General features: G+C 42.4%; 3 protein-coding genes across 6 annotated transcripts; all 3 read right to left on the bottom strand.

The window, feature by feature from the left end:
* Positions 1-273: 273 nt before the first annotated feature.
* Positions 274-10331, bottom strand: LOC112226377 (plexin domain-containing protein 2-like). Of its 2 annotated transcripts, XM_042308201.1 has the most exons (14): positions 10248-10331; positions 7458-7630; positions 5845-5988; positions 5552-5621; positions 5279-5401; positions 4841-4959; positions 4634-4733; positions 4433-4528; positions 3419-3500; positions 3195-3255; positions 2857-3097; positions 1850-1888; positions 1451-1614; positions 274-1175 (listed from the first exon to the last, which is right to left on the bottom strand). In XM_042308201.1, exons 3-14 carry the CDS (start codon positions 5983-5985, stop codon positions 945-947), a joined length of 1467 nt encoding a protein of 488 aa, XP_042164135.1. In that variant the 5' UTR covers positions 5986-5988; positions 7458-7630; positions 10248-10331; the 3' UTR covers positions 274-944. The 2 variants fall into 2 exon arrangements, with proteins under 2 accessions (XP_042164135.1, XP_042164133.1); XM_042308199.1 differs by lacking the exons at positions 7458-7630; positions 10248-10331 and adding an exon at positions 6159-6313.
* Positions 10332-28555: 18224 nt separating this feature from the next.
* LOC112227068 (actin-related protein 2/3 complex subunit 5) lies at positions 28556-31058 on the bottom strand. Its single transcript, XM_024391888.2, has 4 exons — positions 30794-31058; positions 30208-30280; positions 29891-30067; positions 28556-29671 (listed from the first exon to the last, which is right to left on the bottom strand). The coding sequence occupies exons 1-4, from the start codon at positions 30931-30933 to the stop codon at positions 29609-29611; spliced, it is 453 nt and encodes a 150-aa protein (XP_024247656.1). The 5' UTR covers positions 30934-31058; the 3' UTR covers positions 28556-29608.
* An 8965-nt stretch (positions 31059-40023) lies between these two features.
* LOC112227067 (cytosolic phospholipase A2) lies at positions 40024-67280 on the bottom strand. Of its 3 annotated transcripts, none has more exons than XM_024391887.1 (18): positions 67192-67280; positions 64547-64650; positions 64131-64215; positions 63807-63955; positions 63478-63591; positions 63274-63311; positions 62998-63142; positions 62601-62737; positions 62151-62376; positions 59973-60087; positions 57517-57654; positions 57047-57136; positions 54054-54119; positions 53650-53895; positions 53185-53369; positions 50577-50766; positions 42156-42313; positions 40024-41509 (listed from the first exon to the last, which is right to left on the bottom strand). In XM_024391887.1, exons 2-18 carry the CDS (start codon positions 64577-64579, stop codon positions 41369-41371), a joined length of 2256 nt encoding a protein of 751 aa, XP_024247655.1. In that variant the 5' UTR covers positions 64580-64650; positions 67192-67280; the 3' UTR covers positions 40024-41368. The 3 variants fall into 3 exon arrangements, with proteins under 3 accessions (XP_024247655.1, XP_042164100.1, XP_042164101.1); XM_042308166.1 differs by having other exon boundaries at positions 64547-64647; positions 67192-67261; XM_042308167.1 differs by lacking the exons at positions 64547-64650; positions 67192-67280 and having other exon boundaries at positions 63807-63960.
* Between the last annotated feature and the right edge of the window lie 4392 nt (positions 67281-71672).

Here is a 71672-nt window from a genome sequence, read left to right as displayed (position 1 = left end):
AGCAGATCAGCGCTGAAAAATATTTGATGTGAAATTATCTGATTTGATTGGTCAAAAGACCAATTAGTGGAAAATATCAGAATTGGGCTGACTCTAAACACAACCTTTATGTTCCAATGAGTGCTTCCAGGAGCATCTTCTAACATCCACTTGTTTCACCCAAACAGTGATCTTGCCTTTGTTTTCCATAGACATTCAACAGCATTCTACCTCCACCACCTGCACTTAGGCCTGCATTTAGTAAACACGACTAAATTACCTGAGAGGTATAGGTTAATTCATCTGTCCAGTTTAATGTATGTGTCCTGTCCTCTGCAATCACAGCATTCTCACACAAATCACAAATGTTTCAAATGTCATGAAAATGACAGCAGGTTAAGCATATTTACAGTAGAGAATCATCAGCACATTGTCCTGTAGCTGTCGTTGAGTCACTCTGAGTCGGCCTGAGATTCTCCTGAGGCACTGCCATTTCCATCTCCAGTCAGCTGTAGCAGTGCATTCCACCAGGAAAAACAAAACCTGGTCAACATGCTGATGACATTCTTAGCTTATATATTTCATTGTTTTTTAAAATCAGCTAGTTTTTCTTCCTCAGCAGCTCTGAACCTTGACATTTGTACGTGCTAAATAAAAGGCCATCTATTAGTTCAAGGAATTCCACTTCCACGGTAGAACTGAAGAAGGCCCAAAAGTGTTGGTTTAAACAACAAAATAAGCTTTTTTCCCCCTCAAACTTCCATTTGTCCTCTAAGTGTCTGAATATGGTCTCTTACAAATCCTGTCTGTTCCTTTATTCATGCACTTTAGTTAGAATGCAAGGTAGCGAAGTATACATTCTCCTTCCACAGTATAGAATACTAGTTCCTCCCCAAAGCCTCCTGAATGGTCAGGTCTGGTTAGTTTCGGCCAGGTCCGGTTCAGTCAGATCCAGTCAGGTCCGGTCAGCAATGGTCTGACAGGAACCGTTCTCTTTGGTTGGGGACGATGAAGCCATCCTTGCTGTCCATGAAGCTCTCCCTGCGGTCGTGGCCGGAGATGACGAAGGTGTGTATGGGGTCGATGACCACCAGATCGTCCTTCTCCAGCCCCGGATCCTCCACCTCGGCATACGCAGGGTTCCCTGAGCTGCGACAGAACCTCATCTTCATGGCTGGCCAGCGTGCGGGCCGCCTCTGTGGGAAGCACAGGCAGAAGAACTGAAAGGAGATTTGTGCTAAACAAAATGTATTAGAGGAGCTTCCCTAAAATGTGTAACTACTCCATATAGGCAAAACAATGTCTGACATTGTCTGATGAAGGTCTTCAATTACCTAAATGTCACAATGTGTTAAGCCTTAACAAAATACATTAAATTAGATGTACTCTCAGTGACTTCCCTGACCAAATCATGTAAATAAAGACATACAAATGTTTGTGAGTGCCAGCAGGGGGCAGTAGGCCTACTTACCTCTATGAAGAATAGGCTGGCGCTTGAGGTCGGGTGGTTGTACATGTACACCGTTGCTATGACGGCTGCTGCCATGGTGATCATGACCAGCGAGATGCCCACCAGGAGACCAGTCTGCAGGCGCACCTCTCTCTGCTCCTCCTCTGGCTCGTCCACCTCAGCAGCTGGAGGGGGACAAGTAACAAACGCTACCTAACGTTGTAGGAATCTTCACTGTTTGCTGGGCTGTCTTCCATATTCAAAATAATGGGTCAAAATAATATTTGTTTTAATAAAAATGCTTTAGGTGTGTTTTATGTAGCTTGCCAGTGTAATGAAACCAATATAATAGTCTCAAAAGTGTATTATGTATTATTCATGAGAATGTTGGAACCATGCAAGAGATTGGCAACCACTTACGCGATTCTTTTTCTGTGTGCAGGGAAAACTTAGTGTCATCTGAAAGAAAAAAATACATATGGATGAGTGAGGGCCAAATTAAATCAAAACTGGTCACCAGCTTTCTGAGGCAAGTCAGAGGCCTGTAGTTAATGTTTATCCCAGAGCCATATAGGCATGTACTGTGTGTGTTCATAAACAGTATACGATGAGAACATACCTTCCATCCTGCCCAGACTGACATAGACAGATACCTAGTGAGAGGCATCATTCAGCAGATAAGATCCACGTGTGCAGTATGGTGCCAGTGTGTAGTATTTGTCATTGCGTTGTATAAGCGGCTGCACAATTATCTGACAGCAGGCTGGGAAATAGCTGCAGACCGGACCCGCGTCATCTCTACGTCCCTGAGCAGCTAGAGCAAACACAAACCGCAGCCCAACTCCCATTCTCCATCCTTATACCTGAAGTGTGCATTTGTTCACTTCCAAGTGTGCACTTGTTCACTTCCCATCAAGGGTTTCAAAGCATTGGAGTGTGTAAGCAGGAATGAACTAGAATGTGTTTCCACTCTATTTCTTGCACCACTTCAGACTTTTAAAATATGAAGTCATTGTAAACCCACCAGGGCTTGGTAAATGTTGAGTCATTGTAAACCCACCAGGGCTTGGTAAATGTTAAGTCATTGTAAACCCACCAGGGCTTGGTAAATGTTAAGTCATTGTAAACCCACAAGGGCTTGGTAAATGTTAAGTCATTGTAAACCCACCAGGGCTTGGTAAATGTTAAGTCATTGTAAACCCACCAGGGCTTGGTAAATGTTAAGTCATTGTAAACCCACCAGGGCTTGGTAAATGTTAAGTCATTGTAAACCCACCAGGGCTTGGTAATGTTAAGTCATTGTAAACCCACCAGGGCTTGGTAAATGTTAAGTCATTGTAAACCCACCAGGGCACTCACTCATCCCATCACACCAAATGGTAATTGTGTTTTGATCAAAAAGGCCAGGTAGTGGTACTACTACTTACCCACCGTAGGAGCACTGGTGAAGGGGAGGGCAGTGGTGACAGTGGGGCTAGGTCTGGCTCTGGATGTAGTAGTGGCAGTGGTAGTGGTGGTAGAGGAGGTAGTTGTGGTGATGGAGGTGGTAGTCCGCTGTTGCACTGTTCTTGTCATGGCAACTGGAGTGGTTGTAGTGTGAGCGTTAGGCACATTGTAAGGTGTTGTGGTGTTGGTGTGAACCATCTGAACACAGCTCTGGTTTTTCCCCTGTGAAATCAAGACAACGTGAATTAGTTTCCAGTTTTGAATGAGTTTCCTTGAGGCAGAAGAAAACAAATGAAGTGAATAGTGAACTGTTCAATACCGCTTCAGGACAGCCCTTATCTACCCAGTCCTGACGATGCCGGTCGAAGCCACTGGAACACCTGTTATAAATAACAGAACAGAACAACCATTAGGACACAACATGGTGCTGATTTGGGAGAGATAGGTTGTTACATTTTTCTTTGAACTCTTGTCACAGCAAAATTCCACTGTATGCATTCTGTACCTACAAATGGCAATAACAAACTTGACCTGGACTTTTACCTGTGCAGTCTGCTGCACCAGCTGCAGTTGAAGCCGATCTCAGATGACATACAAGGCCCACAGCTGGAAAACTGAAGACAAGCTAAGAGAAAAAAAAGCGAGATCCTAGTACACCAAAGGTTGCTCTAGCCCAGCACAAATAATTACCATAGATATAACTGTAAAGAACCCTGTAGACTTAAGCCCCGTTTATGCCTAGTTCTAACATGTGTCCTTTGCCCTGATTGTGATTGTGCCAACATTTTTGGACTGGTGTAGACAGTTAAAAGACTGATTGTGATCAGATCTTCCTGAACACCTCCAAAGGTAGCCAGGGACCCACTGTATCTGGATATCTTACAAGTGTATTCGGATCTGGAGAGTGAAACCATTCAAATCATCAATATACAGTGGGGCAAAAAAGTATTTTGTCAGCCACCAATTGTGCAAGTTCTCCCACTTAAAAAGATGAGAGAGGCCTGTAATTTTCATCATAGGTACACTTCAACTATGACAGACAAAATGAGAAAAAAAATCCAGAAAATCACATTGTAGGATTTTTAATGAATTTATTTGCAAACTATGGTGGAAAATAAGTATTTGGTCACCTACAAACAAGCAAGATTTCTGGCTCTCACAGACCTGTAACTTCTTCTTTAAGAGGCTCCTCTGTCCTCCACTCGTTACCTGTATTAATGGCACCTGTTTGAAGAATTGGTGGCTGACTAAATACTTTGTTGCCCCACTGTATAAGGCCCTCTAAAACCATTGACGTGGCACAATTGACTTATGGCATCAATATACAGTATGTCTTAAAATAAATAAATATTATTTTGAAAGACTATCTGTCAAATGATTTACATACAGGGAGAGACCAGGAAAGCAGGTCAAAATGTGGACACAGTGGACAGATAAGTGACACATTTTAACACTATGTGTAGACGCACGTCTGAAAATGTGGGCACAATCAGAATGTGGACAAGATCAGGACACAGGACACGTTAGAACAAGGTATAAACAGGGTTATAAACTTACTGGGCAGAGGAAGCATCTCAACCGCTGTAGAGTTGGCGATCTTGGACTTGAGGATGTCCACTTTGTGGTACTCATAGATGGTCCTCCTGCGAACATCTGGCATAATGAGAAGGTGGTCAATGGTGGTCAGACTGCAGTCAGATCCAATCTTACTGGAGGACCAGGGATGCGGGGGGCACACAGAGACATTATGGTACTCACTGGGTATCTGCTCAATCTCATGAAGCACCACAAATGCGTCTGAGAGGCCCACTTTGACAGGATGGTTCACTGACCTGATCTCATTGATGTCAATGGGAACCTACACACAGGACAATGAGGTATACACATTCATTACAATTAAAGCTAAAGGCAAATAGCTCTACTTCTCTAGAATAAGTAATAGTTAGCGAGGAAGAGGAGCGTCACCTCTTTGTAGGCGAAGACGATGCGTCCGTCACTGTGCAGAGCGGTCTGGAAGGTAAATGGGCCTTGACTTACACTGTCCTGTAGGTGAACCTGATCCCACTGGACTACTAAGGCTGTACCTAAAGGACAGACAGAGAAACACACACAGGCTGGTTAGAACCACCAAGGCTGTACCTAAAGGACAGACATAGACACACACACACAGGCTGGTTAGAACCACCAAGGCTGTACCTAGAGGACAGACAGAGACACACACACAGGCTGGTTAGAACCACCAAGGCTGTGCTTGATACACAAAGACAGTAGCTATGTTAATTCACTGCACATGGATAAAGTTAGTTGCCCTTGAATTTTCTAGAAAACCTTTGATTGACTGAGCAGGGCTTAACATCTATCGAGACACAATTGCCTGTTTGGCTCTATGTCTATATGTCTTACCGTTGTCAAAGTAACTGATGGTCGAGTTTGTGGACATACTGAGGTCAAAGTTGGCCATCAGAGGGGCGATGTACTGAGTGGCCGTCAGCATCCTGTGGATGACATCGCCTGTGTAGATGAAACCTGATGGAGGGGGTGCGCGCGCGCACACACACACACACACACACACACACACACACACACCCCTCTTATTTCAGGAAGTGATGGTGGAGGTCCCTTATAATGGTGGTAGTTTCTCACATATTCATTCTCATTCATCAGAGTTTGACATACCACCAGTTGCCACTGTGATTTCTCTCAGTATGTGACCATAGAACGGGAAGTCAAAGGACAGATGAACACTCTGAAAGGAGAAATGAAAGGAGAAAAACCACAAAAACAAAGATGAGTTTCAGTGACAAGACAAGGTGCCACAAGGTATGAGTGATCTCCACTGATATTGTAGAAGTCATACAGGTAGCAGTCGGCTGCAGAGCTAGGCGCTGACTTGTCATGACAGTATCCACTAAACAGGAGCATGCCCTTATCCTTGATGGTTTGATATCCTCTGCCCTAAGGCTGCGTACCGCTGCTTGTCTGTGTGTGTTGGACAGCAGGCCGTGGATCTTCCCCTTCCCTGGGTCCAGCTGATCTATGTCCACCCACAGATATTTACCAGCAGTCTCTGTAGCCCCGTAGATCTTAGATGTGTAGTAGCTATGGTTCATGTCCTGGGATAAACAACATTCATGTTAGCATTCAGTGTTTCCTGGGATAAACAACATTCATGTTAGCATTCAGTGTTTCCTGGGATAAACAACATTCATGTTAGCATTCAGTGTTTCCTGGGATAAACAACATTCATGTTAGCATTCAGTGTTTCCTGGGATAATCAACATTCCTGTTAGCATTCAGTGTTTCCGGGGATAAACAATATTCATGTTAGAATTCAGTGTTTTCCAACCCTGTTGTAGCCCTTGACAAACACACCTCTTCAGCTCATTGAGGGCTTGATGATTAGTTAACAAGTTGAATCAGGTGTGCTTGTCCAGGGTTACAATAAACGTGTACTGTTGGGGGTACTGGAGGACCAAGGTTGGGACACACCGTGTTCGATGTTATACACTATAAGTCCTGAATATGTGCTGAACAATGAGAGATCATTTCAAGCTTGATTCTGACAGTGAGATGTAGAGTGCGTAGAGTTCTATATCATACCGATATGACAGAACATGAAACATTATTAAACATGACAGGGTCCTGACTTTTCCTAAACACAAGACCTGTCCAGGAAACACCCTGGGGTCTAATTAACTAGGGCTCAGACTTTATTACTGTCCTGGTCATGATGTCAGGAAACACCCTGGGGTCTAATTAACTAGGGCTCAGACTTTATTACTGTCCTGGTCATGATGTCAGGAAACACCCTGGGGTCTAATTAACTAGGGTCCTGACTTTTCCTAAACACAAGACCGGTCCAGGAAACACCCTGGGGTCCAATTAACTAGGGCTCAGACTTTATTACTGTCCTGGTCATGATGTCAGGAAACACCCTGGGGTCTAATTAACTAGGGCTCAGACTTTATTACTGTCCTGGTCATGATGTCAGGAAACACCCTGGGGTCTAATTAACTAGGGCTCAGACTTTATTACTGTCCTGGTCATGATGTCAGGAAACACCCTGGGGTCTAATTAACTAGGGCCCAGACTTTATTACTGTCCTGGTCATGATGTCAGGAAACACCCTGGGGTCTAATTAACTAGGGCTCAGACTTTATTACTGTCCTGGCCATGATGTCAGGAAACACCCTGGGGTCTAATTAACTAGGGCTCAGACTTTATTACTGTCCTGGTCATGATGTCAGGAAATACCCTGGGGTCTAATTAACTAGGGCTCAGACTTTATTACTGTCCTGGTCATGATGTCAGGAAACACCCTGGGGCCTAATTAACTAGGGCTCAGACTTTATTACTGTCCTGGTCATGATGTCAGGAAACACCCTGGGGTCTAATTAACTAGGGGTCAGACTTTATTACTGTCCTGGTCATGATGTCAGGAAATACCCTGGGGTCTAATTAACTAGGGCTCAGACTTTATTACTGTCCTGGTCATGATGTCAGGAAACACCCTGGGGTCTAATTAACTAGGGCCCAGACTTTATAACTGTCCTGGTCATGAAATTGTTGTTGTTGTTCCTACTTCAATCTGGGAGCTGTTGTCATGTCTCTCCTCAGTCAGTAGGTCATCCTGGTCCTTGTAGTGGCTGTGGAGGTCGTCACTGGCCCAGCTCGGGGCACCCGGCCTGGGGATGGCCAGCCACCTCCTCCACCTCTGGCTGGAGGATCCCTGGTCCTCAGACACACTCCCCAGACCTGGACCAAACAAAAACACATTCAGATACATGAGGTGTGCTTGATTTAGCCTAAATCAAATGTATTTATAAAGACCTTCTTACATCAGCTGATATCTCAAAGTGGTGTACAGAAACCCAGCCTAAAACCCCAAACAGCAAGCAATGCAGGTGTAGAAGCACGGTGGCTGGGAAAAACTCCCTAGAAATACCAGAAGAAACTTAGAGAGGAACCGGCTATGAGGGGTGGCCAGTCCTCTTCAGGCTGTGCTGGGTGGAGCTTATAACAGTACATGGCCAAGATGCTCAAATGTTCATAGATGACCAGCATGGTCAAATAATAATAATCACAGTGGTTGTCGATCGGTGCAACAGGTCAGCACCTCAGGAGTAAATGTCAGTTGGCTTTTCATAGCAGATCATTCAGAGAATCTCTACTGCTCCTGCTGTCTCTAGAGAGTTGAAAACAGCAGGTCTGGGACAGGCCTTCCATTGCCTAATACAATGGAACCAATGCAAACCACCCTGAATTCCGGTCAAGCGAAATCAAGCGTACACTTCAAATTATTTGACACACAATGTATTTGATCCAGATCTGACTCTCATCTAGAGAGGGCCAACCCCTGCACACCAGGATGGGAGACCCCTGAGGAGAGTAGAAGGGGCTCCCTGTGACATAGTGTGCTGGTTACCTTTCATCTCACCAGTGTTTGAAAAGGGCCCAGGAATCTCCCATGTGAGGTTGACAATGACTGAACGTCTTCAGTCCTTGGAACTAAACCCATCTTTATATACTAGCCTTCGTCTGCCTGCCTGTCAGTGTCAACATGTGACAGACACAAACAGCATACTAACCTCTCTTCCCTGGGAAAAACAAACATCCACCTTCCCTCAATCATCCTGCCAGGGACAGCAGTGCACCTAAACTCCCCCCTCTTTTCGCAGGAGAGAGTGAAAGGCTGCCGCACATTCTTCACACTGGCAGGCCCAACCCAGACGTTATGGGGCAGTTATGATGGAGGAAGACATGTTGTGAGTCTCATAGAGTATGTCACATAGTGTTCTACTAGCATCAGCAGACGTAGAAGTGTTATTGTGGTTGGGAGACATATAGAACACCTAAAAGAAACTGGTTTAATGAGCAATCTGCAGTTGTAAACAGTAAGAAAGCGGGCACCCCGCCACTGATTTGGTAAATAGCTTAGGGATGGGGCTGGATACATGTAGCATCTGTCAAATTCTAAGACAGAGCTACAGATGCAAGGACTGGCCATCCATTAGATCAAATTTACAGTTTTAAACTTGTTTTGAGGCTATACAGTGTTTGTTTACAATTACTTTGCTTACAAACACCAGAGTAAAACAAGCTCCTAGTTTGGGCTCTGATGGAGTGTGACAATTGAAGCTCATGAGGCATTTATAAATTATATTCTTCAAGAATCCATGTGTATACAAATGAATGTTGCAATTACTTATTGCCCCTTTAATGAGCCATGAACTGACACTACAAGCAGTAACAAACCTACATGCATGTCAGCAAAGTGACATTTATGTAGCAAGTCCACTTATCTTGTTAAGTTATCTTATCTCCTCTTATCTTAGTAAAGTCACTTGGGAAGTATTCTATTCTATGCCAGAGAACTGTGTCCACTCTCTAAGGATTCAGTATGGCAGTGATATAGCCTATCACAGCATTTTATCCTGTACTTTACTGGTCTAATGTTTGCAGTAATTCCTTCAATATTTGATTTATTTAAAAAGTAAATAACTTGCCAAAACATTAAGGCTATATAGAAATCTTAGTCCACACGACTGAGCTTCAAAAACAAAACACACCAAAGAGAATTGAAGAACAATAATGACTTACGATAAATAAAGACTATTTTAAATAATGACTTACCACTGGCAGGCATCAATTCCACATTAGTTATTTGATACTGGAAAACTATAAATATTCCGGTGATAAATTTGACAGTCTTCGACATCATCAGTTCCTAAGTCTCTTTATTCCCTTTCAAATTCCCAAAGCACCAAAATAAAAAAACTCTGTTGGACAACTTTTCATTTGCGCAAGGTCCTTTTGGTTTGAAGTATGAAGGCGATACTATTCCGTCAGAATGTTGTCCACTTCTCAAACAAAAATGCAGAGCAAGTTATGAAATAAAATCCAGTAGTTGCATTTTTAACATAAAATACTAAACATTTCAATAGCAATACTTCCCGTCTCCGGGAAATGCCCATTTAACAAGAATTCAAATTGGCTAAATCTATTCGTCTTGGAAAGGTTGTGGTCACTTGATAGGGCTAAGATAATAAGTATGTTGACAATGACTTGAGTGCGATGCTGAAGTTATTATTGTCTCTCTCCCTCTTGGTCATCTCCGTTTTAATAAGCTGAGAGTGGAGACAGTGCATACGCGCTGGAAACGTTGTACACACGCACCAAAACAGTGTACACACGCACCAAAACAGTGTACACACGCACCAAAACAGTGTACACACGCACCAAAACAGTGAGTCTGCCTCCGTGCTGAGTAGAATAGGACCTCCGTCTCTCTCTCTCTCTCCATCTCTCTCTCTCTCTCTCCGTCTCTCTCTCTCTCTCTGTCTCTCTGTGTACTGTGTGTGTGTTTTCTCACCTGCATGAGAGCGAGTTCCTCTGAGAATTCCGTGGATTGGATGAGTGTGACATGTCTCACAAGGCTAAAGGGCTTTCCAACCTCAGGGTGTGTGTGGGAGAGAGAGAGAGAGAGAGAGAGAGAGAGAGAGAGAGATTAGTCTGTGGGGCAGTGCAAGCACACTGTACTCCACTTACTCTACTTCATTTAGTCTAATGATGTGTGAAATTAGACAGACCCATCATATTGAATTGTCACTAAAAGTATTTCATATCAGTTTATCCTAATAAGCAATACAGCTTGTTTTGCATTGACAAAAGAGCCCAATGGTATACAAATACACCCTGTGAATCATATGGTATTGATTGAGCTGGGGAAATAGTTCCTGCCATCAGATGTTGCATCCTTGGTAACGAGTGAATGTGAGTATACTCCAGAGGCCAAGTTTCAAAGCCGTTTTTACGATACATATCGAAGCATCTGTCATTGGTTAAGGGTTCCTCTTCTTCCTCTTCTAAGCCCTGGCACACAACAGAGATTATGTTTAGTCTTAATGGAAAAGAAAGGAGGGGACCATACTGTACTTGTTCCCACAGACAAACACAGGGCCCCTTTGTTATCCTGTATCTCATTAATACTGAATTCCAACCTTATAAAGTTGTCTTATAAAGTTGTACACTAGTGTTTCTGGGCATGGACAGTCTGGCTTTATACCGTAGCTGTCAAGATAAAACATATTACATCAATATAGCTCAGTTATCCAGGCTACTACAGTGGAGTTATCATTACCCAGGCTACTACAGTGGAGTTATCGTTACCCAGGCTACTACAGTGGAGTTATCGTTACCCGGGCTACTACAGTGGAGTTATCGTTACCCGGGCTACTACAGTGGAGTTATCGTTACCCAGGCTACTAAAGTGGAGTTATCGTTACCCAGGCTACTACAGTGGAGTTATCGTTACCCAGGCTACTACAGTGGAGTTATCGTTACCCAGGCTACTACAGTGGAGTTATCATTACCCAGGCTACTACAGTGGAGTTATCGTTACCCAGGCTACTACAGTGGAGTTATCGTTACCCAGGCTACTACAGTGGAGTTATCATTACCCAGGCTACTACAGTGGAGTTATCGTTACCCAGGCTACTACAGTGGAGTTATCGTTACCCAGGCTACTACAGTGGAGTTATCGTTACCCAGGCTACTACAGTGGAGTTATCGTTGACACTATTTTTGTTGTGACACCCCGTTAAATACTTGTGGTTCAATGTGCAGTAATAATAAAACACAAGTCCTTAATCCTCAGCCATAGTTTCCGAATCAGACAACCTACAGTAAATGTGCTTGTGCTCATCAACAATCCTTTTCCCCTCCCAGCTTGCTGTCATAAACTACAATTAATAATCTCTCTCTTTTGGCACCTCTGAATGAGTTCCTTCCCATTGACGTCCTACATTCCTCCTGTGTCCCCTGTCTCTGGCCTCCAGTCCTCTGTCTGGCAGAGAGAGAGAGAGACAGCGACCAGAGGAAGTCTGGGTGTTTGCTACCATGTCTGTGCTGGATGTGCTAGGGCCTTGATATACTGAGTCTTAGACTGGAGATGGCTGGACAGTGGGCTGGGGCTTGAAGAGAGGTCTGGGACTGGAGATGGATGGACAGTGGGCTGGGGCTTGGAGAGAGGTCTGGGACTGGAGATGGATGGACAGTGGGCTGGGGCTTGGAGAGAGGTCTGGGACTGGAGATGGATGGACAGTGGGCTGGGGCTTGGAGAGAGGTCTGGGACTGGAGATGGATGGACAGTGGGCTGGGGCTTGAAGAGAGGTCTGGGCCTGGAGATGGATGGACAGTGGGCTGGGGCTTGGAAAAAGGTCTGGGACTGGAGATGGATGGACAGTGGGCTGGGGCATGGAGAGAGGTCTGGGACCGGAGATGGATGGACAGTGGGCTGGAGCTTGGAGAGAGGTCTGGGCCTGGAGATGGATGGACAGTGGGCTGGGGCTTGGAGAGAGGTCTGGGACTGGAGATGGATGGTGGGCTGGGCCTTGGAGAGAGGTCTGGGCCTGGAGATGGATAGACAGTGGGCTGGGGCTTGGAGAGAGGTCTGGGACTAGAGATGGGGGTGAACTCTTAGAAAAAAAGGTGCTATCTAGAACCTAAAAGGTTTCTTTGGCTGTTCCCATAGGAGAACCCTTTGAAGAACCCTATTTGGTTCCAGGTGGATCCCTTTTCTGTTCTATGTAGAACCCTTCCCACAGAGGGTTCTACTTGAAACGCAAAAGAGTTCTACCTGGAACCAAAAAGGGTTCTCCTATGGTGACAGCCAAATAACTGTTTTGGAACCCTAAGTTCTAAGTGTGTGTGTGGGGGGGGGGGATAGGGCTTGGGATGTGGTTTGGAGAGAGGTCTGGGACTGGGAATTCGGGTAGGGGGATAAAGGGCTGCGGATGTGGCATGGAGAGAGGTCTGGGACTGGGAATGGGGGTAGGGGGATAGATGGCTGGAGATGTGGCTTGGAAAGAGGTCTGGGACTGAGGATGAGGGTGGGGTTGAAGGGGATAGATGGCTGGGGATGTGGCTTGGAGAGAGGTCTGGGACTGAAGATGAGGGGGGGGATAGAGAGCTAGTGATAGGGCTTGGAGAGAGGGCTGGGGATGGGGCAGGGGATGGTTGTCTAATATCACAGGTTAGAGAGGCAAAGACTGAAGAAGAAACTTAGAAATAATCGTCTGTAATGTCATTATGACTATATTGCTACGTCACAATACTCTTGATCTTTATCAACATTGTCCTCTTGTCACGATGGTAAATGCAATTCCATGAGAATAAAATAATGAACTTATATCAATACATGTTTCCTAAGACTATAATAGGAATGCTGTTCAAAACAAACTGTAGATAAACACTTTAGTTGACGCTGTGCTTGGTAGCGTTTCATTATGAGAACGGTTTGGAGTCATTCCTCGTCGAGTCTCAGAGGTAACCACTGTCTGAGGTTACTTCTCAGAGGTAACCACTGTGGACTCATTGCATTGTCTGACGAGGGGTCATACAAAGTGTTGAAGAATGACAGTGCTCTGAATCCTAGAAATACAAACTTGTGTATCTTTATATAGTTTTAAACAGAGCAACTTGGCCAATATGGCTCTCAAATACACGCTTTCATTATGATAATGACAATCACTGTGGATGCCAGGCCAGGGGAAAAAAGCCATAATTACTACTGTATGTGTTGTGATAATTAATTATTTGCTCTCTAACCTGTTAGTTCATGTCCCCTGCCAATGTGATATATAGGCCTAAGGCCGAGACAATAATAAGACACAGTGGCAGAATAAATTCAAGTGTTTCATCACAAAACCGGAGAGCCACATCTGTCTGGTGAAGTCCGAAAAGCATTTTGCATGTAACAAACAGTTAGTTACATGACCTACAGCAAGGTCAAGCAAGTGAATATTTCTGACATTTTCGGACTACTAAACAACCATTGATTTAGAACCAGGGTGTCAGGAGTGTGTAACTGGTGGCATGGAAGTCAAACGGAGGAGAGCAGAACTTGGTAAATAGCCAGAGCCGTTTAATGTACATACAGTGCCTTGCGAAAGTATTCGGCCCCCTTGAACTTTGCGACCTTTTGCCACATTTCAGGCATCAAACATAAAGATATAAAACTGTATTTTTTTGTGAAGAATCAACAACAAGTGGGACACAATCATGAAGTGGAACGACATTTATTGGATATTTCAAACTTTTTTAACAAATCAAAAACTGAAAAATTGGTCGTGCAAAATTATTCAACCCCTTTACTTTCAGTGCAGCAAACTCTCTCCAGAAGTTCAGTGAGGATCTCTGAATGATCCAATGTTGACCTACATGACTAATGATGATAAATACAATCCACCTGTGTGTAATCAAGTCTCTGTATAAATGCACCTGCACTGTGATAGTCTCAGAGATCCGTTAAAAGCGCAGAGAGCATCATGAAGAACAAGGAACACACCAGGCAGGTCCGAGATACTGTCGTGAAGAAGTTTAAAGCCGGATTTGGATACAAAAAGATTTCCCAAGCTTTAAACATCCCAAGGAGCACTGTGCAAGCGATAATATTGAAATGGAAGGAGTATCAGACCACTGCAAATCTACCAAGACCTGGCCGTCCCTCTAAACTTTCAGCTCATACAAGGAGAAGACTGATCAGAGATGCAGCCAAGAGGCCCATGATCACTCTGGATGAACTGCAGAGATCGACAGCTGAGGTGGGAGACTCTGTCCATAGGACAACAATCAGTCGTATATTGCACAAATCTGGCCTTTATGGAAGAGTGGCAAGAAGAAAGTCATTTCTTAAAGATATCCATAAAAAGTGTTGTTTAAAGTTTGCCACAAGCCACCTGGGAGACACACCAAACATGTGGAAGAAGGTGCTCTGGTCAGATGAAACCAAAATTGAACTTTTTGGCAACAATGCAAAACGTTATGTTTGGCGTAAAAGCAACACAGCTCATCACCCTGAACACACCATCCCCACTGTCAAACATGGTGGTGGCAGCATCATGGTTTGGGCTTGCTTTTCTTCAGCAGGGACAGGGAAGATGGTTAAAATTGATGGGAAGATGGATGGAGACAAATACAGGACCATTCTGGAAGAGAACCTGATGGAGTCTGCAAAAGACCTGAGACTGGGACGGAGATTTGTCTTCCAACAAGACAATGATCCAATACATAAAGCAAAATCTACAATGGAATGGTTCAAAAATAAACATATCCAGGTGTTAGAATGGCCAAGTCAAAGTCCAGACCTGAATCCAATCGAGAATCTGTGGAAAGAACTGAAAACTGCTGTTCACAAATGCTCTCCATCCAACCTCACTGAGCTCGAGCTGTTTTGCAAGGAGGAATGGGAAAAAATTTCAGTCTCTCGATGTGCAAAACTGATAGAGACATACCCCAAGCGACTTACAGCTGTAATCGCAGCAAAAAGTGGCGCTACAAAGTATTAATTTAAGGGGGCTGAATAATTTTGCACGCCCAATTTTTCAGTTTTTGATTTGTTAAAAAAGTTTGAAATATCCAATAAATGTCGTTACACTTCATGATTGTGTCCCACTTGTTGTTGATTCTTCACAAAAAAATACAGTTTTATATCTTTATGTTTGAAGCCTGAAATGTGGCAAAAGGTCGCAAAGTTCAAGGGGCCGAATACTTTCGCAAGGCACTGTAACTACCGACATACAAAAATAACAAAACACATGGGCAACAAAACCCGTATCGCACCAGTCACATAAAGCACACGTACTTACTATAAACAATACCCGACAAGGACATTGGGGGAACAGAGGGAACATATTCAACATGTAATTAGGTCATTGAAACCAGTTGAGTGCGACAACCACAACAAATGGAACATGAAAAATAGATCGATGATGGCTAGAAGACCGGTGATGATGGCTAGAAGACAAGGAGAGGAACCGACTTTGGCAGAAGTTGTGACACACGGCGGTCGCTCAGCCCGGCGTAGCGAAACTATGATGTGAGGGACCGGGAGCTGTTGGCTGTTGTCGGGGCTCTGAAGGCGTGGAGACATTGGCTTGAGGGGGCTAGACACCCTTTCCTCATTTGGACTGACCACCGCAATCTGGAGTACCTCCGGGCGGCGAGGAGAATGAACCCTCGCCAGGCAAGGTGGGCCATGTTTTTCACCCGTTTTGTTTTCACCCTATCCTACAAACCAGGTTCCCAGAACGTGAAGGCAGACACACTATTCCGGCTGTATGACACAGAGGAGCGGTCCACGGATCCCACTCCCATAATACCGGCTTCTTGCCTGGTGGCACCAGTGGTATGGGAGGTGGGCGCGGACATCGAGCGGGCGTCACGTACAGAGCCCACTCCAGTTGGGCGTCTGTACGTTCCGTCTGCTGTCCGTGACCGGTTGAACTGTTGGGCCCACACGTCTGGTCATCCGGGTATCGGTCGGACAGTGCGCTGTCTCAGTGGGAAGTACTGGTGGCCCACGTTAGCCAAGGACGTGAGCGTTTATGTTTCCTCCTGCTCGGTGTGCGCCCAGTGCAAGGCACCTAGACACCCGCCCAGAGGGAAATTACAACCCCGACCCGTTCCACAACGGCCGTGGTCACACCTATCGGTGGATTTCGTGACGGATCTTCCCCCGTCACAGGGTAACACCACAATCCTGGTCGTTGTGGATCGGTTTTCTAAGTCCTGCCGTATCCTTCCTTTGCCCGGTCTCCCTACGGCCCTACAGACTGCGGAGGCCCTGTTCACCCACCTATTCCAGCACTATGGGGTGCCTGAGGATATAGTTTCTGATCGGGGTCCCCAATTCACCTCTAAAGTCTGGAGGGCGTTTATGGAACGCCTGGGGGTCTCGGTCAGCCGAGAGTAACGGACAGGTGGAGAGAGTTAACCAGGATGTGGGTAGGTTTCTGTGGTCCTATTGCCAGGACCGGCCGGGGGAGTGGGCGGTTTTCATCCCTTGGGCGGAGATGGCCCTAAACTCCCTCCACCACTCCTCCACTAACCTATCACCTTTTCAGTGTGTGCTGGGTTATCAGCCGGTTCTGGCAACGTGGCATCAGAGCCACGGTATGGTCTGGAGGAGAGGTGGAGGACATCCTGGATCCGTCCTTACTGCAGGAATTTCACCGTCTCCATCCAGATCGCCCTGCGTCTCGTCCTCCGGGTCGTCCCCGAGGCTGGTGTCGGCGCGCTGCTGGAGCCGGGCATCAGGGGGGGGTACTGTCACGACTTCCGCCAAAGTTGGTCCCTCTCCTTGTTCGGGCGGCGTTCGGCGGTCGATGTCACTGGCTTTCTAGTTTCTAGTCGGCCATGTTTCATTTTCGTTTTGTTTTCTCTTCATTTTACTCACCTGGTTTCCATTCCATAATCAGTGTCCCTCTGGCTTCCTCTTTTGTTTTATGCGTGATTGTTTTTGTCAAGTGGTTCCGTGTACATGATCTGGATTGTTTATGTTTATCCTTGTTGGATTATTGTTGAATTTGAGTAAATATCGTGGCTTTACTCATACCTGTGTCCTGCGCCTGACTCCGCCTTATTCCATTCACCTAGAACATTGACATGGCGAGTTACTGCAAGTCATAAAGAATACAGGAGCTGCCTCCACTATTGCAGCATCATTTCAACTTCCACATTTCAACATTATCAAATCACTTATGCTTAGTTTAAAGCTGCACTATGCAGAAATTTGATTGCTAAAAGTCTAATAGTTCGCTACTTTCAGTTTGTCTGAGAAAACAAGCACGTACAGTGTAGAGAATCATTGCACCATCTAAACTTCTGTGAAATATCCATAATTAAAAATATTGTTTTTCAACTGTTTGAAGCTGGGGTAGAAAACTGAAATTAAAAGATGCCAAAACTAAACTAAAGAACGTGAAGCATAGAAATAGAGCACATAGAACATATCTACTGCTTCTTAGACTTGCTTTCAATAAGAATGACAGAGCTATAACTCACATTTCTATGTGAATTTGGTCGGATCGCCCAAAAAGTTACATATTGTAGCTTTAATACAGTGAAGATACCAAAAACAATTTAGTCCAATCAACATAAGTTAAATATAATGTGTCTGTCCATGGTGCTGATTGGTGTGTGCAAGTATAAAAAAACATGTTGACTCACACTACTTATAGAGAAATGTTAATGGCATCCTCCTCTCTTTCATGTTGCCGAAACGATCCATGACTCTGTCATACAGTACACGCTTTTAGTTTTTGTTGTCCTAGGCTACCTGGATAAAATGCTTGCTTGCCTGCCTAACTTTCTTTCATGGGAAAGATGCGCCAGGCCAGGTAGTTAACATTGGCCTACTACATCTAGCTACATATTGAAACTTCCTTCCTCTCAGGCCAGGGGCACGACAATGTATGAATTTATGGTTGGATCAGAATCACCGTTATAATCATTGGCCAGTAGGGAGAATTAAGTAAAACCACAAGTCCAAATCCCTATATCCATCCATGCCTAATTTAGGAAAGGGACGATTTTAGATTCAGTGGCTAACTAGCCACCGGTAGGCAACTACATTCAAGTTTTTTCTGTAAATTACGTTCTGGTTTTGATGTGGTGTGATTGGTGTGATTGGTGTGAAGCCAAATCCAAACTGTCTTCCCTTGACACTTTTGTTTTGGTGCACCAGAACCATTCACATTTCAGCTCACTCAGTTTACCTCAAAGCTGATTGGCTACTATTATTATTATTTTTTTATCAAGGGAGGCCAAATGCTCGCTGGCTTCCCTTTTATTCAATGCTAGGGGCGGCAACAATGTCATACTCTTTTTGACCAGACAGCATCAGATAGATGAGCTACACATACTGAGAAAGAGGGAGCTGTTTCACTCTCTTGGATGCTTTCTCCGATGAGATACATTCAGCTTCTTGCGAATTGAAGGAAAATTATAAAACACAGAGAGACAAAATATACATTTGGGGGGGGTACATTTTGGGGGAAGCATGGCTTCCAAGGCAGCAGCTACAGCAGCTACTCTTCCTGGGGTCCAGCAAAATTCAGGCAGTTTATACAATTTTAAAACTATTACAATACATTCACAGATTTCACAACACACCGTGTGCCCTCAGGCCCCTACTCCACCACTACCACATATCTACAGTACTAAATACATGTGTATGTGTGTGTAGTGCGTATGTTATCATGTGGGTGTGTGTATGCATGTGTCTGTGCCTATGTTTGTGTTGCTTTCCATAAGGTGTTTTTTAAATCTAATTTTACTGCTTGCATCAGTTGCTTGATGTGGAATAGAGTTGGGGACTGTGAAGAGACCTCTGGTGGCATGTCTTGTGGGGTATTCATGGGTGTCCGAGCTGTGTGCCAGTAGTTTAGACAGACAGCTCGGTGCATTCAACAAATACCTCTCATAAATAAAAGTAGTGATGAAGTCAATCTCTCCTCCATGTTCAGCCAGGAGAGATTGACATGCAAATTATTAATATTAGCTCTCTATGTACATCCAAGGGCCAGCCGTGCTGCCCTGTTCTGAGCCAATTGCAATTTTCCTAAATCCTTTTTTTGTGGAAACTGACCATACGACTAAACAGTAGTCAAGGTGCGACAAAACTAGGGCCTGTAGGACCTGCCTTGTTGATAGTGTTGTTACGTGTCACGCCCTGGCCATAGAGAGGCTTTTTATTCTCTATTTTGGTTAGGCCAGGATGTGACTAGAGTGGGCGTTCTATGTTCTTTTTTCTATGTTTTTGTATTTCTTTGTTTTTGGCCTGGTATGGTTCTCAATCAGGGACAGCGGTCTGTCGTTGTCTCTGATTGAGAACCATACTTAGGTAGCTCTTGCCCACATGGGTTTTGTGGGTAGTTGTTTTCGGCCTTTGTGTGTCTGCACCAGACAGAACTGTTTCGGTTGTTATTTTTGTTATTCCCGTGTTCATTTAATAAATATGGACACATACCACGCTGCACCTTGGTCCTCTCCTTCCAACAGCCGTTACATTACAAATTCAGAGTATCACTTCATTATAGACAGACTTCTCCCCGTCTTAGCTACTACTGTATCAATATGTTTTGACCATGACAGTTTACAATATAGGGTTAGGCCATGCTTTGCTACGGTGTACCCTAGAAACACTAAAAACACTTAACTAAAACCAACAGGATAGAATGTGTTTAATTATTAGACAGAATTGTTTTTTTTATTCATCAAGAGAGAAACAACTGGTTCCCACAGCCTGTGGCGGCCGTTTTGAAAGAGAAGATGAGTTGAACCCAGAGAAGAGTATGATAGCTTTATAAAGCTGAGAGACTGGTAAGCTTCTTCATCTGACCCATCCTCACAGTCCACCTTGAAATCCCAGCCAACATCACTGGGGACACTTCACTGTAGCACACAAGAAGTCTCACTCGGGACAACAGGAAACTAGGACCAAAGAAACTGAAAAAGACTTCCTGGATTGATCAGTGTTTCAATGACAACATTACTTTAGTGTGATTAGAATTCAATAGGAAGTGTGTATACTCTCAACTTCAAATGAATAAAAGTGACAAATAAGAAAGACATTTTGAAAATATGGTACGGCCCCTGAACCCTATCACTCTGTCCGACTGGCAAAGCACAGCTGAGCTCTGAAGTAAAGAAACAATAGAGGGAGTTATATAGGGTAGTTTGCTCCTTGATCCCTCACTGTGTTCTGATCTCCGCCAGAGGCTTTCATAGAGATAGTGAGATGGGAATGGAGGCGGTGGGGAAAGTCAACAGTGCGGTTGTAACCAACTGACCTAGTTGTCAGCGTTGAGTGGGGACAGTACACCAATTTTCAATGTCAAACACCTGTAAAGTTAGCTACGGTTGAATTTGAGGTCTCATGCAGACAAGAATACCCATGATGCAATGCATTCATCCCTTTTAACCTACACTGCAAAAAAATGGTTGTTTTTATGGAAATGTTTACAGTAATGTACTGTTAAAACCAACGTTTCTTTGGAATTTACTTTAACATACTGTACTTTTTTTTTACAGTAACTTACAGGTTACTGGTTGCCAGTAAGTTACCGTAAAAACAACATGATTTTCTTTACAGTATATATATCATCTCGCAGCTACCCTAGCAGCTTATAGACACAGAATGTAACAAATTGTTATTTCCATACTCAAGCTAGGCAACTCATTACACTTTTGACTCATACACTGGAAAGTAAAGTCAGTGATAAGATATGGTGTGTGTTGTAGATTAGTCTACTAATCATTCATATTCCACAATGAGTATACAAAACATTAAGAACACCTGCTCTTTCCATGACCAGGTGAATCCAGGTGAAATCTATGATCCCTCATGTCACTTGTTGAATCCACTTCAATCTGTGTTGATGGAGGGGAGGAGACAGGTTAAAGAAGGATTTTTAAGCCTTGAGACATGGATTGTGTCTGTATGCCATCCAGACGGAGAATGGGCAAGACAAAATATTTAAGTGCCTTTGAACAGGGTATGGTAATAGGTGCCAGATGCACCAGTTTGTGTCAAGAACCGCAACGCTGCTGGGTTTTCACGCTCAAAAGTTTCCTGTGTGTATCAAGAATGGTCCACCACCCAAAAGACATCCAGCCAACTTGACACAACTGTGGGAAGCATTGGAGTCAACATGGGCCAGCATCCCTGTGGAACGCCAAGGACACCTTGTAGAGTGCTCATACGAATTGAGGCTGTTCTGAGGGCAAAAGGGGTGGGGTGCAACTCAATATTAGGAAGGTGTTCTTAATGTTTGATATACTCAATGCATATACCGGTAGATTAGCATATGGACACAAAAGTGATGTGATTTGGACAGATAAAAAATAAAAAAAATAAAAAAGTGACTACAAATAATTTACCATAGTAACATTCTTTCGGTTACTGATAGATGAGCTATTAAATAACACAAATTATGTGTTACTATAGTAAGGACAGACTACTGAATTTTTTTGTCATAGCACAGTCACCATATGACAACAGTCACCTGTGCTTTATTGTGACATCACCAGGCCTCTGCCACTGACTCATCCTGCTTTGGCACAGTGAGTCAGTGGGTCATGAGGTATGGCATCTTGGAGGTTATCAAATCCATCAACAGCCCTTGGTAGGTTCAGATAATTAATAAAGAAAAAAATATTGCATTACAATACCGTTGGTTATAACTACAACTTGGTAATAGTTTGATTTATGCATTTACTTTGTAGATTAATACATTTATTATTAAATAAGCTGTTTTTGTAAGATAATCAAAGTCGTGCCGTCAAAGAGACGAGGGCTACAAATCCACCATATTATTAGATTATAGTGGTAAAACATGTGGAAGCAGGCTGTTGTAGACAATTGTTTCAGTCTGAAAGAACCGAGTTGTACTCTATTTCCCTGCAAGTCTGTGGGAGGCGTAGTGGGCTCAGGAGACCATCTCTCTCCGTGGCCAGAGACTCACAGAAAGGGCTGAGGAAGGTGAGAGAGGGGAGAGGGGGAGAGGAAGGAGCGGTACTTCTGCCTGCCCCTGTCCACCAGGAACCCCTGAACCAATAGAGAAGAGAGACTCTCCCCAGCCACAGCGCGGGAGTTTGGTTGCCAACTCTGTCAGGAGACACAGGTCTCCACTAGGCACCACTAGAGAGGGGACAAGACGCTCTCCCCTTAATAGATTTGAAGCAGACTCTGTCAGGAGGCGCAGGTCTCTGTGCGGAAGGAGGAGAAACTCCTCAAGGCAGGAGGTTAGCCAACCCTATCAGGAGACACAGGTCGCAGATCGAGAGGGGCGAAGCTCCTGGGAGCCGCAGAGAGAGTGAGGAGGAGAGTGATGACAGTGAGAGTGAAGAGGAAGGAAGCAGCACTAGCAGCTCCAGCTCTGCCAGTGAAAGTGAGCCATCTGGAGAGAGTGAAGGACAAAGACAGGAAAGAGACAGTAGAAGAACCCTGGAGCAGGCGGCTCGCCTGTTTGAAGAGATTTCAGGGCTTAGGGTCAGGGACTGTGACCCCCAGGAGAGAGAGAGTGAGGAACAACAACAAAAACAACAGGCATTCCCTTACTTGTTGAGAGTGAGGACCAACAGAACGTACAATCCTCCACGGGAGAAGGCAAGATGCCGAGCCAGACCCAGACCCAGTAGGAGTGAACCCACCAACAAGGACTCTCCCGGTCCATCCCGAGGCAAGAACCCACGCATGAACCCCAACATCATCAAACTGAAGTCCAGAGAGAGAGTCAAAGCCAAGGACACGGGGGAGGAATCGCTCCCGAGTCGAAGTGAAACATCCATGAGGTCTTCTCAGAGTGATGTAGTAGGAGAACAGGTCACTACAGGCCCAACTTACATTTCTAGACTAAGAGCCAGAGCACCAGCTCCACAGAGGCAGGCTGTGACTGAGAGAGAAGTTGCTGCCATTAGAGAGAAAGGGAGGAGAGGAAAAGAAAAGACCCTGAGGGGACAGAAAGATATGGAGGAGGAGGAGGAGGAGGAGGAGGAGGAGGAGGAGAGGGAAAATGAGAATGCTGTCCTCTCCACCTCGGGACTGAAGGAAGGGAGGAGCGGAGGATTGGTGAACAACGTTAAAGGTATAAACACCAGAGAGAGGAGTTGAAGGAGGGTCAGAGAGGAGAGCAGTGAGGAGTTGGAGGGTGTGGCCCAGGGAGGAGGTGAAGAGAAGTAAGAACAATAGAACCCCCAGTCTGGAGAGACCCGTCGTTGTCCACCATCTAACCAGACAAACGACAAGGGAGAGCCCAGTTGAGGAACCCACTACACAACCCCCACCCCCAACTCTAGAGGACCAGCCTCTTCAGACTCCATCATGTTTAATCTTGGACCCAACCCAAGTAAGACCTGACTACACTCAGTATCAATGCAATGGAAGAAGAATTAGCCTTGTCCCAGATGCTTTAGTGTTGTCTTTCCATTAGCCTGACAATGACCACAGGAGACGGCACGACAGCACAAACACATTGGGGACCAGGCTAAATAACTAGTTCTGATATTATATGAACAGTATCTATTGAGTTTGATATTTGGTATTTGTGATGATTTGTGCTTTATTTCATGCGTAACTTTGTTACAGGCAACTTTGAGTCTCTCTACACAAAGGAGAGTATGCTGGGTAAAAAGGATGTGGGTCTATGCTGCCATGTGCAAAAGTGACAGCCAACAGGTGAAGCTTATACCAGTTTGTTATGGAATTCTAATTCTGGTCATATAGTTGGAAAACTGTGTGAGATAGAACATTCAAATGTTGTATTGCTATTTATATTTGCATGATCGAAGAAGTGAAAACACACTAATACAGTTGAAGTCGGAAGTTTACATACAACTTAGCCAAATACATTTAAACTCAGTTTTTCACAATTCCTGACATTTAATCCTAGTAAAAATTCCCTGTCTTAGGTCAGTTAGGATCACCACTTTATTTTCAGAATGTGAAATGTCAAACTAATAGTAGAGAGAATGATTTATTTCAGCATTTCTTTCTTTCATCACATTCCCAGTGGGTCAGAAGTTTACATACACTCAATTAGTATTTGGTAGCATTGCTTTTAAATTGTTTAACTTAGGTTAAACATTTCGGGTAGCCTTCCACAAGCTTCCCACAAAAAGTTGGGTGAATTTTGGCCCATTCCTCCTGACAGAGCTGGTGTAACTCCAATACCTCCAATACCTCCACCTTGACTTTGTTGTCCTTAAGCCATTTTGCCACAACTTTGGAAGTGTGCTTGGGGTCATTGTCCACCTGGAAGACTAATTTGTGACCAAGCTTTAACTTCCTGACTGATGTCTCGAGATGTTGCTTCAATATATCCACATAATTTAAAATTCCTCATGATGCCATCTATTTTGTGAAGTGCACCAGTACCTCCTGCAGCAAAGCACCCCCACAACATGATGCTGCCACCCCCGTGCTTCACAGTTGGGATGGTGTTCTTCGGCTTGCAAGCTTCCCCCTTTTTCCTCCAAACATAACGATGGTCATTATGGCCAAACAGTTCTATTTTTGTTTCATCAGACTAGAGGACATTTCTCAAAAAAGTAAGATCTTTGACCCCATGTGCGGTTGCAAACCGTAGTCTGTCTTTTTTTATGGCGGTTTTGGAGCAGTGGCTTCTTCCTTGCTGAGCGGCCTTTCAGGTTATGTCGATATAGGACTCGTTTTACTGTGGATATAGATACTTTTGTACCTGTTTCCTCCAGCAACTTCACAGGGTCCTTTGCTGTTGTTCTTGGATTGATTTGCACTTTTCGCACCACAGTACAGTTCATCTCTAGGAGACAGAACGCGTCTCCTTCCTGAGTGGTATGACGGCTGTGTGGTCCCATGGTGTTTATACTTGCGTACTATTGTTTGTACAGATGAACATGGTTCCTTCAGGCGTTTGGAAATTGCTCCCAAGGATGAACCAGACTTGTGGAGTTCTACAATTTTTTTTCTGAGGTCTTAGCTGATTTTCTTTTGATTTTCCCATGATGTAAAGCAAAGAGGCACTGAGTTTGAAGGTAGGCCTTGAAATACATCCACAGGTACACCTCCAATTGACTCAAATGATGTCAATTAGCCTATCAGAAGCTTCTAAAGCCATGGCATAATTTTCTGGAATTTTCCAAGCTGTTTAAAGGCACAGTCAACTTAGTGTATGTAAACTTCTGACCCACTGGAATTGTGATACAGTGAATTATAAGTGAAATAATCTGTCTGTAAACAATTGTTGGAACAATTACTTGTGTCATGCACAAAGTAGATGTCCTAACCGACTTGTCAAAACTATAGTTTTTTTAACAAGAAATTTGTTTTAATGACTCCAAACTAAGTGTATGTAAACTTCAAACTTCAACTGTATATGAATTTCTCATCATGTTGCTTTTTTTTGTTCTATACTCTGATTATGTTATTACAGGTGATGCTGGCTGTTCTATACTCTGATTATGTTATTACAGGTAGTGCTGGCTGTTCTATACTCTGATTATGTTATTACAGGTAGTGGTGCTGGCTGTTCAGCATTGCCACGACTGGGGGGGGGGGTCCTGCACCGTGACTTCAAGGTTGAAACCTGCTGGTGCAGACAGAAAACCTGTGAGTCAAGCTCATCGACTTCAGCTGTGGAGACCTGCTGAGAGAATCGTCCTATAGAGACTACTCAGGAAGGAGACAACAAGGGAATCGCTGGTCAGGGTTCAGTAGGCATGTTCAGTAGGCACGAAATGCAAGAAAACGCTCTGAAACTGAGTGAAATAGGTAGGCGCTATCTGAACTCGTCCAGTAAGAAGCACTTTTGTTAGTGTGCCCTAATGAACATGACCCAGTTGTAAAGATCTGGAAAATGTCTCAGAAAACAGGATATTAGTAATTTACAGTAATCTCCCTGTAATGTTTCCTCCCTTCTTCCTTCCCTCAGGTACAGAAGAATTACTGTCCTCCAGAGTGGGTGCTGAGTGGTGTGTACCAGGGTCGCCACCATCTGGTTACTGCAGGTACTGCTTTACGGCCTGGTGTGTGGCCGCCTGCCATTCAACGAGGCTGACATCATCGCTGGGCGCCTGTGCTTCAAAAAGGACCCGAGAAAAGGTGAGGGGGTGCGCAGAGAGAGAGAAGTTTCTGTTGCTATGTATGAGTATGTTCTTGGATGTGGTTATGGATACATGAGTGGGTTAAAGGTGGGTACCAGTCTTTTTAGCTAAAATTCCACACCTGTCATTTTCCAAAGAGCTTGGACAAATGACAGGAGTGGCAAGGAGTGGAATATTAGCTAAAAGGACTGGTACTCAGACTAGATTAAAGGTGATCAAATACAAAAAAGATTGAAGAGACCCAAAGGCCAAATCTCCATCCTATCGCTGTTTCACCATGATACAGAGTGTGAGGAGATGTTCAGCTGGTGACTGTAGCAGGATCCCACTAAGAGGCCTGTTCTGGAACAGATCCTCCTCCATGACTGGATGGCTGAGGGAGAGGTGACCCAGGGGGAGGGGTGACCCAGGGGATGGGTGATGACAAGCTTTAGGAGAGTGGGAGACATACCACCTGAGTCACCTGTGGTGGCTCACAAGATACAGTGCCTTGCGAAAGTATTCGGCCCCCTTGAACTTTGCGACCTTTTGCCACATTTCAGGCTTCAAACATAAAGATATAAAACTGTATTTCTTTGTGAAGAGTCAACAACAAGTGGGACACAATCATGAAGTGGAACGACTTTTATTGGATATTTCAAACTTTTTTAACAAATCAAAAACTGAAAAATTGGGCGTGCAAAATTATTCAGCCCCTTTACTTTCAGTGCAGCAAACTCTCTCCAAAAGTTCAGTGAGGATCTCTGAATGATCCAATGTTGACCTAAATGACTAATGATGATAAATACAATCCACCTGTGTGTAATAAAGTCTCAGTATAAATGCACCTGCACTGTGATAGTCTCAGAGGTCCGTTAAAAGCGCAGAGAGCATCATGAAGAACAAGGAACACACCAGGCAGGTCTGAGATACTGTTGTGAAGAAGTTTAAAGCCGGATTTGGATACAAAAAGATTTCCCAAGCTTTAAACATCCCAAGGAGCACTGTGCAAGCGATAATATTGAAATGGAAGGAGTATCAGACCACTGCAAATCTACCAAGACCTGGCCGTCCCTCTAACCTTTCAGCTCATACAAGGAGAAGACTGATCAGAGATGCAGCCAAGAGGCCCATGATCACTCTGGATGAACTGCAGAGATCTACAGCTTAGGTGGGAGACTCTGTCCATAGGACAACAATCAGTCGTATATTGCACAAATCTGGCCTTTATGGAAGAGTGGCAAGAAGAAAGCCATTTCTTAAAGATATCCATAAAAAGTGTAGTTTAAAGATTGCCACAAGCCACCTGGGAGACACACCAAACATGTGGAAGAAGGTGCTCTGGTCAGATGAAACCAAAATTGAACTTTTTGGCAACAATGCAAAACGTTATGTTTGGCGTAAAAGCAACACAGCTCATCACCCTGAACACACCATCCCCACTGTCAAACATGGTGGTGGCAGCATCATGGTTTGGGCCTGCTTTTCTTCAGCAGGGACAGGGAACATGGTTAAAATTGATGGGAAGATGGATGGAGCCAAATACAGGACCATTCTGGAAGAAAACCTGATGGAGTCTGCAAAAGACCTGAGACTGGGACGGAGATTTGTCTTCCAACAAGACAATGATCCAAAACATAAAGCAAAATCTACAATGGAATGGTTCAAAAATAAACATATCCAGGTGTTAGAATGGCCAAGTCAAAGTCCAGACCTGAATCCAATCGAGAATCTGTGGAAAGAACTGAAAACTGCTGTTCACAAATGCTCTCCATCCAACCTCACTGAGCTCGAGCTGTTTTGCAAGGAGGAATGGGAAAAAATTTCAGTCTCTCGATGTGCAAAACTGATAGAGACATACCCCAAGCGACTTACAGCTGTAATCGCAGCAAAAGGTGGCGCTACAAAGTATTAACTTAAGGGGGCTGAATAATTTTGCACGCCCAATTTTTCAGTTTTTGATTTGTTAAAAAAGTTTGAAATATCCAATAAATGTCGTTCCACTTCATGATTGTGTCCCACTTGTTGTTGATTCTTCACAAAAAAATACAGTTTTATATCTTTATGTTTGAAGCCTGAAATGTCGCAAAGTTCAAGGGGGCCGAATACTTTCGCACGGCACTGTACAAATATGACAACAACAAAGTTCATGGAAGAATTGCAAAAATAACCGGCATCTGAATAAAGAATTCCAAGAAAGAATACAAAACACATACTCTAAGTGGAATGTAGTTTTTGCAGTCAGAAAATGTCAGAAAATGAAGAAAAAAAACCTCATTAGGTGGATGTTTGTTTATTATGTCCAGAAAATTAATATACAGTATATCAAAAAGAATATCCCAATAAGGCATTTGGTCATTTGATCAGAAGGTTTAAAGTAACACATTATTTCCTCAATACATCTACAAATGGATTTGTCAAGAGATTATATTTTTCTATACTTGTTGTAAATACATTATAAAAGAGGATGCCCTCTGAGACGTGTCCAGGAACATGTGATGACATCACTACATTCCAAAGGACTTGTTCCTAGCTTGGTCCCAGATCTGTCAGTGCTGTATATTAATGCCCATTGGAGTTGGCTAAATAGGACAAATAGATCTGGGACACAGGAGGTTGGTGGCACCTTAATTGGGGAGGACAGGCTCGTGGTAGTGGCAGAGTCAGTGGAATGGTATCAAATACATCAAACACATGGTTTGATGCCATTCTATTTGATCCGTTCCAACCATTATTATAATTCGTCCTCCCCTCAGCAGCCTCCACTGATCTGGGACCAGGTAAACTAGTTCAAGCATAATCACACACAAACTGCTCTGCATTAGAGGGAATGAAATCTTACCGTATGGTGCCATCTATCCACCATGATAGCACAAAATCTAACTCTGAAAACGGCATATTATTACATGTCATCCTTATGACATAAAGATGATTTAAATCTTACGATATAAGTATCTCATCTTCTTTCACAACAAAAGCACAAAATGTTTGACAAACGTTGGATTCTGATCAAATATCATAAAGCATTTTAGGACTGAGAAGAGGCCATTTGAGACAGGTCGCCTGGTGTCTGCGAGCTTCCGTCAAGCGTAGAAAGGAAACCAGTTCTGGGCCCGTAATTATATAGCGTCTCAGAGTAGGAGTGCTGATCTAGGATCAGGTCAACCCTGTCCTTGTAATCTTATTCATTATTATATAAAAAGCTAAACTGATCCTAGATCAGCACTTCTACTCTGAGATGCTTTATGAGTACAGGCCCAGGGGGTTATAGTGCCAGCACATCCCCTAAGAGGGTGGTCTCAGTGGCAGTCAGTCAGGTCCAGTGCAGCTCTACACAGTTTTCCTGGCTGTCAGCACTCTCACGATGGAACCCACTCCTCCAGCAGAGAGAGCCTAGAATCCCACACAGTATGAACACAGTGGATACAAATAACAACAATATAACAGGAATATGGAAATAACAGTTAATAAAGCAATCTAACAGTAAAGAGTACTTCAGTGAGCACTTCTTAATAAAAAATGTATGCATGTGCTTCATCAGTGTGTGCGTTTCACACACGCCTACTACCTTGTAAGTGCTTTCAGCCATTCACCAATAAGGATAAGTCTTACCTTTTCGTGCCACTGCAGCAGGGTAGCACTGCTGTTTTCAGAAGGCTTCTCAAAGCCCTTGTAGATGTACTTCATGAGCAGGTCAACTCCGTTCTTATCCAGAGACTGTACAGCCTTCTCAATGTCACTGCTCTTGAAGGCACTCAGTACTTTAAGCATCAGGGCTTCAGCACGATCCTAATCACACACACAGTGAAGGAAGTAGACGCTTTTACATGCCTCAAGCTCAAAGTGTATTTTGAGGAACAAGCTAGTTTTGTTTCACATGGGACTGTTAACGCTCGACATGGTTCTATTATGTTGTAATGAAGGCTGACCTTAACATTTTGGTTTTTGGTGTTGATGGGGGGATTCTTGAGTACAGCCTGCAAAGCTTCCATCAGGTTCCCTGTGCATCAGTGTTAAGGAAAAGATAGACAGACAAACTATACAAAAGTTTTATACAAATGAGAGAGCGCCACAGTAATTCTTGATTCACCTCTCTTCAAAAATGTTTTAGAATCTCAATGACTGACTGATTGATTGACTGGTGGAATTTACTTCCTACCCTCCAACTTGTCTGAACCTGCTTTGAAACAAATGACTGTCTTCAGGTCATAAACAAAATATTAGGCCTACTACTACCACCATCACCAAACCTTTACTGAATAAAACACAATCTGACTGCAGAACGTATTCTCGTTATATGAAAAGGGAAGATCGTTGGATCAATGACATGGGAGCACCACGCCCTGACTTGGTGACGGGCGCACGCACAAGCACCGACTTTATCTGCAATATAGTAGCATCATGACTTGTCAGATGGTCTGAAATGCAACATTATAACATAACTGTGTCGGCTTCACGTCACTCCATTAAATTTAACAGTGCACTTAGTACATCAAAGCAGTGTCAAAAGGATATTGTCTGATCAGCGAATCCACTTCTGCTTCATCTGGACCGACCTGACTCTCTCCATTATCCTCATCGTCCACAAATTTGTTCTCGTCGTACTCGTCAACGTCCACCTTCCTGAATTGGTTCGAATCGTTATTCTTCGACATTTTGAAGAGATATTTCGTTGTTTAAAGAAGAATTAGGAAGAATACTGCAAGCTGTCTGTGCTGCTTTACAATTTAAACATTTCTGCTTTCATTTCCTGTCTCGAGCTGACAGCTTCACTTCCGTATAGAGGGCGCTCTCTAGTGGTTGATGTGTGCTAGGCATATACCGTCTATGGTGATATGTCTAGATGGGCCAGTACTCATACATAACAGTAGATGGTGGTATAGGTTGAGACAAAGCTAACTCTCTCCACAACCAAAGAGGGTAAACTGTGGCAAAGCTTTGAAAGGATCTCAATTGGACTCCTTTTGAGTTTTGAGAAGGAAGCAAGGAGAGAAGACGCGAGGAATCAAGGAAATACAATTGAGAATCTCCAGTTGTAAATGAGACTCAGACTTTTTGTGTGTGTTTGGGTTTTACTATCCTTGAGAGGACCAGAAGTGCTCACAAAGACAGTAAAACAAGGAAAATTCTGACAAGTCGGGACATTTCGCTAGTACCCACAAGGAAAATTATATTTTAGGCTCAGGTGTTAGGTTTACAATTAGGGTTAGAGTTAGGGTTAAGGGTCAGGAGTTAGGTTTAGGGGTTAAGGTTAGGTTTAGGGAAAATAGGATTTTGAATGGAAATCAATTGTTTGGTCCACACAAGGATAGTAAAACAAACGTGTGCATTGAAACACATATCCTCAAAGATGGACGGCAGGTGGGAGGAGGGGAGATCAGATGGGACTATTCTAGCCAATGAGAGGGCAGATACGTCTGCGAACAACAGGCACAATTTAGTAGTTTTTCCTCAAAGTTGCCTGAATGCCACGTGCAACCACTTACATCAGTACATTTGTAACAGCCTAAACATTACGAAACTTCTATTCCATCGAATAAATCTGACGTAATTCGATACTCTCATTGACCTCCATACAAAAAAATCCCCACTTGGCCTATTTATTTTACACGGGCAGATTTTGGGTGGAATAAATCCTCCCGCTTCGCCTCTTCCTCTCTACTTAGTCAGCTAGGTTAACATATGACATGAGTCAATTGCACAATCTCGCTCCAGTTTATTCCAGTTTCTGAATGGAATTACATATTGAGGGTATACAGTAGTTGGTGATTCACCTAGAAAAGTGGTAGTTTGTGTTTCACCTAGACAGGTTTTGCTCGCGGTTTGAGCAAGAACATAACTGATTCAATTATTTAAACAAGTGCTGCCCATAAACTATGTGAATGGCCTACATGTATCAACTTTCAGAGTGAATGCTTTTGTTTATATTTTGTGCATATTAATTGAATATTGCCAAATGCATCCGAAAAAATATTGCGCCTATTTATTGGAACCCTTGCTGTTAATAGATCGCAAATTAAGCAGCATACAACTGACCTAAACGTTTGGAAATGATAAATTCACTTTCTCATCCATGTAGCCTTAAAACGCATCTCAGGTGCAAGTGCACTGTTTAGCTTCAGACCCCTTCCCTTTTTCCACATTTTGTTACATTACAGCCTTATTCTAAAATTGATTAAATATTAGTTTTTTCTCAATCTACACACAATACCCCATAATGACAAAGTGAAAAAAAGGTTTAGAATTTTTAGCAAATGTATATATATATATATATAAACAGAAATACCTCATTTACATAAGTGTTCAGACCCTTTGCTATGAAACTCGAAATTGAGTCTCATAGCAAATTGAGTCTAATATATACTATACAGTCTTCAGACCCCTTGACTTTTCCCACATTTCGATATGTTTTAGACGTATTCTTAAATTCATTCAATAGTTTTTTCCCCCTCATCAATCTATACACAATACCCCAGAATGACGAAGCAAAAAAACGTTTTTTAGAAATGTTTGCAAATGTATTCAAAATATAAAACTGAAATATCACATTTAAGGAGTTAAGGTCAGGTTTAGGGAACATTGGATTTTGAATGGGAATCAATTGTTTGGTCCCCACAAGGATAGTAAAACAAACGTTTGCATGGAAACACGTGTTCTCAAAGATGGACGGCAGGTGGGAGGAGGGGAGAACAGATGGGACTATTCTAGCCAACGAGAGGGCAGATACGTCTGCGAACAACAGGAGAACTATGTAGTTTTTCTCAAAATTGCCTGAGTGCCACGTGCATCCACTTAAATCAGTACATTTGTAACAGCCTAAACATTACGAAACTTCGATTCAATCGAATAAATCTGACGTAATTCGACACTCTCGTAGACATTCATACAAAAAATCCCCAATTGGCCTGTTTATTTTACACGGGCAGATTTTGGGCGGAATAAATCTTCCCGCTTCCCCTCTTCCTCTCTACTTAGTCAGCTAGGTTAACATATGACATGAGTCAACTGCACACTCCCGCTCCAGTTTATTCCAGTTTCTGAATGGAATTACATATTGAGGGTATACAGTAGTTGGTGATTCACCGGGACAGGTAGTAGTTGGTGATTCACCTAGACAGGTTTTGCTCGCGGTTTGAGCAAGAAATACATGTATCAACTTTCAGAGTGAATGCTTTTGTTTATGTTTTGTGCATATTAATTGAATATTGCCAAATGCATCAGTAAAAATATTGCGCCTATTTATTGCAAAACTTGCTGTTAATAGATCGCAAATTAAGCAGCATACAACTGACCTAAACGTTTGGAAATGATAAGGTAACTTTCTCAGCCATATAGCCTTAAAACGTATCTCAGGTGCAAGTGAGGAGGAGGGGGGGGTCCGTACGGCAGATCGCTAAAATATTCTAATGATTATGATCAGATTTCCTAATTTCAAATATTATGGCGACACTATACCAAAAATGGTATGGTTTAGAAACTTGGGAACCAAACTCGAGTTATCACTTGGACATGTTGAAATATCTTCATGTCTATAATAAAAACATTCAGGCTTCTATAATAACTGTCAATTTATTGAAAAAAATCAGAATTTGGAATTTGGCAGTTTGGAAAAAACTAATCCCGTCTGAACCGTCCTATGGAATAAAGGACGTTCTGGAGTAATAATTACATAACAAACGTTCTCTAGTAATGCTAGTCCCGTACAAATAGGGTTTATGTGTTACTAATTACAGTGATGTAAAGTACTTAAGTAAAAATACTTTAAAGTACTACTTAAGTCGTTTTTTGGGTTATCTGCACTTTACTATTTATATTTTTGACTACTTTTACCTTTACTTCACTACATTCCTAAAGAAAATTATGTACTTTTTACTCCATACATTTTCCCTGACCCCCAAAAGTACTATCTACAATTTGAATGCTTAGCATTACAGGAAAAAGGTACCATTCACACACTTATCAAGAGAACATCCCTGGTCATCCTTACTGCCTCTGATCTGGTGGACTCACTAAACATAAATGCTTCTTTTGTAATTTATGTCTGAGTGTTGGGGAGTGTTCCCCTGGCTATCAAAAAAAGTAATAAAAAAGGAAATTGTGCAGTCTGGTTTGCTAAATATAAGGAATTTGATGGATAGCATTTACTTTTACGTTGTACTTTTACTCAAGTATAGTATTTTTTCCACCACTGTACTTAAGTACATTTAAAATCGGAGACTTTTAGACTTTTACTCAAGTAGTATTTTACTGGGTTACTTTCACTTTTACTTGAGTAATTTAATATTAAGGTATCTTTACTTTTACTCAAGTATGACAATTGAGTACTTTTTCCACCTCTGACTAATTATATACTGGGTGGTTCGAGCCCTGAATGCTGATTGTCCGAAAATCATGGTATATCAGACCATTTACCACATGTATGACAACATATATATATTTTTACTGTTCTGATTATGTGGATAACCAGTTTATAATAGCAATAAGGCACTTTGGAGGTTTGTGGTATACGGCCAATACAGCACGGCTGTATCCAGGCACTCTGCGTTGCATCGTGCTTAAGAACAGCCCTTAGCCATGGTATATTGGCCATATACCACAAACCCCCGAAGTGCCTTCCCATTCAAAACAGAAAAATAAAAAAATAAGTGAGTCGGCATGCAATTTCTACATGATGAGTGTGCGAGTCTTTGACATCTGTGCTAGTGGAAGCAAAGGAGAATACTGTAAGTAATAATGTCTAGACAGCTGGTTCACTACAGAAGAGAAGTGGAATAGAGCTGAATCATTGTCTTGAAATCTATTTTACCAAGAGCTGTATGTGTGGATTCCTTCCACTTGCATACATCGCATGTACTGTATACAATCACACAAATAAATAATCTCAATGTTCAAATGCATATTCAAAGAAACATACACATTCACAGAAAACTGGATCTATATTTCATAACAATATTAGTGCATCAAGAATGACAATTCAATTTACGTGGACTTTTTCTGTCAAAGATTTATTGCCAATGAAATTAGTTAATACAGAAACAATAATTTAGAAAGCAAATAGCAGTTACATTTTTTATGTAAAAAAAGATCTCCCATTTTCTAAACACATAAATTCACACACATATTGTCCAGTCCTTGTGATGCCAATTTCTTTATCATTAATTTATACTTGTAAACAACCTGGTCTACCTGTACAACAGGAGCCCATTACTTTAATTTATATGAACCATTATCTATACATTACAGGTTTACAAAGATAGATTTCAAACACATTGAAACTGTTCATGAATCATTGCAACTCCTGGCCCACTTCTTGAATACATCTCAGCAGGCCAGTAAACTATTCATCATCTATTATACAGTGCATTCAGAAAGTATTCAGACCCCTTCCCTTTTTTCACATTTTGTTATGTTACAGCCTTATTCTAAAATGGATTAAATATTTGTTTCCCCTCAATCTACACACAATACCCCATAATGACAAAGTGAAAAAAGGTTTAGAATGTTTTGAAAATGTCTAAAAAATTAAAAACACAAATATCTTATTTACATAATTATTCAGACACTTTGACTTTTTCCCCCAAAAAATTAGTGTTAGCCTTATTCTAAAATGGATTAAATAGTTTTTTTCCCCCACATCAATCTACACACAATACCCTATAATGACAAAGCAAAAACAGTTTGCAAATGTCTAAAAAATATCAAACTGAAATATCACATTTACATAAGTATTCAGACCCTTTAATCAGTACTTTGTTGAAGCACCTTTGGCAGTGATTACAGCCTCGAGTCTTCTTGGGTATGACGCTACAAGCTTGGCAAATCTGTTATTTGGGGAGTCTCTCCCATTGTTCTCTGCAGATCCTCTCAAGCTCTGTCTGTTGGATGGGGTGAGTCGGTGCACAGCTATTTTCAGGTCTCTCCAGAGATATTCGATCGGGTTCAAGGCTCTGGCTGGGCCACTCAAGGACATTCAGAGACTTGTCCCGAAGGCAGTCCTGCGTTGTCTTGGCTGTGTGCTTAGGGTCGTTGTCCTGTTGGAAGGTAAACCTTTCCCCCAGTCTAAGGTTCTGAGCGCTCTGGAGCGGGTTTTCATCAAGGATATCCGTACTTTGCTCCATTCATCTTTCCCGCAATCCTGACTAGTCGCCCACCATGCCACCACGTGCTTCACCGTAGGGATGGTGCCAGGTTTCCTTCAGACATGACGCTTTGCATTCAGGCAAAATACTTAAATCTTGGTTTCATCAGACCAGAGAACCTTGTTTCTCGTGGTCTGAGACTCTTTAGCTGCCTTTTGGCAAGCAGGCTGTCATGTGCCTTTTAATGAGGAGTGGCTTCCTTCTGGCCACTCTACCATAAAGGCCTGATTGGTGGAGTGCTGCAGAGATGGTTGTCCTTCTGGAAAGTTCTCCTATATCCACAGAGGAACTCTGGGTTCTTGGTCACCTCCCTGGCAAAGACCCTTCTCCCCGGATTGCTCAGTTTGGCCGGGCAGACAGCTCTAGGAAGTGTCTTGGTGGTTCCAAACTTCTTCCTTCTAAGAATGATGGAGGCCATTGTGTTTCTGGGGACCTTCAATGCTGCTGAAATGTTTTGGTACTCTTCCCCAGATCTGTGCCTGGACACAATCCTGTCTCAGAACACTACAGACAATTCCTTCAATCTCATGACTTGGTTTTTGCTCTGACATGCACTGTCAACTGTGGGACCTTATATATATGTGTGTGCCTTTCCAAATCATGTCCAATCAATTGAATTTATCACAAGTGGACTCCAATCAAGTTGTAGAAACATGTCAAGGATGAGCAATGGAAACAGGATGCACCTGAGATTAATTTAGAGTATCATAGCAAATAAGGTATCTGTTTTTTAAATTTATTAAACATGCAAAAAAATGTAAAAACCTGTTTTCACTTTATCATTATGTGGTATTGTGTGTAGATTGATGAGGATAATAAAAAATAAAAAAACATTTTAGAATAAGGCTGTAACGTAACATTCGGAAAATGTCAAGGGATCTGAAAACTTTGAGTTTGAGTTTATTTTTATTTTTACAGGGACAGTGCACATTAATCAACGTTTCAGTAAAAGTGCCGGTTTTAGCCAGCCGGCTAATTTTCAACCGCAGTCCCTGGGCAGGTTATTAAAAACAATTACAATATAGACAATAGCAACATAGAACAAGCAAGACATAGCAACATAGGACAAGCAAGACATAGCATACAGACAGAGCAACATAGGACAAGCAAGACGTAGCATACAGACAGAGCAACATAGAACAAAAAGCAGCAAGACAAAATTCATAAAAGCAACAGTGTTTCCACACCTCACAAGCTACAGACAACAGACAACATGGAGAGCGGCAACACACAGCTAGGGACCATGTTCACAAATCTGATTGACCTTTAGCCATGTCTTCAAGCATTTTGTGAAAGTGTGATATGTGGTGCAGTTGTGTGTGTCTGATGGAAGTGTATTCCAGACATGGGAAGCTCTCACAGAGAATGCAGATTTACTAAAGGTGCTTTTCCTTAGGGGAACTATACAGTCACCTCTCATGGCAGACCTTGTGGATCTGCTGCCATATGTCTGGGTTTTCTGTTTAACAAAAATATTGAGTGGAGGGGGAGCCAGGCCATTAAGGATCTTGAATACAAGACATGCGTCGGTGTATTGCACAAGATTTTCCCAACTCAAGAGCTCATGCTTTCTAAGGATGTGACAATGATGATGGCTATTGGGCTTCCTATCAAGCACTTTGAGAGCCTGTTTGTAGACAGACTGAATAGGTTTTAATGTTGTACAGCAAGCTTGGGCCCAACTAGTCAAGCAGTATGTTAAGTGGGGGAGTATCATAGATTTGAAGTACAGTTTTGCTACCTCTGTAGTCAAACAATTTCGTATAAATCGGAAATTAGCTAGGTTGAATTTGGTTATTTGAATTACCTTTTTCACATGCTTTTTAAAAGAGAGGTTGGAATCAAGTATGATGCCAAGGTACTTTCTGAATGCACTGTAAATAAGGGGTCAACCCTTATACAGGTATGGGTTCACTTAGTTGCATGATAGGGCTAGTGGCAGAGTAGCTACAGTGGCTTGCGAAAGTATTCACCCCCTTGGCATTTTTCCTATTTTGTTGCCAACCTGGAATTAATATTGATTTTTTGGGAGGTTGTATCATTTGATTTACACAACATGCCTACCACTTTGAAGATGCAACATATTTTTTTATTGTGAAACAAACAAGAAGTAAGACAAAAAAAACAGAAAACTTGAGCGTGCATAACTATTCACCCCCCCCAAAGTCAATTCTTTGTAGAGCCACTTTTTGCAGCAATTACAGCAGCAAGTCTCTTGGGGTATGTCTCTTTAAGCTTGGCACATCTAGCCACTGGGATTTTTTCCCATTCTTCAAGGCAAAACTGCTCCAGCTCCTTCAAGTTGGATGGGTTCCGCTGGTGTACAGCAATCTTTAAGTTGTACCACAGTTTCTCAATTGGATTGAGGTCTGGGCTTTGACTAGGCCATTCCAAGACATTTAAATGTTTCCCCTTAAACCACTCGAGTGTTGCTTTAGCAGTATGGTTAGGGTCATTGTCCTGCTGGAAGGTGAACCTCCGTCCCAGTCTCAAATCTCTGGAAGACTGAAACAGGTTTCCCTCAAGAATTTCCCTGTATTAAGCGCCATCCATCATTCCTTCAATTCTGACCAGTTTCCCAGTCCCTGCCGATGAAAAACATCCCCACAGCATGGTGGTGGCAGCAGCTCAATTTTAGTCTCATCTGACCAGAGTACCTTCTTCCATGTTTGGAGAGTCTCCCACATGCCTTTTGGCGAATACCAAACGTGTTTGCTTATTTTTGTCTTTAAGCAATGGCTTTTTTTCTGGCCACTCTTCCGTAAATCCCAGCTCTGTCGAGTGTACGGCTTAAAGTGGTCCTATGGACAGATACTCTAATCTCCTCTGTGGAGCTTTGCAGCTCCTTCAGGGTTATCTTTGGTCTCTTTGTTGCTTCTCTGAATAATTCCCTCCTTGCCTGGTCTGTGAGTTTTGCTGGGCGGCCCTCTCTTGGCAGGTTTCTTGTAGTGCCATATTCTTTCCATTTTCTAATTATGGATTTAATGGTGCTACGTGGGATATTCAAAGTTTCTGATATTTTTTTATAACCCAACCCTGATCTGTACTTCTCCACAACTTTGTCCCTGACCTGTTTGGAGAGCTCCTTGGTCTTCATGGTGCCGCTTGCTTGGTGGTTCCCCTTGCTTAGTGGTGTTGCAGACTCTGGGGCCTTTCAGAACAGATGTATATATACTAAGATCATGTGACAGATCATATGACACTTAAATAAAGTCCACCTGTGTGCAATCTAACTAATTATGTGACTTCTGAAGGTAATTGGTTGCACTAGACCAAATTTATGGGCTTCATAGCAAAAGGAGTGAATACATATGCATGCATCACTTTTCAGATTTTTTTTTTTATTGATTTTTTTTTAAAACAAGTCATTTTTTTCATTTCACTTCACCAATTGACTCTTTTGTGTATGCCCATTACATGAAATCCAAATAAAAATCCATTTAAATTACAGGTTGTAATGCAACAAAATAGGAAAAACGCCAAGGGGGATGAATACTTTTGCAAGGCACTGTAAAAGCAACCCAAAGGAAGAGGATCCTTTGTGAGACACCGTCTATAGCATAGGGCCATCCCAACATGGAATGTGTGTGTAATGAGCTTCCTGTGTGTTGCATGCCCATTTCAACTTGCCAGCCTCAGAGAAATTCTAGGTTTGTTCAACTCCCCACATGCCTTTTCACCCTCACATCACGCCATTCAGCCAGGCCTTCCCCTGGAGGAGTGAGCTAACACTCCTCCCCAGACATCCCCTGCTTCTCTCCCACTGGGTAAAACAGGGGGAAAGGAGGGGAGGAGACATTCCATCATCCCTTCCCCCACTTCTCTTCTACAGTCTGGAGGAGGGAGAAGAGGAAGGAGGAATTGAGAGCCAGGTCTCCATTGTGTAAATGCTGTGAATAGCAAGCTTGCCTAGGCAGAATGTGGGTGCCAATAGAATTTCACAGATTGCCTTACAGAAGGAGTGTTTTTAGAGGCGGACCTGTGGACTTGCAAGCCTGAGCTCCTCATTAGAATAATGGTCAGTATCCCCTCCTGTCACACGGGGGCCGGGAGACAGACCGGGGTTCAAAATCCTAGACTGGAGAGTACAGGCACAGTGTGACAAAGAAAACACGCTATTTTTCCCCATCTGCTGCAACAGAGACAAGGTTGCCCTAAATCTCAGCAATGTTTCCACGATAAAGCAAAAGACCAAACAACCTTCCCCGGTATGTATGGAACAAAATACTAATAAATAGATGAAAAGGGAACAAGAGACCGGTAAAGATAGTTAGAAAGGCATAAAGAAAATATCATTGGTAAGGAGTCATTCTAATTCAACTACAGATATTTCAAGTTTGGATCTGCAGCAAATACGTGAGTCAGTAAAATCCGTTTTAGAAGTAAATGTTCATCCCTTGACAACGCCACGCCTCGACTGACCCCTGCCAGAGATACATTGCATCGCTAGGCAGACCTTCACACAAACATGCATTCCCAGGTGTGATCTCTCCTCTCTCCTCTGCCTGCTGCATGAAGAGATGGAGTGTGTGTGTCCTTGTGTGTGTGAGAGAGTGAGCGACCCGTTTAAAGATTAACCACACCACCCCAGATGCTAGGCCAGGAATATACAGAAAAAGGTGTGCTGCATCCTCTCCCAAACAATAGTCATACAGAGCTCAAAAGAAGAGGCTGCATAGTTGCTTTAAGTTACCCTGGTCTCAGATCAGTTTGTACTGTCTTTCAAACTCCCATGGCCATTGTCGTGAGTTGGCAAGAAATCACAAACAGGTCTGAGACCAGGCTAGCTTGAAGTGAGGCTTATATCCCATTCAAACAGAGATAAGCCTTGCAGCTACAAGGATAGGTTGGTTACCATTCTTATCTGTTCTTAGAGCTGTAACGTTTTGTTCTATCAAAAAACTTAACCTCCAGGTCTTGTCATGGATATAGAAAGGTGTCTCTGGTGAAGTTATATGGGAAGCTTAGCTGAGCTGACGTTCCGTTTCAAGAACTTCTTGTTTTCAATCTCATTGAGTGAGATGGAGACGGAGCAGCGTGAGGGGTTCTCCCGTCTCTGGCTGATGCTGTCCATTATCGCATCCTTGATCACCTACAGCAGACAGAGAAGAAAGAGAGGGAGAGAGAGAAGGAGAGAGAGAAAGAGAAAGAGAGAGAGAGGGAGAGAAAGAGAGAGAGAGGGTGACAGGGAGAGAAAGAGATGGGTGAGGGGGAGAGACCAACATAAGATGATAGAGGAAACAGAACAGAGAAAATACAGCACTGAAAATACAGATCATACATCACATACTACAGGCTAATAATAAACACATGTATATCACATTCTGGCTCTCCATCACAGCAGCAGTTACACACTGTCAACAACACCAGGCTGTGGTGAGATACACAGAGATTTGATGGGGAAACGAGAAAGTGACATTTTGTTCCAGAATAGTTTAAAAAAAATTGAGGACGTTCATTTGCTTTAACTCGAGTGTTCCATTTGTACATGTGCATTTGCAGGGCACAACACAAAAGAAACCAAGCCAAGCATCATACAAGTTAGGCCTAATGATAAATAGGCACATATTATTTTCCAGTGCGGACCTTAATTTCAATTTTCAATTTAAATTTGTATTATTTGAGTACTCGAGTACTCTAAATAAAATAATGTGAGTACTCGCAGTCAATTAAAAAAATGCCCATCACTACGTGCATCACTACGTGCATTTGCTTGTTTGTGTGTGTGTGAGACGCACCTCAATGTTGTTGAGCGTGTTGAACTCCATGAGGTCGTGGAGGCGGGTGAAGGCCTGGTTGGAGTACTGGAAGTTGAACGTGGAGTACGGACTCTCGGGGTCGTCGAAGACATCAAAGTCACCAAACTCCTTCTCTTTATCCGTCTCTCGAGGGACTCCTGATGGATAATACAAAAAGAAGAGTGGTTGTTGTTATTTTAATGCACATATAATCTTTACAACTCACTCACTAAAATATAAATCAGAAAGACAGTAAAAAACAAAAACAATGACAAAGGTGACTGGCTTATGTCAGTAAATACATTCCAGCGTCTGTGTAGAGATGACGAAACAATGGCAGATACTGAAACGGAAAGATAGAGTGGAATTGGTAGAGGATAAAATCTCAAAGATAGTATTTTGCTGAAAGTAAGTTAAGAGAGAGTGGGGGGAGAAGGAGAGTGGGCATCCTACATTTTTAAACAACAGTGTCTTACAATAGGTTGGAATTCTGCAATAGTGGAATTTTTTAAAATCAGATACGTAGTAAGCCATATCCCATAGAGATGGAATGAACAACGAGTCAATACCTAAAATACCCTTTTTAAGTCATGAGATAAGTCTTTACAGTAATACTTAAGTTTTAAGTTGATAACAAGACAGTGAAGTTTAGGTCCGAGAAGCCAGTTTATCTGATGAGCAGTTACCTTGGAGGTGTAAATATGTGATGTGAGAAAGTTTAATTTTAAACAGCAGACTAAACATTTCTTTGAGACAATAGTTTAATTTGGTAACCAGTTTATGAAAGGTATAAGGCACCTTGAGGGTTTGTGGTATATGGCCAATATACCTTGGCTAAGGACTGTATCCAGTCCTTAGCCAAGGTATACTGGCCATATACCACAACCCCTTGTGCCTTATTGCTTAAACAGCCCTGCTGTCCTTTCCACGTATACTGTAGGCCTATGTCCCAATAAACAGTAGTTGTTTCCTCTTCTCATTTCCCTAGTGATAGGGAAAGATCCAAATGAAGTCACCAGTGGGATTTCACCTAGCTACCATGACAACATCCACCAATTCTGACATAAATCCCATTCATGGAATAGAGGAAGATGATGAAGCCATTGCAGTCATTAATGTAGCAATAGACAGATGGGTTGTTAAAACTTCTTATGGCTGCAGGGGCAGTATTGAGTAGCTTGGATGAAAGGTGCCCAGAGGTGCCCAGAGTAAATAGCCTGCTCCTCAGTCTCAGTTGCTAATATATGCATATTATTATTAGTATTGTATAGAAAACACTCTGTAGTTTCTAAAACTGTTTGAATGATGTCTGTGAGTATAACATAACTCATATGGCAGGCAAAAACTGAGAAGAAATCTAAACAGGAAGTCAGAAATCTGAGGTTGGTCGATTTTCAACTCAGGCCCTCTTGAATTCACATTGGGATATGAATAAAGTTGCACTTCCTAGGGCTTCCACTAGATGTCAACCGTCTTTAGAAACTTGAATGAGGCTTCTACTGTGTTGTGGGACTGAATACAAGCTGAATGAGTCAGCTTACTGGCAGAGAGCCATTTCCTGGTCATGCGCATTCCACATGATATCGCCCTGCGTTCCGTTGCTCCTGTAGACACAAAGGAATTCTCTGGTTGGAACTTTATTGAAGATTTATGATAAAAACATCCTAATGATTGATTCTATACTTAGTTTGAAATGTTTCTTCGACCTGTAATCTAACTTTTTGAAGTTTTTGTCCGAAGTTTTTGTCCAAACACACAAGCATTTGGGTATGTTTACCTAACGCTAACGAAAGTAGCTACTTGGACATAAATAACAGACATTATCGAACAAATCAAGCATTTATTGTGGAACTGCGATTCCTGGGAGTGCATTCTGATGAAGATCATCAAAGGTAAGGGAATATTTATCATGTAATTTCTGGTTTCTGTTGACTCCAACATGGCGGCTAATTTGATTAATTTTCTGAGCGCCGTCTCAGATTACTGCATGGTTTGCATTTTCCATAAAGTTTAAAAAAAATCTGACACAGCGGTTGCATTAATAAGGAGAGGCATATCTATAACTCCATGTGTTTAACTTGTATTATCATCTACATTGATGATGAGTATTTCTGTTGAATCGATGTGGCTATGCAAAATCACTGGATGTTTTTGGAACTAGTGAATGTAACGCGCCAATGTAAACTCAGATGTTTTTATATAAATATGAACTTTATCAAACAAAACATACATGTATTGTGTAACATGAAGTCCTATGAGTGTCATCTGATGAAGATTATCAAAGGTTAGTGATTCATTTTATCTCTATTTGTGCTTTTTGTGACTCCTCTCTTTGGCTGGAAAAATGGCTGTGTTTTTCTGTGGCTTGGTGGTGACCTAACATAATCGTTTGTGGTGCTTTCACTGTAAAGCATATTTGAAATCGGACACTGTGGTGGGATTAAATACAAGATTACCTTTAAAACGGTATAAGATACATGTATGTTTGAGGCATTTTAATTATGAGATTTCTTTTGTTTTGAATTTGGCGCCCTGCACTTTCACTGGCTGCTGTCATATCATCCCGTTAACGGGATTGCAGCCCTAAGAAGTTTTAAGTAACAAAACCGATGTGTGTCACAACCCTTAAGGCAAAACAGACGTGGTTGGCTCAATATGAAAGGATTGATGGCAACATGTAAGCTATATTTCTTCTCCAAATTTTTATAATAAACAAATACATTTGCACAATGAGCACTTGCTGTCTTTCAAATACATCGTTACAGTTGTTGGTTAGCTAGCTAATGGATTTTTGCTATATTAGTATAGTCATGACATGATAGTCATGAAACTGCTAAGTAGTTAATAAATAAATAGTTAACCAAATGACGACCGACCCGTAGCACTCACGTCGGTAGCCTTGAAGTGCTTTGAAAGGCTGGTCATGGCTCACATCAACATCATTATCCCAGAAACCCTCAACCCACTCCAATTTGCATACCGCCCCAACAGATGATGCGATCTCTATTGCACACTGCCCTTTCTCACCTGGAAAAAAGGAACACCTATGCACCTATGCTATTCATTGACTACACATTCAACACTGTAGTGCCCTCAAAGCTCATCACTAAGCCAAGGACTCTGGGACTAAACACCTCCCTCTGCAACTGGATCCTGGACTTCCTGACAGGCCGCCCCCAGGTAGTAAGGGTAGGTAACAACACATCCACCATGCTGATCCTCAAAATGGGGGCCCTCAGGGGTGTGTGCTCAGTCCCCTCCTGTACTCCCTGTTCACTCATGACTGCATGGCCAGGCACGACTCCAACACCATCATCAAGTTTGCCGATGACACAACAGTGGTAGGCCTGATCACCGACAACGTTGAGACAGCCTATAGGGAGGAGGTCAGAACCCTGGCCATGTGTTGCCAGGACAACAACCTCTCCCTCAACGTGATCAAGACAAAGGAGATGATTGTGGACTACAGGAAAAGGAGGACCGAGCATACCCCCATTCTCATCGACGGGGCTGTAGTGGAGCAGCTTGAGAGCTTCAAGTTCCTTGGTGTCCACATCACCAACAAACTATCATGGTCCAAACACACTAAGACAGTCGTGAAGAGGGCAGAGCAAAGCCTATTCCCCCTCAGGAGACTGAACATATTTGGCATGGGTCCTCAGATCCTCAAAAAGTTCTACAGCTGCACCATCGAGAGCATCCTGACTGGTTGCAACACTGCCTGGTATGGCAACTGCTCAGCCTCCGACCGCAAGGCACTACAGAGAGTAGTGCATATGGCCCACTACATCGCTGGGGCCAAGCTTCCTGCCATCCAGGACCTCTATACCAGGCAGTGTCAGAGGGAGGACCTAAAAATTGTCAAAGACTCCAGCCACCCACGTCATAGACTGCTCTCTCTGCTACCGCACGGCAAGTGGTACTGGAGCGCCAAGTCTAGGTCCAAAACACTTATTAACAGCTTCTACCCCCAAGCCATAAGAATCCCGAACAGCTAATCAAAGGGCCAGACCCATCTTTTACACTGCTGCTACTACTGTCTGTTTATTATCTATGCATCACTTCAACTCTACCAACACGTACATATTACCCTCAATTACCTCGACTAACCAGTGCCCCAGCACATTGACTCTGTACCGGTACCCCTGTATATAGCCTCGCTATTGTTATTTTACTGCTGCTGTTTAATAATGTGTTACTTTTATTTTCAATTTTTTTACTTAACACTTATTTTTCTTAAAACTGCATTGTTGGTTAAGGGCATGTAAGTAAGCATTTCACTGTAAGGTCTACTATACTACATTGGCGCATGTGACAAATACAATTTGATTTGAAATGGTTACCCAGACTATCTTGCACTGACTCTATGCATACTCGCAATACTATACTGAACAAAAATATAAACGTAACATGTAAAGTGTTGGTCCCATGTTTCATGAGCTAAAATAAAAGATGACAAATGTTTCACACACAAAAAGCATATTTCTCTCAAATTTTGTGCACAAAATTGTTTGTTTACATCCATTAGTGAGCATTTCTCCTTTGCCAAGATAATCCATTCACCTAACAGGTGTGGCATATCAAGAAGCTGATTAAACAGCATGATCATTACACGAGTGCACCTTGTGATGGGGACAATAAAAGGCCACTCTAAAATGTGCAGTTTTGTCACACAACACAATGCCACAGCGTGCAATTGGCATGCTGCCTGCAGGAATCCCTACCAGAGCTGTTGCCTGAGAATGTAATGTTAATTTCTCTACCATAAGTTGCCTCCAATGTCAATTTAGAGAATTTGGCAGTGTGTCCAACCGGCCTCACAACCACAGACCAAGTGTAACCACACCAGCCCAGGACCTCCACATCAGGCTTCTTCACCTGCGGAGACCAGCCTCCTGGACAGCTGATAAAACTGAGGAGTATTTCTGTCTGTAATAAAGAACCTTTTGTGAGGAAAAACTCATTCTGATTGGCTGGACCTGTGTCCCAAGTGGGTGGGCCTATGCCCGCCCAAGTCCAACCATGGCTGCGCCCCTGCCCAGTCATGTGAAATCCATAGATTAGGGAAAAATTTATTTATTTCAATTGACCAATTTAATTATATGAACTGTAACTCAGTAAAATCGATGAAACTGTTGTATGTTGCGTTGTATATACAGTTGAAGTCGGAAGTTTACATACACAGTCAATAAAACTTGTTTTTTAACCACCACAAATTTCTTGTTAACAAACTATAGTTTTGGCAAGTCGGATTAGGACATCTACTTTGTGCATGACACAAGTAATTTTTTCAACAATTGATTACAGCCAGATTATTTCACTTATAATTCACTGTATCACAATTCCAGTGGGTCAGAAGTTTACATACACTAAGTTGACTGTGCCTTTAAACAAACAGCTTGGAAAATTCCAGAAAATTACGTCTTTGTCACGCCCTGGTCAAAGTATTTTGTGTTTATCTTTATGTATTTGGTCAGGCCAGGGTGTGGCATGGGGTTTTTGTAATTGTGGTGTGTTTGTCTTGGGGTTTTGGTGGTGGTATTGGGATTGTAGCTTAGTGGGTTGTCTAGCAAAGTCTATGGCTGTCTGGAGTGGTTCTCAATCAGAGGCAGGTGCTTATCGTTGTCTCTGATTGGGAACCATATTTAGGCAGCCATATTCTTTGAGTTTGTCGTGGGTGATTGTCCTTAGTGTCCTATGTGTACTCTCTGTTAGTTTGCACCAGATAGGCTGTTTCGGTTTCGTTTATTGTTTTTTGTAAGTTCGTGTTTCTTTGTTGTATTAAACATGGATCGCAATCGACACGCTGCAGTTTGGTCCGACTCTCCTTCATCACCACTAGAAAACCGTTACAGTCTTGGCTTTAGAAGATTCTGATATGCTAATTGACATCATTTGAGTCAATTGGAGGTGTACCTGTGGATGTATTTCAAGGCCTACCTTCAAACTCAGTGCCTCTTTGCTTGACATCATGGGAAAATCAAAAGAAATCAGCCAAGACATCAGAAAAAAAATTTTGGACCTCCACAAGTCTGGTACATCCTTGGGAGCAATTTCCAAACACCTGAAGGTACCACGTTCATCTGTACAAACAATAGTACGCAAGTATAAACACCATGGGACCACGCAGCCGTCATAGCGCTCAGGATTGAGACGTGTTCTGTCTCCTAGCGATGAACGTACTGTGGTGCAAAAAGTGCTAATCAATCCCAGAACAGCAAAGGACCTTGTGAAGTTGCTGGAGGAAACAAGTACAAAAGTATCTATATCCACAATAAAACAAGTCCTATATCGACAGAACCTGAAAGGCCACAGCAAGGAAGACGCCACTGCTCCAAAACCATAAAAAGTCAGACTACGGTTTGCAACTGTACATGGGGACAAATATCGTAATTTTGGGAGAAATGTCCTCTGGTCTGATGAAACAAAAATAGAACTGTTTGGTCATAATGACCATCATTATGTTTGGAGTTAAAAGGGGTTGCTTGCAAGCCGAAGAACACCATCCCAACCGTGAAGCACGGGGGTGGCAGCATCATGTTGTGGGGGCGCTTTGCTGCAGGAGGGACTGGTGCAATTCACAAAATAGATGGCATCATGAGGGAGGAAAATTATGTGGATATATTGAGGCAACATCTCAAGACATCGGTCAGGAAGTTAAAGCTTGGTCACAAATGGGTCTTCCAAATGGACAATGACCCCAAGCATACTTCCAAAGTTGTGGCAAAGTGGCTTAAGGACAGCAAAGTCAAGGTATTGGAGTGGCCATCACAAAGCCCTGACCTCAATCCTATAGAAAATGTGTGGGCAGAACTGAAAAAGCGTGTGCGAGCAATGAGGTCTACAAAGCTGACTCAGTTACCACAGCTCTGTCAGGAGGAATGGGCCAAAATTCACCCAACTTATTGTGGGAAGCTTGTAGAAGGCTACCCAAAACGTTTGACCCAAGTTAAACCATTTAAAGGCAATGCTACCAAATACTAATTGAGTGTAGGTAAAAGCTGAAATAAATCATTCTACTATTATTCTGACATTTCAAATTCTTAAAATAAAGCAGTGATCCTAACTGACCTAAGACAGGGAATTTTTACTTGGATTAAATGTCAGGAATTGTGAAAAACTGAGTATAAATGTATTTGGCTAAGGTCTATGTACACTTCCAACTTCAACTATATATATATATATATATATATATATATATATATATATATATATATATATATATACTACCGTTCAAAAGTTTGGGGTCACTTAGAAATGTCCTTGTTATTGAAAGAAAAGCACATGTTTTGTCCATTAAAATAACATCAAAATTATCAGAAATACAGTGTAGACATTCTTAATATTGTAAATGACTATTGTTGCTGGAAACAAATATATTTTTTTAATAGAATATCTACATAGGTGTACAGAGACCCATTATCAGCAACCATCACTCCTGTGTTCCAATGGCACGTTGTGTTTGCTAATCCAAGTTTATCATATTAAAAAGCTAATTGATCATTAGAAAACCCTTTTGCAATTATGTTAGCACAGCTGAAAACTGTTGTCCTGATTAAAGCAATACATCTGGCCTTCTTTAGACTAGTTTAGTATCTGGAGTATCAGCATGTGTGTTTGATTACAGGCTCAAAATGGCCAGAAACAAAGAACACATGCACATAACACACATACACAATATTTGATCCTGCTACTCTGTTCTTTATTTTACTCTTATTATTATTTATCCTGATGTGTAGTCACTTTAACCTGCCTTTATGTACATATCTACCTCAAATACCTCATGTCACTGCACATTGATCTGGTATTTTCTGTATAAAGCTTCATTCTTGTGTATTTTATTTTGTGTGTTACTATTTTTCTATTTATAATTATTTTTTAACTCTGCATCGTTGGGAATGGCTCGTAAGCAAGCATTTCGCGTTAAAGTCTACACCCGTTGTATTGAGCGCATGTGACAAATAAAATGTGTTTTGAGTTAAACACCTCAAAATAAGACATGGTATCAATAACAAGAGACAACTAGTTGAAACGAGCCGCCTACGATTTCCCGAATGGCAACTTTTTGTCATTGTGTCTAGCTAACAACAACAACACACAGCCTTCAGCATTGTTTTCAGGCAACCCGTCTATAGATCATAACTAGGACCTTCAATTTTTCCCAACCATCTAAGCTCACCATGAAAAACTCTGGGACAAAGTTATAGCCTATAACACATTATAACACATTGTAGTTTATGGGCCTTAAACCAAGGCTTAGGGTGTGTCCAAAATGGACTCAATTTCCCTGTATAGTGCGCTACCTTTGGCCAAGGGGCTCTGGTCAAAAGTAGTGCACTAATAGGATGCCATTTCAGATGCAGCCTAGTTTTCCCTGATCCTACAGCCATACAGTAGTATCCCAGTTTCACCAGTCCTCACCGGGAGCTTTGAATTCCCTGAAGTTGATGTTGGCCAGTACAAAATGGATGACGGTGGGGCAGCACTTGTCTTCCTTGCGGGGTTTGAAGACATAACACTCCTTGAGGCCCTCACGGTCAAACACTTTGGGGTCGATCTTTGGGAAGGGAAGCTTGTTCATGCGAGCCCATTTCTCAGCTAGCAGGAGCTCCTTGACACACACACAGAACAGTAGATTGAAGAACAGACAGAAAACAGTCAATAAACGGACACACACACACACACTGTCGTAAAAAATGGTATGTCATATAGTATGGTATGGTATGGTATAAAATGGTATGTCACATATGTCAGATGTATTACATTCTCAAATGTCTTTGTAAAACAGAGTAAATCTTGGTCTAAATATATTGTTGTGCAGAGCTAAAATGAGCTTGTATATCCAATTCATTTTGTATCACGTTGTATAACATGAGTCAAATGAAAGAGTCTGTTTCACATGTTGTTAATGGTTGCCGTTCATACAAGGACTTATACATAGTTAGACATGACCGCCTCGTCAACCTGATAGCTAGTGAGGTGAGACAGACAGTAACAGTGCTTATTCACAACCATTCTATTGTCAGAGGAGGCTGGTTTGATGTTGATGATGTGTTTCCTTGCAAACCAAATAAGAGATTTTGTTGTGGGGGGCCCCCGGAGGGAGGTGCTCATTTTGCAAATGCGTTGTTCTTTTGACTCCTACATGGAGAAGGTCTTTTCTGACAAGTTGTTGAAATAGCAGCACCTCCTGTCACACCTGAACAGCCTTGGTTATCAGTGCAAACTTGTAGTGTGGATATTTGGGAGTCTCAGCCACGTACAGTGCATTTGGAAAGTATTCAGACCCCTTGACTTTTTCCACATTTTGTTATGTTACAGCCTTATTGTAAAATTGATTTAAAAAAAATATATATTTTTCCTCACCAATCTACACACAATACCCCATCATGACAAAGCAAAAACAGTTTTTTAGGAATTTAGGCCAATATATAAAAAAACATTTAAAAAAAAAAACGTAAATATCACATTTACATAAGTATTCCCTTTACTCAGTACATTGTTGAAGCACCTTTGGCAGAGATTACAGCCTTGAGTCTTCTTGGTTATGACGCTACAAGCTTGGCACGTCTGTATTTGGGGAGTTTCTCACATTCTTCTCTGCAGGTCCTCTCAAGCTCTGTCAGGTTGAATGGGGAGCATCGCTGCACAGCTATTTTAAGGTCTCTCCAGAGAGGTTAAGGTTCAAGTCTGGGCTCTGGCTGGGCCACTCAAGGACATTCAGAGACTTGTCCCAAAACCACTCCTGCGTTGTCTTGGCTGTGTGCTTAGGGTCGTTGTCCTGTTGAAAGGTGAACCTTCATCCCAGTCTGAGGTCCTGAGTGCTCTAAAACAGGTTTTCATCAAGGATCTCTGTACTTTGCTCCAATCATCTTTCCCTTGATCCTGACTAGTCTCCCAGTTCCTGATGCTGAAAAACATCCCCACAGCATGATGCTGCCACCACCATGCTTCACCGTAGGGATGGTGCCAGGTTTCCTTCAGAAGTGACGCTTGACATTCAGACCAAAGTGTTCAATCTTGGTTTCATCATACCAGAGAATCTTGTTTCTCATGGTCTGAGAGTCCTTTAGGTGCAAACTCCAAGCAGGCTGTCATGTGCCTTTTACTGAGGAGTGGCTTCCACTCTACCATAAATGCCTGATTGGTAGAGTGCTGCATTGGTGGTTGTCCTTCTGGAAGGTTCTCCCATCTCCACAGAGGACCTCTGTCAGAGTGACCATCAGGTTCTTGGTCACCTCCCTGGCCAAGGCCCTTCTCCCCGGATTGCTCAGTTTGGACGGGCGGCCAGCTCTAGGAAGAGTCTTGGTGGTTCCAAACTTCTTCCTTTTAAGAATGATGGAGGCCACTGCGCTCTTGGGGACCTTCGATGCTGCAGACATTTTTTGGCACCCTTACCCAGATATGTGTCTCGACACAATCCTGTCTCTGAGCTCTATGGACAATTCCTTCAACCTCATGGCTTGGTTTTTGCTCTGACATGCACTGTCAACTGTGGGACCTTATATAGACAGGTGTGTGCTTTTCCAAATCATTGAATTTACCACAGGTGGACTCCAATCAAGTTGTAGAAACATCTCAAGGATGATCAATGGAAACAGGACGCACCTGAGATTGATTGATGAGGACATTGTTAAAAAAAAATCAATTTCAGAATAAGGCTGTGGAAAATGGGCAGGGGTCTGAATACTTCCTGAATGCACTGTACATAGGCTGACAGTACGTGGCCTTCAGATTGCAGGACTGCACAGGAAAAAGGCAAAGCAGATAGCGAGGTACTGCGCCGTGTCAGCTGTCATGGGCAGCCTTGCTGGGTGGAGAAAAACTGCTTTCTGTATCCAAAGTGTCCATATATCCATGATCTATGAAATGTTTGAATCCTTCTTGACTGTAATGTAATTTGTGGAATCAAATAAAGTATTTAAAATGTGTATGTATGTGCAGTATGTTTGTATATAGAGAACACATACGTGTGTGCCTATCTGCATGTGTTTGTGTGTGCGTGCTTGAATGTGTGTGCGTTGCTCACCTTAAAGGGTGGGCTGGAGTCACTGGGGCGGGCTGAGAAGTCGAAGGAGATGATGAGGTCGACGCCACGCTGCGGCCGCAGGATGAGTGGGTACGGGAGGTTATAGGTCAGACCACTGTCCACTATGTGGATCTTCTTACTCTTCACGTCCAGCGGCTCGTAGATGCGGTCAAACTCATCTGGGTCTGAGGAGGACCGCAGTAAGGGGACAATAAATAATGTCATCATCTATCAAATCAATCACCCATTCTCACAAATAGTCTATAATAGTCATTCAAAGCCTTGATTTGATAGTTTATGTATTCTTTTACCCATCTACATAGAGATGGGTTAATGGGTCTGAACAGTCTAACAGGTTTCCAATCTTAGACAATCATGGTGATAGACTTGTTACAGACTGTTAACCCTTTGGCTGTTAACCCGCTGACCCACCCACTCAAACCTCCCGTTAAACTGATCTCAGACCTGTGACGGCGTCCTGTTCCTCCTCCAAGTTGTGGTGTGTGTATGATCTGTTGTTGAAGGGGGAGAAAGGCATGGAGGAGTTGAGGTTGAGCCCCAGCATGAAGTTGTGCACCTTTCCGGCTCTGCCCTCACGGGTGTTGAAGAGGGTGGACTCCCCCACCAGGGAGGTGAACATCCTGCTGGTCCAGCTGGCCTGGGCATTACGCTGGAGCTCTTCCTCTGCCTCCTGGTTTTCTGTTCCACCCGCTGGAGGGGATGGAGGAGAGGGGGATGAGGAGAGAGGGATGAGGAGAGAGGGATGAGGAGGGGAGGATGAAAGGAGGATGAGGAGAGGGGAGAAATGGGGATGTCACTACCAAAGCCCTAAGACACACAACACACCCTTTCTCTTTCGTAGACCGTACCTTTTCTTGGCTCGTCCTCATTTTCCTGCGTCTCCTCACCCACAATGTGCTGAGGCTTTATTTGCTCTGAAAAACAGTGACAACATTCATGTGAAAACCAAACCCTCACTCAGTATCCAACTTAATCGTTTCACTGTACTCTAGCATGTGACAATAAAACTTGAACTGACTCACTATCCACAGTATGAGCTTGCTGACTGGACTTCCTCATTCCCTGTGGAGTTTCACAACAACATTCAGAGTACTGTCCAGAGTACTGTACATTGGTGTGACTGTGAACTACCATGGAGTTCTCAGTGAATGTGCTTACCAACAGCTAGTATTTGCAAGACATTAAAGTGCCATTAGAGTTGCTTTCACATTAGGTCTGGAAGAGGAAGTTGTTATCATTTCTATCTGCTACCCAAGTGTTCTACGTGACTTTGTTTATTTGAGAAACTGTCAATCATGTAACCCTTAACCTGGCTGAATGTAAACCGGTAAATGCTTTGTCAATGGTAAAAGGGTTCAATTAGCAACTTGATTATGACTCAATGAGCTGATATTCAGTGGAAGTAGGGTTATCCACTGCTACATCTATATTTGGACATTGAGAAACATGCACATAACGGTACGCACGCACACACACACACACGCACGCACACACACACACACACACACACACCACGATTTCCATTTTCTTTTGGATAATAAATAAATAAAAATCCGACAAATAAATCTGCCGCCGGACAATTGTCCGGGAGAAGAAAAAAATCCTATCACAAAATAACGCTTTTTAGCCTATTCAATTGGTAATTGAAGCGCATTTTCCATTTAAATGTACATAGGCAACAGTAGGCAGGCTTCAGCGTGTCACACACCACTTTGCAATGAGCTGAAGGCAGTATTCATTTTGAAAACATAGGGAATACTTAATTGTTTGAAACTAGGGATGCACGATATATCGGTGAACATATCGGAATCGTACGATATTAGCTAAAAATGACAACATCGGTATCGGCCGATGTCTAGTTTAACGCCGATGTGCAAAACCAATGTCAAAGCTGACGTACATACCTATATAACGTAGGTACATGACGTAATGACGCCACATAAACTTTTGGGCTACACGTGCAACACAGCATTCCTAACCTAGCCCACAATGCCTGCTGTGTGGATCGAGCAGTCAACAAGTCGAGCAGTCATTTGAAAGAGTAAGAAAATTTCAGCAGTCAACAAGTCGAGGCCTCCCGTGTGGCGCAGTGGTCTAGGGCACTGCATCGCAGTGCACAATCTGCCTAGCGTCCGGGAGGTCCATGGGTTAGGGAGGGCCTGGCCAGTAGGGATATCCTTGTCTCATCGCGCACTAGAGACTCCTGTGGCAGGCTGGGCACAGTGCACGCTAACCAGGTCACCAGGTGCGCGGTGTTTCCACCGACACATTGGTGCAGCTGGCTTCCGGGTTGGATGCGTGTTAAGAAGCAGTGCGGCTTGGTTGGGTTGTGTTTTGGGGGACGCATGGCTTTCAACCTTTGTCTCTCCCGAGCCCGTGCAGGAGTTATAGCGATGAGACAAGATAGTAACTACTAACAATTGGATACCACGAAATTGGGGAGTAAAGGGGGTCAAATGTGTTTTTTTTAAAAGTCAAATAATACTATTTGACGCGTTAAATAAGCTTTTAATTTTACACGACAAATAACACAGTTCTATTATAGAATGTTGTGTGTTCTGAATTTGCACGTGTAAGCTAAGCGCCACCACTACTATTACTGCCGTACAAAAAGCCTGCAAACAAGCAAACACCAGCCACAAACGATGTGTTTACAATATGGTAAAAAAACATTATTTGTTTGACCGCAACATCTGGGGTACCTAGCTAGCACCAAAAAAAAACAGCCTGAAAACAATGACCAGTAAAAACAGCAGTCATTTTCATTAGTCTTAGCAATGATTTAGGAATCCTTGTGAGTAAGTATTAGCTAGGTAGCCACTTGTTGTTTGCCTATTGAAATTGAACTTCAGGTCATGAAAATAAATAGCTAGCCAGCTACTTAACCCTGTTGCCCAAAGCTAACGTTGTAAACAGCCAGCTAGAGTTTTTGACAACAGTGTTTTCCCACTAACTGCATTATGGAACGAACATTCGCACGTAGCCTACTGCCTTTTGCGCATTACTGCGCTTACAAATGTGAATAAATAATAGTTTAGTAACATTTTAAGCTAAATGTTCTGATCGTTTGCATCAGCCTCATTGCTTTAAAAAAATGTTTTTTTGTAGCCTAAGCCGACTGCAGGCGTGTCAAACTCAATCCATGGAGGGCCTAGTGTCTGCAGGTTTTTGGTTTTTCCTTTCAATTAAGACCTAGACAACCAGGTGAGGTGATTTCCATAGTAATTAGTGACCTTTAACTAATCAGGTAAGTACAAGGGAGGAGTGAAAACCCACAGACACTCAGCCCTCCATGGAATGAGTTTGATACCTGGTTGTATGAATTTGGGATCTATCATCCAAAAACTGGCCAGAGTGTTTGGAATAGGCCATTTCTTTTTCGCACAGAATAACAAGCTGACCAATAGAATATGTAAACTTTACTACTATGGGAGATAGTAGATTGACATAGGTTAGTGATTTTGCTGCTTGTTACTCATCTTGTCGGTTGAGGAAAAGTATATGTGGCAGTTATTCTAACATCTGCAATGTGCATCAGAATTCAGTAAGGACCCACACTGTTGTATCCTCGATTTGCATGTTCTGTTAAGATGAATTACCATAATCTAAATGTGATTTGTCATTCTGAGCACCATGGGTAGACACCCTAGTCAGGTTACACACATAATGCATATAGTACATTTGTCAAATGTATGGTCAATTAAAATGCTGCCGGTCAAATGTCCTGCACCACATTTTCCTAACAGAAAACATGACGCGCACATACGCACGCACAGAACATGCATTTAAAGAGACAGAGAGACAAAGGTAGGTTTTGTACGATGGTTTGTCAGAATCTTACCAAGCTCCTCTTCCATGGTGCTACCTCCAGTGGTCCCTTTGACCCCCATGACCCGGTTGAAGAGGATGGAGAAAGCACTGCCCCACACCCCTAGAAGAGACACAGCAGACAACTTTGTATGTAGTGAAATGCGTATCTAGTCTATGTTTGTGAGTTTGTGCTCATGTATGTATGCCTGTATGAAAGCTCAGGTGCATATCGTACTGTGTATAGTGTCTTAATTTGATCACCTTGTTGCAGGAGAACTTTCCTGCAATGCAGGAAATTTTAAAACGTAGTGTATTTGAGGTTTAAAAAGGCTTCTGATGTTTATAATTTCCACTTTGAAATTTCCGACATGACATCAACCCCTACAAAAATGTCCATTAATTATAATCTGCATAATAAATCACATTTCCTGTTGCTGCATGATTATTTTCCAGGCTCAAATTAAGATCCTACATCTGTACTGAATGTGCAGCCAGTCTTACCCATGAGGAAATGCAGGGGGTTCTCCTCGTACTGTCTCACCACGCTGCCCATGAAGAACTTACTGCCAAACAGGCCCGGGGACATGAAGGTACCATACTTGGCCATGCCAATCTCGTACGGGGTAAACTCCACCCAGTCTGCTCGTCAAAACACACAATAGGAGAAATATGACACATCTATTACTAATAATGATACAGACAATAAGTGGTTTTGTACTGTAGAATTAGCCTTGTGACACCAGACTGGCAGCTGTATAATCAGCTTCACTCCAATTACTGTTGGGACAGTGTTTTAGCTCAAATGGCTGCTACTGTGTATCAAGCTCACGGAAGCCTTCCAATGGTGGAAACTAGCTGAGTTAATCCAATACAAGGTTATTATAACCATATCACATTCGGGCCCTTGCTTACAATGCAAAGCAATTTACTATAATATCATAATTAATACCCAAACATTGAAGCTTTCCCATTGATGTTTAACCATACAAGAACTTTGATGAATTGACTCCCAGTAAGGCTCGGCGATATATTGTGAATATCGGTATTCCTGTATGTACCCACATACCGATATATTTTTTTTTACAATACAGTCTATAAAATTTTATTTTTATACAGTACTAAAAAAATGTGACTACTTTCACTGTCCATTTTGTCCTCATTAAGTTGAGAACAAAACCGTCAGCATGGAAAAAGCCTATTAAAATCAAATAGAATTGATTTGTTGCCATTCTAGGGTCATGCACTAATCATTTAGAACATTTAATTTAGAAACATAAAATACAGGCATACTGTCAAAATTGCAAATAAAATATTGTGATGTGATATTTTGGCCGCAGCTCCAAGTCATAATACTTCAGGGCATTTACCATTGTCATGTCTACAATCTGTACCTAAGTGTCTGTGAACCATTGAATCTTTAAGGTGTGTCCTCTCCTTTTTAGAACTAATGTCACTCACTGTTGTGTCTATTTCAGTTTCCCTTGATGACAGAGTCAGACAGAGATGGGTCAGCGTGAGTATCTGTACTAGTGAAACTGACACCGATGGGAATGTTTGCTCAATAATTCCACATGTTCCACACCCGCACACAAACACGCACACAGTGCACACACCCACAGGCGCGTACACACACAGCACACAAACACAAACGTTATGACATGACACTAGCCCTGGGTAAACACTACCATACCCTGTATTCAAATGGCTCAGACTCAAATGCAAAGATGACAATAATTACATGCATGCCTGCAGTCATTCAGAAATTAACTTGGTTCATTCATTCGTTAATTTGTTTGTACTTTCATTCATTCAAAGATTCCAAAGTCACATCTAATTTGCTTGATGCCATGATTCCAATATTGGGTGACTAACGATAAAACTAAAACTGTGCATGGTCCACAGTTTCTGTTAGAGTTAACTAGCTACATCCTTGGGTCAGTGTTTCCCAACCCTGGTCCTCCAGTTCCCCCAACAGTACACATTTGTGTTGTAGCCCTTGACAAACACACCTTGTTCAGCTCATTGAGGGGTTGATGATTAGTTGCCCATGGTTACTGTTGGGGGTACTGGAGGACCAGGGTTACTGTTGGGGGTACTGGAGGACCAGGGTTACTGTTGGGGGTACTGGAGGACCAGGGTTACTGTTGGGGGTACTGGAGGACCAGGGTTACTGTTGGGGGTACTGGAGGACCAGGGTTACTGTTGGGGGTACTGGAGGACCAGGGTTACTGTTGGGGGTACTGGAGGACCAGGGTTACTGTTGGGGGTACTGGAGGACCAGAGTTACTGTTGGGGGTACTGGAGGACCAGGGTTACTGTTGGGGGTACTGGAGGACCAGGGTTACTGTTGGGGGTACTGGAGGACCAGGGTTACTGTTGGGGGTACTGGAGAACCAGGGTTACTGTTGGAGGTTACTGGAGGACCAGGGTTACTGTTGGGGGTACTGGAGGACCAGGGTTACTGGTGGGGGTACTGGAGGACCAGGGTTGAGAAACAGTGATGTAAATGGTAACCCATCAGATAAGGAGCTGTGACACATTGACAGATGGAACCAACCAACACCAAAGTCAGTTCTGTTTCACTGGGTCATTTGCATATTATCCAGGAAAGTAAATACAATTAAACAAATGCAGCCATAAACATAGTATATGTTCACATTGACACATGGCTCCACAATGGGAATGCCATGCAGTGTCCCGCTCCAAAGATGCATACTGCTTCAAAGTTGTCTGCCTATCTTTCCCTTCATTTCAGGCAGACATGAGTCCTGTAGCTGGATCTGCTCAACCGAAAGCGTGGGATCTGCTCAACCGAAAGCGTGGAAGTGTACTTGAAAAAGAGGCCTTGCTTGAACTTCCTTCCATCTGTTCTAAACTGGTAGTATGATGCATGCGTTAGAAAATAACCCATTAGTAACACGTGGATCATTAAAATTGAGTCTTCCTTTCGGTCTTACCAGCGAACATGAGTTCTGAGACGTCTGGCTTGACGTGCAGACAGGTGAAGAGAGGCATTGGGCTCTGACCCTCGCTCACAGTCTTCTGCATGTGGCTCAGCTTGAAGTCCATCCTCTGGACAGAGAGAGAGAGGTTGTTCTTACACTCCCCAAAAAGTGAAGTGGATATAGTTGTGTATGCCTGTATGGATATAGTTGTGTATGCCTGTATGGATATAGTTGTGTATGGATTCCTACATTCCTATATCAAATGTAAGCACCTCACTGACTCTGTCACCATGAGTTCCCTGTCCTAATAGAGTCATAACAGAGGTTTGTAGTAGGGCTGGACGATCTATAGAATTGATATGATTAATTCCAAGCCCCTCTCCGTGCCACTCACAACAACAAAGACAAAATATCACTTCTTCTGCTCTGATAACAAGCACTTTCAAACTCACTCTTTGCTTTTGAAGTTTAGTTCAACAGAATCTGTCGATTCCCCTTTTAATGATACCCTTGTCTCAACTCCCAAAATTTAGAACGGAGCAGACCCTATTAAAACAGGAGTATCAATGAACATGATTATGGAAAATGATTGCTCAGTTTCTGTCGAGCGCAGTTTTATAAATGTGCAATGAGCATAAAAATAATCAGTTACATAAGAAATTGGCAACTCGTTCTCATTCTGAGAAATAAGAATCTTATCTAGGTAGGCCACTTGACTTCAACATCTAAACAAAGTGAACAGACGGACAAGAGGGTGTGTTCATAACAGTTGAACTGTTCTACCTTGTTAGCACCAAATAGATCCAAGTTGGCTAGACTTTAAATATAAAGATTTTAAAAAAGGGCATATTTCCAAAGCTTATATAGAGAAAACATTTAAAATAAAAAAATATATACAGTATCAGTCAAAAGTTGACACACCTACACATTCAAGGATTTCTTTTCTTTTCTTTTATATTTTCTACGTTGTAGAATAATAGTGAAGACATCAACTATGAAATAACACATATGGAATCATGTAGTAACCAAAAAAGGGTTAAACAAATCAAAATATATGTTATATGCCAAGAGTGTGCAAAGCAGTCATCAAGGCAAAGGGTGGCTACTTTGAAGAACCTCAAATTGAAAATGTATTTTTATTTGTTTAACACTTTTTTGGTTACTACATGATTCCATATGTGTTATTTAATAGTTTTGATGTCTTCACTATTATTATATAATGTAGGAAATAGTAAAAAATAAAGAAAAACGTGGAATGAGTAGGTGTCCAAACTTTTGACTGGTACTGTGTGTATATATATATATTTTTTTAAATCGCCCATGAATTTGAAAAAATCTAGATATGATTTTTAGGCCATATCGCCCAGCCGAAGTTCGTATACATAACATTGTGGGTTTCCCTTCTGATGGACTATTCTTCATTCGCATCTGATCAGAATATATATATATATATATATATATATATTATATATTTTAACCTTTATTTAACTAGGCAAGTCAGTTAAGAACAAATTCTTATTTACAATGACAGCGTGTACCGGCCAAACCCAGACAACGCTGCGCCAATTGTGTGCCGCCCTATGCGACTCCCAATCACGGCCAGATGTGATGCAGCCTGGATTCGGACCAGGTACTGCAGTGACACCTCTAGCACTGAGATACAGTGTCTTAGACCACTGCGCCACTCGGGTGCACAAAATCCTTCACATCATAGATACAGTAGTAAAGCCACTGGACAGACCGTGTGTGAAACACTCAGATAATACAAGTGAACAAAGAACAATAAGAGCCAGACAATGGCAAAGTGGTATCCCTAAATGCAACCGTCTGTCAGCGGTGCTGGATCATCTTCTGTGACAAAGTCACCGTTTTTTTTCACCTTTATTTAACCAGGTAGGCCAGTTAATAACAAATTCTCATTTACAACTGCGCCCTGGCCAAGATAAAGCAAAGCAGAACAACAACACAGAGTTACACATGGGATAAACAAACGTACAGTCAGTAACACAATAGAAAAATCTGTATACATTGTGTGCAAATGAAGTAAGAAGAAACACAGATGTAATTGACTGATAATAAAGGCTGGTTAGGACCTCGGTCAAAGGAACACAATGGCTGGTATTGAAGACGGTACACTAATATCATTACTTTGTTGATATCACATTTGCTGATATCGCACCCATATCTCACCCCGGGCATGAGCGTCTCCCCGATGAGCATGCCGAAGATGTCGGTGAAGGTGACGGGCTGCCCGGCAGCCTTCTTTCTCCACAGGGCCTTGATGTAGCGCTTGATGTTCTGGGGCAGCAGCAGCCTCAGTGGGTTACTGCTCACACACCTCATCAGCTCCTGGTTGATCTCCCCTGGACCCTTACCCTTAGGGAACTCAGGGTGGGAGTACAGCGTAGACATGTACCTGGTGGGGGGGGAGAGAAAGAGAGAGAGAGCGAGAGAGAGAGAGCGAGAGCGCAAGAGCAATAGAAAGGAACAAGGGGGACACAATCACTTTCTGTGTATAATAACGTCATTACTTGGTCAGTTTTCGTACTAGCATAGGAATGGTAGTTATAAACAGTTGAAGTATGTTGCTTTCCAATGATCTTATAAGTACAGTGGAATGAAAGCAGTGTTCCTACTAACCAGGTAGATCCAGAAAGTCCAGCCACGTAGGTAGCGCAGTCCAGAACTCCAGACTCATACAGAGCCTTCATCACTCCAGAGAAACACACCATGGCTCTGAACCCTCCCCCTGACCCCACGATGGCGATTGTAGGGACCTGTATAGACACACACACGTACACAGGCACACATGCATGCACACACACATGTGCGGGCGTACAAATATGCACACAAACATACACAAAATGACAAGGCACGTGTCAGAGATCACTACTGTCATTGTGAATCATCTTAGCTGATTTTGTCTGTATATCTCCCTTTTGAATCAGCAATATAAAACTCCATTCTCTATTTGACACTTGAGATACACCGAAAAATGCATAGAAGGCCTCAGTTTCTACTATGTTTATGGTCGTACCTCTCTTAATGACGTGGGGAGGTGTTGTCCTTTCTCCATGTTGAGTAGTTTCTTGATGCCCAGCATCACCCGGTCTCTGCGTGTCTGTCTGAACAGCTTCTCCTGGTCACACAGGGCCATGCTGAACCGCAGGTCTGTGGATGAACTGGAGGAGATGATGGAGACAAACGGATATGTCAGTAAGCTTTAGATTAAATCTCCACAAAGAGAATGACGTCAATGCTCCCGGCTAAAAATTAAAAACTAATTGAAGCACCCATTGTCAGTTATACATACCACACCTCTAACGACATCTCCAAGTACACCTTGGTTAACTGGGGAAACAAGATGTAGGATGTTTTTGTTGAGATTGACAAGGACCGGGTTTTTAGACAGGGTTTAGTGCTGTGACACAGTATGTATTTGATGGAGGCAATGTGGACAACATCAACTGTCTTGTGCTTTCTATGCAATCTGTCAAATTGAATAAGACTGACCTACCTTGCCAATGGGGAATGGAACCACTTCTGGTTGTCCCACTTTGAGTTTAGCAATGGAGTACGAGGCCGTTCCCAGGGTCTCATCCATGACATAGTTTGCATCCATCAATGTCAACTGAAATAGCAAATTCACAAACAATGAAATACAAAAAAATACATTTATCTTGATAAATGATTCCCAACATAGGGTTTCTTGAAAGCAAAGGTATAACTGAAGTTACTATCTTACTGCAAAGAAAGAATACATCATGCTTGAAGGTGTCTAGCCATAGCTTGCTGGGTTATGTAGTGTAATGTAGCTCAGTTCAAAGTGTAGTGCAATGCGTTAACCTCTAGAGTGTTTTCCTGATTGGGGTCCAGTATGAACTCAAAGGTCTCGTTCCATATGGGGTTGATGTCATTGTCAATGTGCCGCGTCCGTTTTCTTGAGTCTGGAGTGGTTGGGATGAACAACTCCACGTAGGGGTCTGGAGTGTCCACTGTTCTTAGAAATACACACACAACCACACACACAGACAGTGTGATTAAACATGAGAAAAACCATAGGCACTGAGAAAACAACATCACTTCTATGTGCATCACCTCATCTCTCAAACACACCCACAACACTGTAATGTGGACACAGTGAGTTATCTTGAACATGGAGGAACTCACAAAAGTCTCCCAGGGTAGAACCCTTGGTCACCTTCTCAGCTCGTACCACAGTCACTTTGAACTTATGGGAATACTGGTGTTCCACCTGCAGAAGCAATACAACAGAGACTTTCCAGTAAGTCATTCTGTTTCCCAGATGGGAGGCGTCCAGACTGGATGCAAATGACTGGACAAAATATATCCAATAGCTCAAGCAGAACATTCATAGAATTTAACCAGCTTAAACAACAGCCTGAAGTACTAATACAGTCAGTAACACTGACGTATGTGTGTGTGTACATGTCTTCATCTATCTCTTTGATTAGCTGTGTGACTCATTTAGCACAGTAACAATTTGATAACAGGACATACAACATGTCAAATGATTTGTCTGTCTATAATGTCCTGACAATGACAACATGATGATGTTTACTTACCACAATGTACTGATAGGGATCTATAGAAGACATCTTTCAGGAGCCAATCACAGTACTTTGAGGGAATCAGGTGTCCAGTCAACCTCTAGATTTGGAAGACCCTTCTGAATAAAATTGGATAGGAAACACATTTTACTAACACAGGACACTGACAACATCAATGTTCAGGAGAAGAAATGAAGATCACTATTGGTCAATTGCACAAGGTCCAACCAAAATTTGACTTCCACTTTTAACCCAACCCCTCCGAAAGGCACAATACATATTTTTGGAGAGGTGTGGGGGAAGAGCAGGCAATGGCATCATGGATTTGATACCAGCAACGCTAAGGTTGCCAGCTCACTTTCCGCTAGATTTTTCCCATCTGACCTGGGATTTGAACTAGCAACCCTCCAGTTGCTGAGTCGCCTCGCTAACTGGTAGGCTACCTGAACATGAAATCATATTGACCTCCAGGACATGTTTCAGTTTACACCTTCAAACCTTACATCATAAACATCATAAAGCTCCGCCTTATCTCAGTTCACTGGTCACGATGGCAACACCCACCCGTAGCACGCGCTCCAGCAGGTGTATCTCACTGATCATCCCTAAAGCCAAAACCTCATTTGGCCGCCTTTCCTTCCAGTTCTCTGCTGCCTGCGACTGGAACGAATTGCAAAAATCTCTGAAGTTGGAGACTTTTATCTCCCTCACCAACTATAAACATCTGCTATCTGAGCAGCTAACCGATCGCTGCAGCTGTACATAGTCCATCTGTAAATAGCCCACCCAATTTACCTACCTCATCCCCATACTGTTTTTATTTGATTTACTTTTCTGCTCTTTTGCACACCAGTATCTCTACCTGCACATGTTCATCTGATAATTTATCACTCCAGTGTTAATCTGCTAAATTGTAATTATTCACTCCTATGGCCTATTTATTGCCTACCTCCTCATGCCTTTTGCACACACTGTATATAGATTATTTCCCCCCCTACTATGTTATTGACTTGTTTATTGTTTATTATTTACTCCATGTGTAACTCTGTGTTGTTGTCTGTTCACACTGCTATGCTTTATCTTGGCCAGGTCGTAGTTGCAAATGAGAACTTGTTCTCAACTAACCTACCTGGTTAAATAAAGGTGAAATAAAACAAATAAAACAAATAAATTACAGTAGTGCTTTTGTACAATATGTAAGTTCTTGTCATGATACAGAAACGTTGAATCCATATTTGATTTGGGTCAACAAAAAATAGGTTACAGCAATACAATTAGTTTATTTGAACTGACTGATACATTTTCTACATTCTCTCCATTATCACAGCCTGCCCAATTCTCAGTTAGATTTGGAGATATTCAACACTGTGTTCAGCAGAAATGTGAAATATTTCAATGTCCTTTTTTAGATCCCATCCATACCCCAGCAAGCACTAAGACCATACATTTAGATGGTAGTTGGCCTACCTTACCGTTCTAGCTCACTACCATGTAATTAACACACACCTTTTTTGTGCTACTGACTACTATGATTTCAGTGGTGTAAAAAGTATTTTAGTAAAAATAGTTTAAAGTACTACTTAAGTAGCTTTTAGGGTATATGTACTTTAGTACTTATATTTTTGACTACTTTTACTTCACTATAGTCCTAATGAAAATATTGTACTTTTTACTCCATATATTTTCCTTGACACCAAAAAGTATTTGTTATATTTTGAATGCTTAGCAGAACAGGGAAATGGTCCAATTCCCACACTTAACAACAGAACATCCCTGGTCATCCCTACTGCCTCTGACCTGGTGGATCATTAACCACACATGCTTAGTTTGTAAATGATGTCTAAATGTTGGAGAGTGCCCTTGGCTATTTGTACATTTAAAAAACAGATGAGTGTGCCTTCTGGTATGCTTAATATTTTAACCTTTATTTAACTAGGCAAGTCAGTTAATTAAGAACAAATTCTTATTTACAATGACTGCCTACAATGACGGCTGAAAGAATTTGAAACGACTTATGCTTTTACTTTTGATACTTAAGTGTATTTTAGCAATTGCATTTACTTTTGATACTTAAGTATATTTTAAACCAAGTACTTTTAGACTTTTACTCAAGTATAATTTTACTGGGTGACTTTCACTTTTACTTTAAGGTATCTTTACTTTTACTTAAGTATGACAATTAGCTACTATTTCCACCACTTTATGATTGTTTACATTATCTAGTCTAAACAAAAAAAGGCATACTACTGAATATTAACCTGTAGTAAAAAATAAAATAAAATGCCCAGTAGCCTGCAGTTGATTGACAATTTGTAAAAGTGTAGTGATGAGTTTTAAAGAATTTGGTCTATAGCCTACGTCGATTTAACTCTTTTAAAATTAATCTCAGTTTTCTATCGACTAGGCTACTCGCAGAAGCCTATTTTACACTAAAATACTGCCATAAACAAAACTTGGGCACCACTAGCACCATATAGGACGCTGTGCATCCGCGCATTTACAGGGCTAGCGCACCGGCAGAACTGATGTGGACAGGTAGCCAACTCTCACTTTTAAAAGGTAAATATTGAAGAAGTTACGAACTTCATAATGTGTTATAAATGTAGGCTATCGTTATCATCATTACTTGAGTAAAGTTCTTAATCGAAATATAAGCTCACCTTTAACGAATGTCAAGTCATGAGACAAGTTTACCGCATTCCTTCAAGTGCACTGCCAGTATGAAACTGCCCTCGAGCACTGCTTGGATGTTGTGACTACATGGTAGAAAGCTACGGAGGAGCTTTACCATTGAAGTACCGCGAGATTTTGGACGTTTTCGGGTACGTTCGTAAACTAACTCTGGCTTTCTACTCTGATATCAGAGCACTCTTGTCAGAGTGTTCCAAAGCACCGAATAAAGGATGAATTTACCAACGCGCAACACTCGTTGAATATGAATGATGTCATTAAACATCAGTAAAGAAACGTAATTAAATTGTTGCCAGCAGCACAGTGACAGTCACGAAACGTTCTAGATAACATGAAAACAACCTAACGAACTCTGCTAGGGCGAGTAAAATGGTCAGAGTGAGGTGTTCTCTCAGTCATGTCTTAACTTGGTTGCTTGGCTGCCATTGTAAGTTCAGAACACTCTGCTCCCAGAACGCGTTTCGCTTTGGAATGCATGAATGACCCAGAGCGCACTCTGACACACTGTAGGCAATTATGAATTCACCCGTAGACTGGTTTTGGATTTCCCCCTGACCAATATGGCTGCGATTTAGCCTCATTCTGGAATTTTGAAGAGGATTATAACATAGCCCACCCCCTCCCCTCTAGTAATTTAATATGATATCTAGGGTTTCCCCATTCATCTGTGATGACAGCTAGCTAATATCCTAATCATATGGACGTCACAAGTGACATGTCAATTGGCTAAGGCCACTGCTATCCGGGAGCACGAGAAGCCAAATTGGTGAGAATGACTAATGCACCAGTGTGGTATAGAGGTGCTTCCTTCTGGACAGCTGAATTCACGGGTTCACTGGTGGTGGCCAATGTTTTCCCTCCAATTATTTTATTTTGACAGTTTTTCCCCTCCCATGATTTTTTTTCGATGAGAATGCAAGTTGGTACGAATAACTAATGCACCGGTGCTGTATCGAGGTGCTTGCTGATGTAAAGTGCTTCATTCTGGGCAGCTGTAGTCACGGTGTCGCCGGTGGTATGTGGCCATTTTTTTCTCTCCCATGGTTTTATTTCAAGAATAGTAGTAGCCTACACAAAAAAATAACTCATCTAGATGTCACCTTGATACAATAATGAACGGCAACACCGGTCAAGGGACAGTTTCTTCGCTCCTACTTGTCAAGCACTGTGGTCCCGCAACGGTGTGGGAAGTAGCTGGGCTAGTGTAGCCAATTTTAGGGTTCCAATCACAGTAACTACACGCTGCACGCATACAAACAACAGTACACCCATCATCAGTACTTTATTCGAAAAAAACAGTCGATTTAATTGACTGAAAAGGTACATATTTTGTGTTAAACGAACAGTGAAATGCAAGTCAAAACTCATCATGTAGCTTCAAATAGTTTAGTCCAACTCTCGCGGTAGTTAAACTATAAATATCGTCTATAGCTCAGTCAGTCAGTCAGTCACAACCAATGATTTATATATACTGAACAAAAATATAAACGCAGCAAATTCAACGATTTTTCTGAGTTACATTTAAGGAAATCAGTCAATAGAAATAAATAAATTAGGCCCTACTCTATGGATTTCACATGACTGGGCAGGGGCACAGCCATGGGAGGGCATAAACTTGGGCGCCAGGCCCACCCACTGGGGAGCCAGGCCCAAGTAAGTTTTTCCCCACAAAAGGGCTTTGTTACAGACAGAAATACTCCTCATTTTCATCAGCTGTCTGGGTGGTTGGTCTCAGACGATCCCGCAGGTGAAGATGCCAGTTGTGGAGGTCCTGGGCTGGCATGGTTACATGTGGTCTGCGGTTGTGAGACCGGTTGGACGCACTGCCAAATTCGCTAAAACAATGTTGGAGGTGGCTTATGGTAGAAGAATTATCATTCAATTATCTAGCAACAGCTCTGGTGGACATTCTTGCTGTCAGCATGTCAATTGCACTCTCCCTCCAAACTTGAGACATCTGTGGCATTGTGTTGTGTGACAAAACTGCACATTTTTGAGTGGCCTTTTGTCTCCAGCTAAGGTGCACCTGTGTAATTATCATGCCATTTATATAGCTTCTTGATATGCTACAACGGTCAGGTGGATGGATTATCTTGGCAAAGTAGAAATGCTCACTAACAGGGATGTAAACAATTTTGTGCCCAAAATTTGAGAGAATGAAGCTTTTTGTATTTCAGCTCATGAAACATGTGACCAACACTGTACATGTTGCATTTATATTTTTGTTCAGTATAGTTTTAACTTCCATGTTTTAATGTCACATTCACAAGTACAGTGAAATGCCTTTCTTGCAAGCTCTAACCCCAACAATGCAGTAATCAATAACAATGTAATACTAAAAATAAGGTAGAACAAGAACAGACAAGATAAGAACACAGTAAAGTAAGTAAGCACACTATATACAGTGTCAGTTCCAGTACCATATTTACAATGTGCAGGGATACTGGATCGATAGAGGTAGATATGTATAGGGCTAAAGTGACTAGGCATCCAGATATATGATAAACATAGTAGCAGCGTATATGATGATTGTATGTGAGTGGGTGTATGTAGAGTCAGTATAAATGTATGTGCATATTATGTGTGTGTGAGAAAATGATGGAGTGAGTGTTTGTTTGTGTGTTGGAGTATTAGTGTGCGTAGTGTCTGGGGTCCTGTGAGTGTGCATAGAAACTGCAAAAATAAGAATAAAATACTTGAGTCCTCAGCGATTTTTCAGGCCTTTCTTTCACATCGCCTGATATAGAGGTCCTGGATGGCAGGGAGCTCGGCCCAAGTGATGTACTGCAGTGGAGGCTGCTGAGGGGAGGACGGCTCTTAATAATGTCTGGAATTGAGTCATTGGAAGGGTATCAACCGCACGGAAACCATGTCTTTGATGTGTTTGATACCATTCCATTGACTCCATTCCAGCCATTATTATGAGCCGTCCTCCCCTCAGCAGCCTCCACTGATGTACTGGGCTGTCCGCACCACCCTCTGTAGCGCCATGCGATCAAAGGTGGTGCTACTGCCATACGAAGCAGTGATGCAGCCAGTCAAGATGCTCTCAATGGTACAACTGTATAATGTTTCGAGGATTTTAGGGCCCATGCCAAACATTTAGGCTCCTGAGGGGGAAGAGGCACTGTCTTGTGTCTGGACCATTTTAAGTTCTTAGTGATTTGGACACAGAGGAACTCTCGACCTGCCCCACCCTGTAGTCCACGGTTAGGTCCTTGGTCTTACACTAGATGATTCATAGGGGGTGCTGTGTTGAAGCTTCCATCTTGGCACTCCCTCACCATTGTAAAAAAAAAAAATAAGAAAGTTCTAGAAATGCATATATTAATGTCCACATGAGTTTTTGCCACATTTATTATATTACAGACACCTTAATGCATACTTTTACATTATATGTGAGCTAAACATAAAATATTTATACTTCTTGCGCTTCATAGAGCAGTGCAGAGCTGTTCAGCACAGCTGTTGTGAAGGAAGTTGTCAAGGAAGTGAGTTTGTGTTTATACAGGACCTCCTGCCCCCACCTACCATCAATCAATCATGTCAATGCAGGGCTATATGGAGTCCTCCACATTGTTACAAAATTTGTGAGATGCATGGCGATGCGGTAAGGAGCTCAATTTGGCCTCTGCATGCCTCCAGAGGCTCAGAAATTGCGTCACACCCTCCATACAGAGACTCCGACAACATTTTTGGATCAAGCATAAATTCGCTTTAGCACAGTGTGTTCTCTGAAAAAACGAGCTCAGACCACTGAGGTATTATGAACAGCTCAGACTGGGAAAAATTGTGATGTCGGAGAAGTCAGAGCTCTGATTCAGCGTTCAGGTGCTACTCGGAACTAGGAAACTCTGAATTTTCTGATTAGCTAACTGGTTGAATGGGGCACATGCAATGGTGTAGTGGATGGTATACTCCGTATACCCACTTATTTTTCAGTGGGCATTGCGTATACTCACTTCTTAATCCCCACTGATAGGTATAAAAGTAGTGTAGTGGAGGTATAAGCCATGTCAATTAATAGGGCTGATCGGAATGTTTAGCTTTACATTTTGATAAACTATTCACATTTTAGGCACAGCAAGGTACACGGTAGTAGGCCTACACGTGAATGTTTCAAAATACAATTAGCGGGAAAACACTATTCTAAAATGCGCACCGCACATGCAAGCGGTTTCATAGACAGAGATCATCATTGACGACCTGAAATGGTTCACCCACACAGACAGTGTGGTGAAGAAGGCGCAAGAGCGCCTCTTCATCCTCAGGAGGCTGAAGAAATTTGGCTTGGACCCTAAAACCCTAAAACTTTTACAGATGCACAATTGAGAGCATTCTGTCTGGCTCACCGGGTCGGAAAACTACCCACTTGTCCAGGCACCACTGCACCACTGCACCACTGGGCACATGTATAACTATAATCAGTTAGCAAGTGGAACATTTCAGT

Source organism: Oncorhynchus tshawytscha, linkage group LG28 (genome assembly GCF_018296145.1).
Source record: "Oncorhynchus tshawytscha isolate Ot180627B linkage group LG28, Otsh_v2.0, whole genome shotgun sequence".
In the NCBI taxonomy this organism is placed as follows: Eukaryota; Metazoa; Chordata; class Actinopteri; order Salmoniformes; family Salmonidae; genus Oncorhynchus; species Oncorhynchus tshawytscha.
The sequence above is the reverse complement of the archived record's forward strand: the minus strand, read 5'-3'. Positions and strand labels throughout refer to the sequence as shown.

What these genes read in the sequence shown, in the direction of transcription:
- LOC112227067 (XM_024391887.1), bottom strand. Translation starts at nt 64,579, where the DNA reads ATGTCTTCTATAGATCCCTATCAGTACATTGTG. An exon ending in TCCCCACGTCATTAAGAGAG is followed by an intron (nt 62,738 to 62,997) that starts GTACGACCATAA and finishes GTGTCTATACAG; the next exon opens with GTCCCTACAATCGCCATCGT. An exon ending in TGAGGACGAGCCAAGAAAAG is followed by an intron (nt 53,896 to 54,053) that starts GTACGGTCTACG and finishes CATCCCCTCCAG; the next exon opens with CGGGTGGAACAGAAAACCAG.
- LOC112226377 (XM_042308201.1), bottom strand. Translation starts at nt 5,985, where the DNA reads ATGAACCATAGCTACTACACATCTAAGATCTACGGGGCTACAGAGACT. An exon ending in CATCAGTTACTTTGACAACG is followed by an intron (nt 4,960 to 5,278) that starts GTAAGACATATA and finishes TCTGTCCTTTAG; the next exon opens with GTACAGCCTTAGTAGTCCAG. An exon ending in TGAGATGCTTCCTCTGCCCA is followed by an intron (nt 3,501 to 4,432) that starts GTAAGTTTATAA and finishes TTTTTCTCTTAG; the next exon opens with CTTGTCTTCAGTTTTCCAGC.
- LOC112227068 (XM_024391888.2), bottom strand. Translation starts at nt 30,933, where the DNA reads ATGTCGAAGAATAACGATTCGAACCAATTCAGGAAGGTGGACGTTGAC. An exon ending in GTGGATTCGCTGATCAGACA is followed by an intron (nt 30,281 to 30,793) that starts ATATCCTTTTGA and finishes ACACTGATGCAC; the next exon opens with AGGGAACCTGATGGAAGCTT. An exon ending in CCAAAAACCAAAATGTTAAG is followed by an intron (nt 30,068 to 30,207) that starts GTCAGCCTTCAT and finishes GTGTGTGATTAG; the next exon opens with GATCGTGCTGAAGCCCTGAT.